Raw genomic sequence first — 72,089 nt, forward strand, 5'->3', positions numbered from 1 at the left:
CTGTTAGTTCTAATTGACCTTAGTGCTGCATTCGACACTATAGATCACAACATTCTCCTAGATCACTTACAAAATTGCATAGGTATTCATGAACAGGCTTTAAGTTGGTTTAGATCCTACCTGTCTGACCGATACCATTTTGTAGAATTAAATGGTGAATCCTTTATTTTATTGTTTATTGGCAGTTAATTATGGGGTCCCTCAAGGATCAGTCCTTGGACCCCTGCTCTTCTTGATATACATGCCACTGTCAATTTCCAGTGTTATGCTGACGATACACAGTTATATATCTCATTAAAACCAGATGAAATAGCTGAATTGTCCAATTTAACTCAGTGCCTTAGAGAGATAAAAGATTGGATGAGCTGTAATTTTCTGTTTATATTGCCAAGCTGAGAAAGATCCTATCTGTATCAGATGCTGAGAAGCTAGTTCATGCATTCATGACCTCTAGACTCTATTATTGTAATGCATTAATAGGTGGCTGTCCTGCATCTTTAATAAATAGGCTACAGTTAGTCCAAAATGCAGCTGCCAGAGTTCTCACTAGGACAAGAAAGTATGACCATATAACCCCAATTTTATCATCTCTACACTGGCTACTTGTTAAGTTTAGAATTGATTACAAACTGCTGCTACTTACATACAAGGCTCTTAATGGTTTAGCTCCCATGTATCTAACTAATCTTCTAACATGTTACAATCCTTCACGCTCTCTGAGATCACAAAACTCAGGACTTCTGATAGTTCCCAGAATATCTAAGTCTACTAAAGGCAGTAGAGCGTTTTCTTATTTACCTCCCAAACATTGGAATAGTCTTCCTGATAGTGTTTGAGGCTCAGACTCACTTTCCCAGTTTAAATGTAGATTAAAAACTCATCTCTTTAGTCAGGTGTACACATAATACATCCCATAATATTGTGCACTATTATATCAGACTTGCAAATATTATGAACAGCAGATATGTTAATCCCTCTCTACTGCTTCTCTCTTTCTACCCATCCCGAGGCATCCAGAAATTGTGCCAGCTCTGATCGTCTTCCGTGCTATGAAGATTTTGGACCACTGAGACAAGGCCGACCCAGCGAATCCTGAGGCATCTAGAGATCTATCAGCTACACTTAGACTCTGTTATACTAAAAAGATGTGAACTCCATGTGATCTTTTGCATATATACAACATCTGTTTGACTGTATTTTTATAATCACACCCTGCAGTGTCACCCATATGAGGATGAGGTTCCCCTTTGAGTCTGGTTCCTCTCAAGGTTTCTTCCTTCATCATCTAAGGGAGTTTTTCCTTGCCACTGCTACCTGAGTCATCTCAGACTTGCTCATTGGGGATAAATACATACACATTGTGAACTAAATCTATCTAATATTAATCTTGAATTTTGTATTCTATTAATCTTTATATTATTCTTTATAATAACCTTTTGTTCTATTTTTATGTTCTGTAAAGCTGCTTTGAGACAATATCAATTGTAAAAAGCACTATTCAAATAAACTTGAATTGAATTGAATTGAATCTGCTGTTGGAGCTTATTACCTTCCCGTTTTATAGTGCTTGGATTTCATCGGGAAAACAGTCCTGCTGGGCCTGTTTCAGGAGGAGAAATTCAGTGTCGATACGCTGTGTGGTGGACATTGAGGGTGTGGCCACACCATGCACAGACTGATAAGCAGATTGTACTAAGTCTGCCCATGTTGTGAACTGGTCTGATGAAGTTAAGATGAAGTAACAGCGACATGCGCACAGAAATATGATTTTCTTAACTCAACAGATGACAACAGATTTCTCGTGGTTGCTGTAGAAAGTGAGGGCCCTGATTCCATTGGCATACTTGAGAGAACTCATAAAGAGGTTTTTCTCTTGTAATGTCATCTGCAGGGTTTAGTTTTGAGTCTACATATTTCCAACTATCTGAACTTGTCAATTCTTGTACCTCAGCAATCCGTGTGCCAACAAACAGTTTGTAATGACAGGATTCCGATTTCATCCAAGTAAGGACTGTTGTAGAGTCTGTCCATAGAACAGGGATTTGTATGGGTATTGAAAGTTCAGTTAGGAGGAGTTTAGCTAGCTGGGCACCAGTTAGAGCAGCGCACAGTTCTAATCGTGGTATTAATAACTGCCTCTTAGAGGCCATACGGGACCTAGCCATTACAAAGGAGACTTGAACTTCTTTCTCAAGTTGCAGACGCAGGTACGCAACCGAACCATACGTGTGCTCAGATACATCACAAAACACATGCAACTCGACCGTGCCACGATCTGTATTTGGACAGAGAGGGAAGTAGCACCTTGGCATGCTTATTTTGGGCAGAACCTGGAGCTCACTAGTCCAACCTTGCCATTTTTTAAGCATTTCTTCTTCAATGATATCATCCCAGCCTCGTTTCTTGTTCCACAGAGCTTGTACTAAGATTTTAGCCTGAGTGGTATAAGGCAAAATATAACCAAGAGGGTCATTGCTGAAATGAATTTTCTTTATGGTAATTAATTTTTGTGCTTATTTCATTTTCTTTCTACATTTCACTTTCTCTGTCGAAAGGAATGCCCCCCCCCCCCCCTTAATCTTAAGGGAATAGAAAACGAGGAATTCTCTGTCATGTAAAAATGTATTTCTGTGTTATATGTTATACGTCATCTTCACCTCTTCTGATTTAATGTTCTTGATTTGAGTCTATCCTGTTCTTTTAGTGCTCTTGACAGGATGAAGAAGACAAGATAGGTTGACCTGCTTATGAGATTACTCGCAGGACACTTTCTCTTTTCTCATGTACAGGCTTTCTGACCTTCAATGCTTGGATAAGAGTTGTGAGGAAGCAGCATTCTGGCATACCCCTATCTATGTTGATAAAACTTAGCCCCCGCCTTATCTCATACACCATAGCTTACTGTATTTTCATTGCATATATTTCTGTTCTGTAGCTCAGTTCTTTGAGCAGCTGTTTGGAATAAACCATATTTGATTTCACTCGTGTGGTTTGTTCTCTCAGTGCTCCGGAGTGCTCCTATTGTTTTGCAGAGGTAAAGAGACGTGGACAAGTGCGAGGAGGAATCTTTCTTACAGTTTGGTGACCCCGATGTGATACTCTCAATCAGGTAAGACATGTCTGATTGACTACCTGGTTGGCAGTATTAATAGGAAGAAGTTATTCCATTTTGACTGGATATTTATCCTTGGCTTCGTTTGAGAAGGCCAAGAAGGTTATCCTTGGTTTCGTTTGAGAAAGCCAAGAAGGTTATCCTTATTTTTGGCAGGAAAAACTAAGAAGAGTGCACTATATATATATATATATATATATATATATATATATATATATATATATATATATATATATATATATATATATATATATATATATATATATTTCCTCTCTTGACTTCTCCACGCCTCTTTTCTTTGCCTGTTGTAATATTTTGTTTGTTCATAATGGGGAACTCGTATCCCAAGCCTATGCCTGGTGAAACACCGTATGATTGGATGATACGATGTGGTTTAGGATATTATGCACAACCATTTGTTGAGAATTTGGCTGGCTGGACTGAGGCCAATCCTCAGATTCCACCATACCCACGTGATGGTACCTTTGATCCAGGTTATTTAGCCTCCGCATACCGCATGATTTTTGAAGGTATATGAGATCAACAGTGGGAGTGCTCTAAAGAAAAAGAAAAAAGTTCCCATTGGCCTCTAATCGGCCTACCTCGCCAGATAACCATTACATTTTGTTGATATGCTAATTAAGAGTTCTCGTAACTGTCATCTTACAGGAGCAGGTTATCGATTTATTCTTCAGAATAAATTAGGAGATCAGTTCCTGTGTTAAAACCTCAGAATGATGAAGTAGTAAATATAAAAAAAAAGGAGGAAGAAAAAGAACTCAAACTCAAGTTGTTTCCACGTATTTTTGTAAGGATAATAAAGATGCTTTAGACCAATTGCGTCGGCAGCTCACTAAATATCTGCTTAATATTAAACATGCTAATCATGATTTCAGGTTACTAACTGTAAGCAGGAAAAGGGAGAGTCCACCTCCGTGTTTAGGACTTGATTTAGCCAGGTGTGGCGACATTTAGGAGGAATGGAGCTCGATCTTTAACCTCCTTGGCCGTGATCTTATGAGTCTCCTGGGACTCTCTATAGCTTTTAGAGGTTCCCACATGACTGTACAAACTCTCGATACCTCTGTTCCAGATATTCTCGCTCTCTCTGACTATGTACTTCCACATAACGCTGCTGCAGTTAAAGCTGTCTGTTCTCTCACTGCTCTCTCTCCAGCTGTAGAGTCTGTTCCTTCATCTTTGTGGGCAGAACACAAGGATGACGTGGGCTGTGTTTCCTGTCCTCCTTATGAGGCCAGAATTAAACACCTTACACCTGTGTATATTAAACAGTATCCTCTGTCTCATGAGAAAGTCGCTGGAATTGACGTTATTCTTCATTCTCTTTTACAGCAGGGGGTGGTAACGCCATGTGTTAGTACCTATAATACTCCTGTCGTTCCTGTTCCAAAACCAGATGGCTCTTGGAGGTTCACACAAGACCTGGGAAAAATGAACTGATTGTTCCTGTTGCTCCAATTGTCCCTGATGTATCCTCATTTACAGCCTCTATTCCATGTACACATAGAGTCTTTTCTGTGATTGAACTTTGTTCTGCTTTTTTTTAGTGTTCCTGTAGGGAAAGACTCACAGCCACTCTTTGCCTTCACACACAGGGGACAGCAGTATACGTTGACCAGGTTGCCACAGGGTTACATCGATTCCCCCGCAGTCTTCGCGACCACGGTCAAGAACGCCCTGTCAAGCCTCTGCCTTCCCCCAGACTCCGTGGTCTTACAATATGCAGATGAATTCTTGGTGGCTGCGGCCGATTATAACACCTTCCAAGCAGCGACCCTGGCTCTACTCACACACCTGGCTGAGAAAGGTTTTAAGGTGTCCAAGTCAAAACTCCAGTTCTGCCAGAGCAATGGACACAGCGGCCTGCCACTAAACAGGCTTTACAGACCTTCCTCGACCTCATCAACTACTGCCGCCAGTGGATCCCAGACTGCTCTCTGTATGACAAATGTCTGCGTGCTGCGGTGAAGCATTCTGATCCTTCATCCGCACCTCTCTCATGGACTCCAGAAATGCAGGCTGCTTTTGAGGCCTTGAAACGGGCCCTGTGTACGGCTCCTACTCTGGGACTCCCCAACTACAGCCTCCCTTTCCACCTGTATGTTGCGACTCAGCCAGGAACAGCCTCTGGGGTGCTGGCCCAGGAACATGGGGGGGGGGGGGGGGGGGGGGCATGCGACCTTGTGTGTTTCTTTCTAAATCCTTCGACTCTGTGGCTCAGGGTTTGCCTGCCTGTCTACGTGCTGTTGCCACCTGTGCTCTGATGGTAACTGATGCTGAAAAGATCGTTTTATCTCATCCTTTGATCTTACACACCTCACATCAGGTAACGCAAATTTTACGCAATTTAAACACACAGCACATGTCATCCCAGCGTCGTTCAGGATATGAGACCGTGTTATTGGCCACTGAGAGGATTGTCAAGAGAGGATGGTCCATCATCCTCTCTTGACACCGTAGCGCATGCCCTGCAGCGCCTTCTTAAAGCACAGGATGATTGTATGGGTGAGACTGATCATGATTGCCTTACTAAAATAGTCAATGCCACTAGCATTCGCCCTGACCTCTCCTCCGTTCCCCTAAAGACAGGTGATGTCCTCTTTGTAGATGGCTCTTGCTCCAAACCTAGTGATTGTGTTTATCTAACACTGTCCTTGAATCTTTTTCTCTCCCTTTCTCCTCTGCGCAGGCAGCTGAACTCTTCGCTCTCACTCATGCCTGTGTTCTCGCTGAGGACGCTGAGGTCACTATTTACACTGACTCTCGTTATGCCTTCTGAGTAGCTCATGATTTTGGCCACATCTGGCAATCTCGTGGGTTCACTGCAGCTGACGGCAAGCCTATCAACCTCAAATTCCAATTGGCAATACTCACCCTTTTAAGGTGGGAGATCGTGTATTGGTCAGAAATTTGGAAAAATTAGGCACGCCTTTGGGTGAGACCCCGTATACTGGACCTGCAGAAATAGTCGCTCTGACTTGCACTGCTGTGTTAACTGATCTTTTTCCACAGTGGAACCACGCCTCCCGTCTAAAACCAGTCACGGGTTGGAAGGAAGAATCATAAGTAAAAAGTCTGTCTAAACAGTGTTTGTGTTTCAGAAATCTGAGGCAACAGCTGACGACCGTTTCAGGGGTCTCCTCTTCCCAGCATCCAAATAAAAGGATCGGCTGACCTACAAAGAGGGGGCTGTCGGTGAGCTCCAGGTGATGACACACATATCTCTGCAAAAGGCTGACATCATTGAGCGAAATGGCATGGTGACCCCGCAGACTCTCCTGTGCCGCCTGTTCGGACATCTGCCACGGTGCAAACGGTGCACGAGGAATACGTTGGGGACAGAAAGACAACCTCTACTGGAATCAGGAAACACAGCCAGTGACCAGTATGGCTGTTCTACTTCTACTACTGCTCGTCGTGCTTGGGACAGGGATTCCCGTCCAAGCTCATCCGCACGATAATACCTTCTGGCAGTTCGCGAATTGGACGACAAGAAATAGTGTTTGCATTTGTAATTATACTTCATTATTATTCAGTATAAAAGAGGGGATTGCTGAAATGAATTTTCTTTATGGCAATTAATTTTTGTGCTTATTTCATTTTCTTTCTACATTTCACTTTCTCTGTCGAAAGGAATGCCTCCCCCCCCTCCCCCCACTCTGGTCATGCTGACCTGTGATAAGTGTGTTCTTGTTTTCTTGTTTTTGTACCCTGTGTTTCTGCAAACATTAGCAGAATGGTAAGGCTTGCTGATAACGTAACCTTAATCTTAAGGGTATAGAAAACGAGGAAATCTCTGTCATGTAAAAATGTATTTCTGTGTTATATGTTATATGTCATCTTCACCTCTTCTGATTTAAAGTTCTTGATTTGAGTCTATCCTGTTCTTTTAGTGCTCTTGACAGGATGAAGTAGACAAGATAGGTTGACCTGCTTGTGAGATTACTCGCAGGACACTTAGTTTCTCTTTGCTCATGTACAGGCTTTCTGACCTTCAATGCTTGGATAAGAGTTGTGAGGAAGCAGCATTCTGGCATACCCCATATCAATGTTGATAAAACTTAGCCCCCGCCTTATCTCATACACCATAGCTTACTGTATTTTCATTGCGTATATATTCTGTTCTGTAGCTCAGTTCTTTGAGCAGCTGTTTGGAATAAACCAGATTTGATTTCACTCGTGTGGTTTGTTCTCTCAGTGCTCCGGAGCGCTCCTATTGTTTTGCAGAGGTAAAGAGACGCGGACAAGTGTGAGGAGGAATCTTTCTTATAGTCATATTGGGAGGCTAGTACTCTGTATATATTGCACATGGTGGGCTTGTTGTAAAAAATCTTAGTAGAAATAATTAAAATATTATTCCTTACAATACTATAACCAAAGTAAAGTATTAGGCCTTGCGAAATATTACAATTGCTGTCATAAGACATATGTAGGCGATGTTGTAGGCCAAAGATGTTTATTGTAATCATAAACTTAGTAAAAGTAACCAGATTCGGGGCTGTCAGGCCTAGTCAGTCGGAGCACATTTGTAATAACAAATACAAACTTGTTATGTAGAATGGAAAAGACCTTGGTTCCCAGACCTTAGCTCATAGCGATAACTTGTTATGTAGAATGAAAAAGACATTGGTTCACAGACCTAGGCCCTGAGAACTAAGGGGAGGAAAATCCATAAATGGGCATGTGGTGCTCATAAACTTGTTGTGCAGACTGAAGATGGCCCAGGTGATTAGTCTGAGGTCATGAAAAATAAGGGGAGGAAAATCCATAAATGAGCATATGGGTGAAAGGTAATGGGAAATAAGGGGAAATTGGGTCAGTGTGTTTAGAAAACATAGCAGGTAATGCCGGTAAATAAGGTGATATGGCACCTGGGCTCCTAGGAGTGCCAGGATATATATTGAGAAGATTTCTGAGGCTCCAGTCTCTCTTCGGGGGCGAAGGTTTGTGTGTGTGCGTGGGGGCGCATGCCCGTGTCCGCGGGTCAAGGTGGGTGGTTTTTATATTTGCAAGGACGTCGTGAGAGTTCTTGTTTTTCTTGATTGATTTTGCATGACATGCTCTTTTTGGGGGTTTTCATTTGTTACTTTTAATTTGGCAACTTTGTTACTTTTAATTTGGCAAACTTGTTACTTTTAATTTGGCAATTTCTCTTATAATTTGTTGGCTGATTGACCACAATAAAGAAGTCATTCTCATCCAGGTCTGAGGAGTTTTCTCAGTATTTTTGTAGTAATTATAGATTTAACAGTTAAGTTAAAGTGCAGTTAAAGTGCAGTTAAGTTGTTTTGATTTGTGACTGTGTGTGTGTGTGTGGTGGGGTAAAATCTCATGAGTGAATCTCAATTCTGTTGTGAGAGACACACACACGGAGAAAGAGGGAGGGGTGTGTGTGTGTGACAGAAAAAAATCTCATGAGTGAATTCTGTTGTATACATTTTGTTACTTATTTATATTTGGGGGGCCCCCGGTGGTATACGGTAAAGTATACGGTAGTGGTGTACGGTAAAGTACATGTTAGTGCACGGTAAAGTGCATGGTATACGGTAAAGTATATGGCATACAGTTTTTATATACGTGCATGTTATCATCATAAGTATACGGCGATAAGTACACAGTCATAAATATACGGCACATAAGTACACATAATTATAAGTGTATGCCATATTAGTATACAAATAAATGATACGTGTACGGTGTGTAATGTGTATGAATTGTTTATGTGCACATGTGTATTTGTGTATTGTCAAACTGAATGACGATTCAGTTTGATGTGTGATAAAGTACAAACAAGCAATTGTGAAGTGTTGTATGGCACTTATAAGATCTTATAAAATGAGTTGCAACGGAAAAAAGCGCTAAGTCACGCAAGCATAACATAACATCCATTTATAAGTACTAAGTTACACAAGCATTTAATTGTAACAGAGAACTGTATGAGTGAAAATAAGATTCACCTGTTTCATCTGATTCACTTCGCGTCATAGTTTTCAGTATTTTTTCATAAATCCCCAAGGGTCCAAGAAGTATCTAAGCCTTTTAATCCAAATTGCTGTGCTCGCCTTACAATAGTTATTTTTTTGACCGAAGACTGTACACGGAGTTTACTCCCGTCCATTTTTTTTTCCGACTCTCACTTCCTAGTTGATGAACTACAAATTCGGTGTCATATTTGTAGTCCAGCCTCACATGAGCCAATAGGTGCCCGTAGAGCAGAGATAGACAGCTTAGAAGCCAATACCCAGAACATCCGCCGTTTGTTTGGCAGTTGGGCTAGCCAGTAACAAGTAGCGAGACCCTGACGTCTCTTTAGCCAATAAGGAGACGATTCCAACAAGGAGCGATAAGGGCCATCTGGCAAGGGGCCAGCTGTGCCAGCTAGAGCACTGTGAAAACATGACTGTTATGACTTAATTCCCAAAGCTGAACACACACACATTCACACAGAACAGCTTTCCTGAGTTTTTTCTCTTTTTGTGAGCAGATACTAATGCCTAGTGGGAAAAAACATTCATATAAAATTAAATAATTTTAAGTTTATTAAAGAATTTAAACAATTCTTGGGCCATTCTTTTTGACTTCATAAAAAATTGTTTTTGTTGGGGAAAGTTGTTTTCTGTAGTGCTAAACCAGCTGTAGGTTATTTTATTTATTTTATTTTATCTTTAATCTTTGTTAGATTTTTATTTTTTGTTGTTTTTGTTTGTTTATATGGATCCCATTAGCTGAAAGTCTATGCAATCAGCTAGTCTTCCTGGGTCCACACATATGCATATTCATACATACAAATCTGTTTTCATAACAGGACTAGACATAAAATACAATATGATTTATAATTACATTAATCAAGACATATAAAAACCTAATGTAGTGTTTTTGTTTCAGTAAAAGAAACCCTCCATTTTAGCCTCTGTAACTCTGTGCCAGTAAGGCCTAGAATCACCCTGACATTTGTAACACACACAGAGAGATTGTTTTGGTTCCAATAAGATTGTTGTTTTTTCTTTTTCTCTTTTCTGAGTGTTAGAGGTTATAGTAGCTGAAAACTTGGAGCATTGTCTAACCGTGTAGAGTTACATAATGTTATAAGTGAGTCGTTAGATGAGACAATTACCAACAAGTTAACAACAATTTAATTGATTTATTCTTTTCACTTTTATTTTTATTTGTTTGTATTTTTTCCTTTTTGACAATGTAACAACTTTTAATTTTTACAACTTAACAATTTGATTTGATTATTTATCTAGGTGAAATTTATCTAATTTAACTGGTAGTTTATTTGATTGATTGATAGTTTATTTGATTTTATTTGATTTATTAGTGAGTTAATTAATTGAATAGGTCAATACTTGGTTGAGTATATAATTATTTGAATGTGCAGTTGATTGATTTTAATCAATTTTAATTAATAATTAATTAATCATTTTAATCGAAGTTATACTTATTGGACTTATACTCTGATTTTAATATCTGCTTTGTCTTTCTTGAGAGCCATACTAGAATCCCCCAGCAACCCCGGTTACCAGAAAAAGAATAAACGTTCAACTGCAATAATTACAGTACCACGTGATAGTGCCACAAGGGCGAGACAGGAGTGCATGATGGACAGAGGGAAGAACTTAATTACTCCAGCTACAATTATAATAACAAAGCACAAGAAGGCTGAAAAAGAAATTAAGAAATACATGAAAAAATGGCAAGACCAGACAAGGGGAGAATTGCAGCGGCCCGAAGGTGGAACATTCGATGAAGGGAAATGTAAAAGAATGAAGGAAAGGATAGAATGTTGGGGGGAAGTGAAAAAAAGAGAGTATCGATAAAACTATGAAGAAATGGGAGATAGTGGAGTGGTTTGAAGAGGTAGGAAATAGAAGAAGGGAAGAGAAGCTAAAAGCATAACAAAGTAAAGAACAGGGGAACGAGAAGGCTACAGCCCCACCATCAGGTAAATGGGGGGAACAGCTCCAGCCCCTAACTTACAACAAACAATATAAGCCCAACCACCATGGCATATACCCCGTAATAAATACGGGAGAGGCGAGTGAAACACAAGAAATAGAACTGGAGATTATAGGAGGGCAAGTCAGAGGAGTAATCCGGCAGACATCAGTAGAAAAAGAACGTCCCAAGGGAGAGCAAGAAGACTGCCCTCCCATGGTAAAGGGCGGCAGCAGAGGAGAAGAAGGAAAATACCCAGAATGCCCAGAAGGGGCTACAGGAGGAAGAGAGGAAGCACTGGAAGATGATGAATACCGATGCCTGTACTGGGACAGGGAGGTGGAGAAAGCTAATGCCCGATGGGAGGAAGGGGACCCCCACTTATCGAGGCAACAAGCAGAGGAGCGTAATATGGAGTGGTTGACTGAATACACACGCCCGCCAGGTTTAAAAAGACACAGCACACCGACTCATTGGGCACGAGAACATATGGAGCCACGAATGGAAGATGTCTGCCAGCCGGGAAGGAGAGGATCAATAAAGACCGGGCAGATGGAACATCATAAGAACCTCAGCGAAGCATAGGGGTCCCTAAGCAAACCAAATGACCGTGCGACAAAAAAGACCCTCATAGCTGACCAGGAGGAGCAAGAAAAGAAACAACAGACCAAGGCAGATGGGAATTCATCACCCAACGGAAACAGGGTGTTGGGGAGGGACAGGGGAGGTGCGGCAACGGCGTCAACAGCTGGAGGAAGGTACAGAGATGCCCGGCGAGAGAATAAAAGGACGGAGTGACCAAAAGACTCTCACCCCAATGGAAATAGTGAGTGATGATGAAATAAGCCCAAGGGCGGCCCCAGTGGATGTGGAGCCCCAGCATGATATGAGAGGAGTAAGACTGAGAGGGGGAGGGGGAAGTGCAGCTGACCCCCCTGGAAACAGAAGGCGTGTGGCAGAACGAAGAGCAGGAAAGAGCAATAAGGGAAGCTCTGGAATGAAGCCAGAGAACAGATGTGACGATGGAGGAGTTACGAGGTCAGGCATCACGACTGGAGATGAAAGTGGAGGAATTGGAGTTGGAATATAGATACTTGGAGGAAGAACAGAAACGAGCAGAGAAACAATTTAAAAATCTCCAAAGAATAAGGAAGGCACGGAAGAAGTCAGACAAGCAAAAATGGGGCGACATCCAAAGAAACAGACACATGCAGACTCGATCCCAGACGAGAAGAGGCAAAGGTGGGGAGATGCAGCAGGTGGCCCCCGAAAGTGAGAGCTCCAGTGAAGAAGAGGAGGAGACAGAAGCACCGAGAGCAACACAGCTCCCCCTGATAGTTAAAGGAAAGCAAATGCATTATGTGCCATGCACATTCATGAATGTGACTGGATTGGTAAAAAGACTGCCAAGCATGTGCGAAGGAGCACAGAGATGGATCACAAAGTTCGAGGAACAAACAACCGGACAAAGCTTGGCTCTGGGAGATCTGAAGACAATCCTATGTCAAACCATAGGAAAAGCAAAAATGATGGAAATACTCCACCTTTCTGGATTAGGAAGAGAGGCAGATGATCCAAGGGGAGATGGAATAACCTTCGGCCCATACAGGAATGACCTGTGGGATCAGTTAAGGACGGCCTACCCAACCAAGGCAGACCCAGGAAAAGTGGAAAAAATAAAGCTGGAAGAAGAAGAAGGGGTTGCCGAGGCTGCAGAAGATTTAGTAGTGCAATTGCACAAGGCGCAGCTGGGAGAACTAGCAAGAAATAAACAAGAAAGCCATGAAAAGAAGAAAAAGGAAGATAAAGTCTATGCCTCAAAACAGGCGGCAGTCATGGTGGCTCCAACAGCTGCTGAGGCTGTGCCACCTCAAAATGGAGGAGTACCACAAGTGATGATGACACAGCCACTGCCTCCAACCATGATGCAATACCCAATGCAATACCCAATGAGTTATCCCATGAATCCTCAGTATGCACCTCAACAGCGCGGATGGGGACCAGCCAGAGTTCGAGGAAGAGGAGGACAAGGAGGACACCCTCCACAAAGACCGGCCTGGAGAAGAGGAGGACAAGGGAGAAGAACCTGCTGGAATTGCAATCACCCAAGTCACCTGAGACAAGACTGTCCCTACCTCTAGTATGGAGCACTAGGAGGGGTCATGGGAAGCCAAGGACAGGCACAGATGCCTGCTCCAATGCTTCAACAAGGAGCAGGGCAGTCAGGAATGCAGCATGCACTCGCAGCAACACCACAAGGAGCTGGAAATTGGGCAGGCCAATGGATGGGCCCAGGATTTCAAGGACAAGCCCCAGCACCACATGGAGGGGGCCCATTGGGCCCAGCTCCAGGAGGAATGTGAAGAGGCCCAGAGAAGCCAAAGGGGGAGCTGGTGCAGTGTACCACCTCATTGCACCCTGCACAAGAACCAACAATTATGGTGGGAATTGGAAATGAAGTACAGGCCCCATTCCTTGACACAGGAAGCAAGCTGCACACAGGAAGCAAGCTGCACACAGGAAGCTCTCGCATCTTCCAATTTATATGCCTGGCTGAGTATTTTTTATTCAATTCTGAGTTATCTTGAGTCTACACTTTAATTCTTGACATCGTATTTACTTGTCCCGCAGCGTCAGCTTTTAGCCAGCGAGCATAACTAGCCTGTTAGCTCGGCTACCGCTAGTACAAGCTCTCGCATCTTCCACATTTTCATTTCACAGACTGGAGTGAGAGGCAGGGAGTTGACCTGCTCAGTCCAATGGCTCGCTCCCACCCTGCTCTCCTCCATGTCCTTTTTCATATTTTAGAAGCAAGTAATATACAATAAATAAATAAATAAACAGGTTAAATAGTCCGCTTCTAGCCGGCTAGCACAACTAGCCTGTTAGCTCGGCTACCGCTACTACAATCTGTTGTACTTGCTCTGTAACATCATGTCGGTTACGTCTCTGCCTTTGAGTGCAGGTGAGGACGCATTGGAGCTGCACTCGGTAGAACTCCAGCTGGTTGCTGTGGAGAAGCAGATCCGCGAACTACAGGTGAAGCAGGCCGAGCTGCGGGAGCGGAAAGCCGCGCTGGAAGCTCCCCGGTCGGTCGCTCACCTGTCTCAGGTAAACTCCCAGGATGTAATTACCACTCCCTCCACCTCTACCCCACGTGTTTCTCTGTCCAGGCCCAACACACCGATGAAGTGGCCTGCCCAGGAGCTGTTCACTCCGGCGCCAGGACACCGCAGGCCCTGGGTGCAGCAGCGGAGGACGCGTGCCGGTCCCCGGCTGAGGACCTCTCCCCCTCCACCGCCGCCGGTCTTCGAGATCCCCACCCGGAACCGCTTTGCCCCCCTTCGCAAGACGGACTGCGACAACGTGATCATCGGAGACTCCATCGTCCGCCACGTCCGTGCTACGGTGGCTAAAGGTAAGGCTCGCACTCACTGCTTACCTGGTGCTCGTGTTCTTGATGTCTCTGCACAGGTACCTAGAGTCGTGAGCAGAAACACCAGAGCTGTGGTTCTTCATGTCGGCTCGAATGACACCAGCCTGAGGCAGTCGGAGATCCTGAAGAGGGACTTCAACACCCTGGTGGAGACGGTTCACAGCACAACACCCACGACGAGGATCATCGTGTCTGGACCGCTTTCAACGTACAAGCGAGGAATTGAAAAGTTCAGTAGACTTTTTGCTTTAAATGAATGGTTACAGTCATAGTGTCAGGCTCAGAAACTACTCTTTATCGATAATTGGAATGTTTTCTGGGAGCGTCCTAGGCCATTCCGTGCTGACGGCCTGCACCCCAGCAGAGTTGGAGCGGAGATCCTCTCGGACCACATCTCCAGGGCGCTGAACACCTTCTGACTGGTAAACTACTCTTTAAATTTAAATCTCAATAGCCATCCTTCACCTCAGCACATTGACACAGAAAATGCACACATAGCTCACCCTATAGAAACTGTGTCTGTTCCCCCACTCTGCCTCACCGAAACTTGGATTAAACCAAATGAATACATTAGTCTAAATGAGTCTACACCATCAGGATATATCTATAAGCACGAGCCTCGTCTGACTGGTCGTGGAGGTGGTGTCGCCACTATCCTTAGTGATTACCTCACTGTTACCCAGAGAACACAGTATAGTTTTAGTTCTTTTGAAGTGCTCGTCCTTAATGTTACACTATCGCACATGCACACGAAGAAATCCCTGATGTCTCTTGCTCTAGCGACCGTGTACAGACCCCCAGGGCCCTACACAGTTTTTCTTAGAGAATTCACAGATTTTCTCTCAGACCTATTGGTTAACTTTGACAAAGCATTAATTGTAGGAGACTTTAACATTCATGTTGACGACACAAACAACGCTTTAGGTCTCACATTTATGGACTTACTAAACTCACTTGGGCTCAAACAAAACATCACTAGTGCAACTCATTGACGTAACCACACATTAGATTTAATAATATCACACAGAATAGAAGTCACTGATATAGATATCATACCTCAAAGTGATGACATCACAGACCATTACCTCATAATGTACACACTACCTATAGAACAGACTAACTGTGTCTCACCACGTTATCGACTCGGTAGAACCATTATTCCGACCACCAAAGACAGATTCACAAATAACCTGCCTGATCTGTTTGGACTTCTTAAAGTACCCTCAAACACAAACGACCTAGATGTAATGACTAACAGCATAGACGCTATATTCACTAGCACATTAGACACTGTTGCCCCAGTCAGATTACAGAAGGTTAGAGATAAAACTCTTGCACCATTGTATAATAGTCATACTCATACCCTCAAGAGGGAGACCCGTAACCTCGAACGGAAATGGAGAAAAACTAAATTAGAGGTGTTTAGAATTGCGTATAAGGACAGTATGTCCAGCTACAGACAGGCTCTAAAAGCTGCTAGGGCTGAGCACCTGAGCAAACTCATAGAAAATAACCAGAACAACCCCAGGTTTTTATTTAGCACAGTGGCTAGTTTAACAAAAAATCAGAAATCTGAACACACTATTCCATCACATTTCAGTAGTGAGGACTTTATGAGATTCTTCACTGATAAAATCGAAAGTATCAGGAATAAAATAGGTGACGCTCAACATATGAGAGCAACCAGTGACACAATCTCACCAAAGGCTTTACACAGCTTTACAAGTACAGGACAGGAAGAGTTACATAAACTTATTACTACAGCTAAATCAACAACATGTTCACTAGACCCCATCCCAACTAAACTACTGAAAGAAGTGTTACATAAAGCTGGTGAGCCTCTTCTTAATATCATTAACTCCTCGTTATCTTTAGGTTACGTCCCGAAGTCTTTTAAGTTGGCAGTTATTAGGCCACTCATCAAAAAACCTAACTTAGATCCTAATGAACTATCAAATTACAGACCTATCTCACACCTTCCGTTTATGTCTAAAATACTTGAAAAGGTTGTGTCTGTTCAACTGAGCTCCTTCTTACTGGAGAGCAACATCCTTGACGAGTTCCAGTCAGGTTTCAGGCCCCATCATAGCACAGAAACTGCACTTGTTAAAGTTACAAACGACTTGTTCTTAGCTTCGGACCAAGACTGTATGTCACTATTAGTTCTACTTGACCTTAGTGCTGCATTCGACACTATAGACCACAACATTCTTCTAGATCGCTTACAATATTACACAGGTATTCATGGTCAGGCTTTAAGCTGGTTTAGATCCTACCTGTCTGACCGATACCATTTTGTAGAATTAAATGGTGAATCCTCCAGTTTACTACCAGTTAATTATGGGGTCCCTCAAGGATCAGTTCTAGGACCTCTGCTTTTCTCTATATACATGCTTCCATTAGGGAACATTATTAGAAGACATGGGATTAGTTTCCATTGTTATGCTGATGACACACAGTTATATATCTCATCAAAACCAGATGAAATAGCCACAGTGTCCAAATTAACTCAGTGCCTTAGAGAGATAAAAGACTGGATGAGCTGCAACTTTCTATTGTTAAACTCCGATAAGACAGAAATACTACTCATAGGTCCAAAAACCAATGCACAGAAACTCTCACAACTTAACTCCCATTTAGAGGGATGTACTGTTACTAGTAGCTCGACAGTGAAAGACCTCGGTGTTATATTAGATAGCAACTTGTCTTTTAAAAATCATATCGCCCATACTACCAAAACAGCCTTCTTCCACCTTAGAAACATTGCCAAGCTGAGAAACATCCTGTCTGTATCTGATGCTGAGAAGCTAGTTCATGCATTCATGACCTCTAGACTGGACTATTGTAATGCATTACTAGGTGGTTGTCCTGCATCTTTAATAAATAAGTTACAGTTAGTCCAAAATGCAGCTGCCAGAGTTCTCACTAGGACAAGAAAGTATGACCATATAACCCCAATTTTATCATCTCTACACTGGCTACCTGTTAAGTTTAGAATTGACTACAAACTGCTGCTACTTACGTACAAGGCTCTTAATGGTTTAGCTCCCATGTATCTAACTAGTCTTCTAACACGTTACAATCCTCAGGACTTCTGGTAGTTCCCAGAATATCTAAGTCTACTAAAGGTGGTAGAGCGTTTTCTTATTTACCTCCCAAACTTTGTAATAGTCTTCCTGATAGTGTTCGGGGCGCAGACACACTTTCCCAGTTTAAATGTAGATTAAAAACTCATCTCTTTAGTCAGGCGTACACATAATACATCCAATAATATCATGCACCAGTACATCAGACCAGCACATTTTTATGAACAGCAGATATGTTAATCCCTTTCCACTGCTTCTCTCTTTGTACCTATCCCGAGGCATCCAGACACTGTACCAGCTCCCAACGTCCTATGTGGGACGAAGCCTTTGGACATCCACTGAGCGGAGGCCGACTCTAAGAATCCTGTGGTATTCTGTGGTACTCAGGAGATCAGAAGTCCTTGAACCTTACACCAATACAACATTTAACTGACTGTATATTACAATCACACCCCCGGTGTCACCCATATGAGGATGGGTTCCCCCTTGAGTCCGGTTCCTCTCAAGGTTTCTTCCTTTACCAATTTAAGGGAGTTTTTCCTTGCCACTGCTGCCTGAGTCACCTCAGACTTGCTCATAGGGGAATAAATACATACACACTGTGAACTATATACAACTAATAATAATCTAGAATTTTTATTCTGTTAATTCTTATTTCTTTTATTATTCGTTAATTCCTTTATCATTAATTATGTTTACCTTCTGCTCTGTGTTTATGTTCTGTAAAGCTGCTTTGAGACAATGTCTATTGTAAAAAGCGCTATACAAATAAACTTGAATTGAATTGAAACTTGAATTCCTGATTGACACAGGAGCAACATTTACAAGCATTGGAAAAGAAGGCACAAAGCTTCCCCTCACACGTAGAGCAATAACAACAGTGGGCTTCTCAGGAAAAACTCAGACTCTACGATTTACTGAGCCACAATGGATTACTATAGAAGGAATAGTAGTGCAAGCACCTCTACTTTATTCCCCAGACACTTCAGCTAATCTTCTTGGGAGAGATGTGCTCTGCAAACTAGGAGCCAAAATACACTGTGGGCCAACAGGAGTGTGGATAACACTCCCAGAAATGTTAGCTCGACAATAGCTAGTAGTAAGTCAAGAAGAGGAAATGACAGAACTGGACAAAGTGTATTGGATGGAAGTCAAGGACAAAGATACATCAAAAATATGGCAAGAATACTCGGAATGGAATTCCACGATTAACTTACATACATCCAGATTGCTGTGAAGCTAGAGGACCATGGAAAACAACATGATATCAACATGAATTGATAATTGAAATGATAATTGGCCAGCAAGGAGTAGTTACATATGCTGTACTCCCTGAGCAGATTCAAGAATGGTATCAAGTTGGAGATGCAGTCTCCCACATCTCCCTGATGATCGGGCGATTTTTTGAATCCAAAGATTTATGGCCTAAGATGAAAGAGGCAGAAAAGGTAGTGAAGTGGAACATGACTAAAGACCCTAGAGTACATATGTCAGAAGATAGAGATTTTAAGGATAGATTAGGGGACAATCATGTTATCATGTAATCATACACAACCATGTTAGTAAGTCAGCAAACAAACATAAATTCTGGTAAGAGTAGAAGTAGAGATACAGATGCCACAGATGGCAGATAAGGAAGAGTCAACAGAGAAAGAAGTAGACGAAGTCAAGTCCCAGAGTAACTGTGGACTAAACATGTAACAGATGTAGGACTAGTTAAGTCAGCAGGATTAGCAAAAATACAGGTTAGACCCAATGTACCATTACTTTATCAGAGACAGTATCCATTGTCTAAACAAGCAGAGGAAGGGATAGAAACAACTATTAAAGGGCTAGTGGAAGCAAGAGTTTTAATCCCCACAAAAAGTCAGTGCAACACTCCGATTTTTCCGATCAGAAAGCCAAATTCAGATAAATGGAGATTGGTACATGATTTAAGACCAGTCAATCAAATAGTGGTGGCTGTGACCCCAGTGGCCCCGGATCCACAAACTTTGTTATCAAATATTCCAGAGGGAACAAAATGGTATACAGTAATTGATCTGTGTTAAGCATTTTTTAGTATCCCATTGCACCCTGACTCTCAGCACTTGTTTGCATTCACATATTAAGAGCAACAAGGATATTGTGAAAATCCATCGATATTCAACCAAGTACTGACCAGAGATCTGGTGAATTTACAAATGGAGAGCCTGACTTACTGATTTGTAGCCAATCGAAAGAGCAATGTGTACAGGATTCAATAACAGTACTGAAGGCCCTAGCAAACAACGGGCACAAGGTTAGTAAAGAGAAGCTACAATTCTGCCAGAGAAAGGTGGAATATTTAGGATGAGTTCTAGAAGGAACAACACGAAGAATATTACCGGCTCATGTACAAGCAATACGGGATACACCACGACCTCAAACCGTGCGCCAGATGTTGTCATTCCTGGGCATGGCAGGATTTAGCAGACCATGGATATGCAAATTTGCCTTAAAAGTACAACCACTTAGAAACATGATAAAAGCTGCAGATCAGGCTAAGCCCAATACACAGCTAACATGGACACCAGAAGCATCAGCAGCCTTCGAGATGTTGAAGTGCACACTAGCCTCAGCCCCAGCACTGGCTAGTCCAGATTACAGCAAACCATTTCACCTATACATGTCAGAAATACAGGGCTTTGCATCGGCAGTACTAATGCAGCAACAGCAAGGGGTAGGAAAACAACCTATTGCCTACTTCAGCACAGCATTGGATAACGTTGAGAAGGGCTTACCGGCATGTTATCGTGCTCTATCAGCAGCAGCATTTGCATATCAAAAGGCTTCTACCATCACAATGGGTCACCCCGTGACCCTGTATACATCACATGCAATGCATGCATTATTGACAAGTCAAGCGTTCGTAATAACCAATGCAAGGTGCACAGGGTATGATGTGATACTGTCAGCACTAGAATTGACAATTGAAAGATGCAACACAGTCAACCCAGCCGAAAGGATGGTGCTGCCGAGTGAAGGGACTCCACACAATTGTACAGAGGAATCTGAAAAGTTCCTGAAAAAAAAAAGTTCTTTTTGGACCAATCTGGGCACAGCGAGGTTTCCTGAGGGCTGATGGTTCAACTATCTCCCATGGACCAGCCATAGCAGAACTGCTGGTAGCGATATAGATGCCTAAAAAATTAGCTATTGTGAAGTGCAGAGCTCACAGTACAGATGGAACAACAATAACAAAAGGAAACACTGCAGCTGATGAAGCAGCTAAAAAGGCAGCAGTAGGGGATGGATGCATAATGGCACTCATGCAGGGAGAAGAGCCAGATGCCAGACATTGTTGAGGATAACCCAAGAGTTTACACAAGCTCAGTGAGGGATTAGATATTTAGATATTAGAGATTAGATATTGTTTGAGAACTAAAGTTGTAACAGAACGTTTGTGAATCATGGTGCAACTAGCCGCACCCCAAATAAACCTCTAGGATTATTCGCCCATGCTAGCAAGCACAGGAAAACATGGAATGACACATTGTACTTTATGATGTATTCTTTTGACTACACTTGTCCCTTTCCGGCAGTAGTATCTGACCCGATACAGTGGGCGAAAAACCAGTCATCGTCTCATTACACCCTGACCCTAGAGATTCGAATTAAGCGACCAGGGGAAGCGACCCAAGATCCAACAACCAGCATTGTTGTCAATGGCCAACCTGCCAGAGGTGACGCCGGCGGACATTGTAAGTTAATCCATGCCTTATGGTATTACAGTCTCCACGCGGACTCAGTTTATTCATCCTCATTGCAGAAAATGTTATTCCTTGAAACATATGAAGTCTATGTCTACGTCCCTGCCTGGAGTCCTGGCTTCCAGTTTCATCAGGCAGGCATTGATTTCTGGGCTAAATGTGGTGGTTCAGGCAATAGTAAATGCGAAACCCGCCGCTCCAGGGTGCGGGGGAGTACGAGGCACTTCAGAATTACGTTAAAGTGAACAGTATTAACCAATACAATACCACAGCTGACGGCATCGAGGGAAACCTCTAAGACAGTGGCTGACAGAAAACGCTCACCAGGTTGCTGCAAACAGTACCTGTGTAATATGCCATGACCGGTCTAATCAAACTCCCTATGTAATGCCTACTAGAGGTGTGGACGAGTGTGATAAATCTCCATATAATGATACATATTTATGTCCTGCACTTTGCCTGCTGGGTTCAGCAGCCAGAACACATGGGCTGAAATGGATGGGCAACATAAGTAGATCCTGTGCGTATCAGCCGGTAGCCGTGCCAATCCCTACAGATATGACTGTTCAGATGCGGCCTAACCAGAAGTTTCCACTATGTATTAAGTCAAGAGGATCAGTGTATGTTGGTTTAATTGGATCCAGACTCATTCCCACTGCTGGACGAGAACAATAGTGATTCGGACTGGAACTAGTTGCGCATATACAGGACTGTAACATATTGGTGTGTGTCCCTATTTGTCTGTACCTATCCCCTATGTGTGTATATCTTTCATAAGTGTTGTGTACACGAGGCACCACATTACTGGTGATGGTCTTAATGCCTTAATTGTGACTGAATCCAGACTGACTACACACAAACTTTTCTGTACATATGCTTACAAAATGGGTGTTGGTATTTTGTGTCTACTGGTTGTGTCTACTATTGCCTGTCTCTGTGTTGTCTGTAAGGCTTTGTTGCAGGCTATGTCAAACCCGCGGAGTGACCAGAGACAAGTCCAGCGACCCCTCACTTGTGCCCGGTTAGAGGCGAGCCCACGGGGTGTCGCTTGTCGCCTCAATGACGCTCCCGGTTACTGCTACATGTGCATCCAACTGGACAATGAGGTGGACCTGTCTGACTTTATCTGGGGGGACTTCGATCTGGGTGTAGCACCACATCGCACTTGGCTAACATACCCTTTCCCGCCGACGGCTGACACCTGGTTCACGTTGCTTGAGGACACACGCCGCCACGTGTCACTTATCCTTGCACACGCAGATCTAGTCCTCCCTGAAGGACTGTGGGTTCATTCCTGCCACCAGAATGATTATTCTCTGGACAGGGGATTGCTTGTGCAGGTACACACATACAAGGTATGTCGTTCCATTTGTGTGGCCTCGACGTATGGACGTGGACGTGCACATGCGTATATTATTACCCGCCATATACGGCAGGCCGCCGTACGCCAGTACTGTACGTTATTCTTTTGTGTATATAAACTCTGGACATCTCACACCAAAGATGTGCAACAAGGTCTACAGGATATGCAAGGGCCACCCACTTTCATGGACTCATGGGTAGGGGGTGATTCGATGCGGTTGGTCCCATGACTCGAGCTGTCCACGCTTATAGCCACAAAAACATTTGGAGATCCCTACACGCAGGCCGTCGCATTAGAGCCCCCTTGCCACAGTGGATTCAAACCATGCAGCGCAATCACTATTGGTGGTGGTCGTAGGGACAGCTAGTTCTCTTATGCCCTGCAACTGTTTTTTTGTTTGTTTATTATGTTGTATGTTTATGCTGTATGTTTCGGTGACCCTGGTGACACTGCTTTCACTGTCGCGCTATATATGCGGGCAGAGTGAGAATTTTCCCTAAAATCTGGCATCTAGAGGGTTTTTCGCTCACTCCTGGCTCACCTTTTGAGAAAAAACATGTGTGAATTGTGGTCATTGAGTAATGTTTTTTGTTTTCGTTGTGGGGGAATGTTGTAAGTTGTTGTAAGTTTGGGTAGAGGTCGTTGTGATTAGATAGATAAATGGGTTAGTGGAAATGACAAGGTAGGCCAGAACACTGCAACATAAGTTTGGTGAGACTTTACAGTCTCACAGGGGGGAATGTTGTAAAAAATCTTAGTAGAAATAATTAAAATATTATTCCTTACAATACTATAACCAAAGTAAAGTATTAGGCCTTGCGAAATATTACAATTGCTGTCATAAGACATATGTAGGCGATGTTGTAGGCCAAAGATGTTTATTGTAATCATAAACTTAGTAAAAGTAACCAGATTCGGGGCTGTCAGGCCTAGTCAGTCTGAACACTTTTGTAATAACAAACTTGTTATGTAGAATGGAAAAGACCTTGGTTCCCAGACCTTAGCTCATAGCGATAACTTGTTATGTAGAATGAAAAAGACATTGGTTCATAGACCTAGGCCCTGAGAACTAAGGGGAGGAAAATCCATAAATGGGCATGTGGTGCTCATAAACTTGTTCTGCAGACTGAAGAAGGCCCAGGTGTTTAGTCTGAGGTCATGAAAAACAAGGGGAGGAAAATCCATAAATGGGCATATGGGTGAAAGGTAATGGGAAATAAGGGGAAATTGGGTCAGTGTGTTTAGAAAACATAGGAGATAATGCCGGTAAATAAGGTGATATGGCACCTGGGCTCCTAGGAGTGCCAGGGTATATATTGAGAAGATTTCTGAGGCTCCAGTCTCTCTTCGGGGGCGAAGGTGTGTGTGCGCATGGGTGCGCGGGCGCGTGCCCGTGTCCGCGGGTCAAGGTGGGTGGTTTTTATATTTGCAAGGACATCGCGAGAGTTCTTGTTTTTCTTGATTGATTTTGCATGACATGCTCTTTTTGGGGGTTTTCATTTGTTACTTTTAATTTGGCAACTTTGTTACTTTTAATTTGGCAAACTTGTTACTTTTAATTTGGCAATTTCTCTTATAATTTGTTGGCTGATTGACCACAATAAAGAAGTCATTCTCATCCAGGTCTGAGGAGTTTTCTCAGTATTTTTGTAGTAATTATAGATTTAACAGTTAAGTCTAACTAAAACAGTCTTTAGTAACCAAAAAGTCTAAGTGTGGAGATCACCCTGCGATGTGTCGACTTGGAGACCGGCTCTGAGTTCCGACAGGCTCCTCGGGTGATAATCTTTACTTTTGAACACAACTCTGGATTTCCCGTTGTGATGTACAAGATGATGTGGAATGAACCATGACTCATTTGTAGCTTTAGTCTTTTCAGGAGTGAGTTTCACTGCATATCCTGCATTCTCCAGTTTTTGGATTTCACTATTATAAACCTCGGCCAATTCTATATTTTGTTGCGATCTGAATTCGGTGGCTCGTAGGAGGGCCATAACTGATTCTGTGCCAGTATTTAAGACCTTTGCATCCTTCAGGCAGAGAAGAGGTGTTGCATAACGGTATACCCCATCTACATCTACTCTTTTGGTCTTTGTTTCCAGCACTTTAAGAGCGTCCTTATCCTGCTTCGAATGTGTACAGTCTTTCACCATTTGGTGAACTTTTCCACATGTTGGTAGAGATCTTGTGTGGGAGAGAAGAACAGGGAGGTGTTCAAGCAGGTGAAGACAGATATCTGATCCAGAAAGGTAGCTGGTCCTTGAATAGCCCAACCCAAATTTGTATTAACAGCTACAGGACTGCCTAATGAGCCCATACAGACTGGGGCTATTGGTATGATGAGTTCGGGGTAATCAGAACCAATCAACAGCAGTGGCTGAACATCCTTGTAAGCAGTAAGGGGAATATCCTTGAGATGTTTGAATTTTGCTTTCCACAGGGCAGGATTGTTTGGCTAAATTCAGCTCCTGAACAGTAAATGCTGTGTGTATCTTATGCCGAATGCTAGGATCGACAGTCGTTGACAGGGGCGGAGCCAGGGAGTGGCCAATGGTGGCCGTGGCCACCATGCACGTAATCACGGCCACCCCACTGGCCACCCCGCTCGCAACTGCATTTTTAATAGAAGAAAATGATCTCGCAGAACAGAACCTCGATCATGTGTCTACAATCATTGGACCGCGAAACTCTCGTGACACTTACCGGCACTGACAGGCATCGCGAGAGTTTCGAAAAACAGCGTGGTTTTCCACCTATTGTAAAAAGCGGGAGATGAGGAGCAAGTTACAGCACAGCCTCTGTTCCTGGTTCAAATTCGAGTGTGTGAGCACAACACATCCTATCAGGTGGGTTATAAAATCAAAAAGATGGTTACAGTATTTGATTTGTTTAAAGATTCTAAAAGTGTCAATTCAGCGCAGTTTTATCAATGTCTTCTGTAAACAGAAATTAGAAAGCAGTTAGCTTTACATTAGCTATCTTAGCTTGTAAATAATTGTCACATCGTTATCTAGGAGTTTTGGAAAATGTTTTTTATCATATCACTAAATAACTTACTCTAAGTTATGTCTAAGTTATGTTTTTATCATAAAAAATGTTCAATACAATTAAAAAATTACAGTGTAAATGGTAATGTTTTGCTTCAGTGTTTTCATGTCAGACAGTCAGTGAAATGTGAGAGAAATGAAAAGAAAGGCAGATATAGAATCCTTCTTCAGGAAAAGTAGCAAGAAGCAGCCAAATGACTCTAAAGCACAGGAAAATATTAGTCAGGATGAAAGAAGAGAAAGAGAGAAAGAACAGACTGACCCAGAGACTGAAGGTGAAGAATCTTCACAAAGCCTAAGCCCAAGAGAAGTGTTTGGTATATCCCCACTCACACAACTAATTACTCTACTGTACACCTGTTTGAATACAATAAGTGATATTGAAATCAATAATATCTAACTGTTTACAGAGTTCCAGAACATCTCAAATCTGTGACAGATTTGTATTTTTCTAGCCCTTACGCAGTCATTTCAGGATACAGTTTCCAATGAAGAGGAGCAAATTAACCATGCTGACCCAGTTGGACCTCCAGGTAATCTATATATCACACATACATTCATTATAAGTGTTAAAGTCTTAATTTGAAGTGTGATTAGAGAGGCAAATGTTATGTTTTGAATAATGGAAAGTCACTAAAATAAAATCTATTTCTTTGTTTTCTTTTTTCATCTGTTAAGTAAAATAATTTATAGAGCTAACTTTTCTCCTGTCACCATTTTTGTATTGTTCTAGACATTTCCACATCAAGAGCAGATGGTCCAGTCCAGCCACACCTTAAAGTATTTCCCAGGACACTCCAGGGTGACAGACGAAGAAACTGTCAAGCCTCATGGTACAATTTACACTCATGGATCGAATATTCACAGAGCCAGGACTCAGTGTACTGTTTCGCTTGTAGAAACTTTGGCCTTGTAAACACAGATTCAGTGTTTGCATCTGCTGTGGAATATAAGAATTGGAAAAAGGCAACTTTCAGAAATGGCGGATTTGCTGCTCATGCAAAGTCAGAGGCACACATAAATGCAATGATGGCTTGGAAAGAATTTGAAAGAAGAAAAAAGACTGATTCGTCTTTAATGTCCATTTGAAATAAAGAACACAAAAAGCAAATTCAGGAAAATCGTAAATACATACAAACTGTATCTAAAGTCTTGCTGTTAACTGCAACCCAGAATATATCCCAGAGGGGTCACAGGGAGACAACTGATGCAGACAACAAGGGAAACTTTTTAGAAATATTAAATGTCATTGGCAACTATGACTCAATTGTTAAGAAGAAATTGTCAGGGCCTCAAAATGACCCAGAAAAAAATACACAAGTCATCATATTCAAAATGAAATTTTGGACACATTGGCAGAAATGGTGCATGTCTCCATCATAAATGAGGTCAGGGAAAGTCAAGTGTTAAGGAGGTGGCCAAGCAGGCATTTTATGTACACTTTAATGCCCATTGCCTTAATTTAGTGTTAGTTGACACAGTGAAAGCAGTCCCCCAAGCCGAATGTTTTTTTTTTTACAGTTTTGCAGAGACTATATTCATTCATGTCTGGTTCCTACGTTCATAACAAGTGGCTTAACATACATAAAGAAATGTATGATGGTCCACCCAGAGAGCTGCAAAAATTAAGTGACACAAGGTGGGCTTGCCAGTATATGGCCTGCAATTCTGTACTTAAATGCTTACCTGCTGTGATTCGTGTGCTAGAGGAAATATCTGAAGAAAAGTCTGGAGAGAAAAGTGTTGATGCACATGGGCTACTTGCGCAAATTGACCTGGAATTCATCAGTCTTTTAGTGACCTTCACTGAGTTCTTTGGTGACACAAGATGTCTCTCTGATATTCCTCAATCACCATCTCTTGAATTGGGTTCAGCCCTGGATTTAATTGAAGCTCTTATGCATCGCTTTCACAATTACAGGGATGAAACCTACTTTGAAGGACTCTGGAAAGATGTCTTAAACACTGCTGAGCAATAAAACATCGAAACAGAGCCAGCTCCTAAGCGAAAGACTAAACAGAGCTCAAAGCTCCAAGGATAAGTTACATTGTCTCAATTAGCAGGGCGTTCTGAAAGTACCAAAGACAGTTTTCGAACAAGTATATTTTACCCTGTACTTGACAGCATGCTCTGTGAACTAAACAGACGATTCTCAAAACCAAACATGGGATGGGAATACAAGCTCTAAACCCTACAAGTTCAACATTTTTTCAGGAGGAAGCACTTTATCCATTTGCGTCTATCTATTCTTGCAACATCGATGACCTAAGACATGAAATTCACCAAATGAAAAGAATTCTGGAGAGGAAAGTGCAAGCTGGCATACAAAAGCCTGCTTGTATTGTAGATTTGACTGTGCTTATCGAACCATATAAAGAGGTGTTCCACAAGCTCTTTAGATTGTGCAAAATTGCTGTTGCCATACCTGTCAGTACAGTTGCATGTGAACGCAGCTTCTCTACTCTCAAGCTGGTAAAAAGTTACCTGCGATCAACCATGAATGATGATAGACTGAGCAATCTGGGTGTCTTAAGTGTCGAGTCCAGACGAGCCAAGTCTCTAAACCTTGAGGAATTTGTGAATTTCTTTGCTTTAAACCACAAAAACCGCAGAATCCAACTAATGTAAATTGTTTGTACTAGTAGTACTAGTGTCAATGATTTTGGAAACAGATTGTAAGTTTGTTACAGTTTTATTGTTTGCACTTTTAATAAAATGCACTTTAGTAGTCTACATTATGCCTACATGATTGATTTTCTGTTTTTTATATAGTTTTTTCAGCAATGGGAGATATGAATTCTGGTTTCAAAGTGAATTTCATAAGTTTTATTTGTTCAAATAGTTTTAAAAAACATGTGGTTGAATTATGACTATACATTTAATGTGAATTTAAAATTTTTTTATTTAAATTAATTTAATTAAAATTAAAGTATTGCACGTCATACATCATTGTAATTTTGTCACCTATACTTTTAAAAAAAGTATTTAAAGGTTAGATGAGTGTTGTTTGTTTGCATAATGATATTTTCTGTGCCACCCCAGAGTAAGTGCTGGCCCCTGCCTGGCCACCCCTATGAAAAATCCCTGGCTCTGCCACTGGGTGTAGACAGTTCAAATGCATCTGATGCACTTTGAATCTTGACTACTTCCTGTCTAACAGTCCTAAGAGCTAATGATTCGACCACGGTTTCCAGCTCAAGGTAATTTACTGCTGTGGAGAGAATTATAGTCCTCTCAGACCCATCGTCAAGGATCACATATGTATCCAGTGTTCTTCCATTATTATGGAGTCTGACGGGAACCACTTTCAACATACCTGTAACTCTAAGTGAGCCACATGATCAAGGTAAACTCTTTTGGGTACCGTATTCATAGTAAAGCGGCCTTCACACTGCACACGACAAACGGACATGACTGTCGGATTTGGCCCCCGAGTGACAGTCGCATGTAATGTGCAATATGATCGTGCAGACGTCAATATGGGAGAGAAGCGTGATTCTCGCGGTCTCCGAACACCCGTTACTTTATGATCCAACTCTTGAATCATACAGAGATGCTTACAGGAAAAATTAAACATGGAAGCGTGTTGCCGAAATGGGCTAAATGTTTGCTAACTTAATTAGCATTTATCATGGTAAATGAAGTTAGGAGTACAAACAATCAATGCAATCCAGAAAGACCGTGACTAAGTTTTGAGGAAACACATATCATAACACAATATAAATATTAATAATTTATTACTTTTTTTATCAATAACAATGTATTTAAAACAAAAAGATTGTTTTGGATAAAGTTTAAAAATTACTAAAGTTTATGTTAATACTGTTTCATAATTCTTATCACCTCGCGCACACGAACCTGATTGGACAACATTGGAATACATCACATCCGGTCGGCATATCGGATGCGGTGTAGTCGCAAAAGTTAAAATTTTTTAACGGATCCAACGCTCAAAACGGATCCGAAAATTACGGATCCGCAGATGGTCGGCACCTCACGCAGCGACCTTGCGACTCTCCATAGGAAATGAATGACTTCCGGTTTACCGGCGGTCGTTTGTCGTGTGCAGTGTGAAGGCGGCTTAAGAGTGATCTTGTTGATAGTGACTGCTGTTTCATGGAGAACTGTTAAATGCTGTTCACTACAGTGGGTACAGGGCTTTTTCAGGGTACAGTTAGCAGGCTCATGTCCTCTGCCACACTTCCAACATCTGTTGTTATCCTTTATCCAGGTAGTTATGATGTAGTCAGTTTACCAAATTCAGCACAGGAGTTAAGATAATGCATTTGGCATTTACAGAAGGGACAGTATGGTTTAAAGCTTTCCCATTTCTTAACCTTTGTCAGATCCTTCTTTGGTTGGGAACATATATTAGCCAAAGCTGAGGTTTCAGCTGTCTGCTTTATTCCATAGTAAATTGTAGACTGTACCTTCTGTGGTTTTAGGGTTCTCTGTTCTCTATTCTCATAACAAGTTCTTCTTGAGCTGTAAAGTTCAACTGCTTTCTTGGATATCTGCAGCGCTTGTGATTTCCTCTCAAGCCACTCTGCAAATTCAAGGAGGGTATACGTTTTATCAGTCCCATTCTGGATAATGCCCTTTGACAGACGATATTCAATGAAGCTATCTCTGTATGAAGATGGGAGCTTGGTGAGTAATCTGTCAACAAGAGACCCACACATAAGCTCAGTCTGGGAAGGCCCTTCTAATGTACTAAGAAGGCCAACCAGAGTTCTGACCGATAAAGCGAAGTCTTCAAAGGCTTGGGAATCCGCAGGTTTTATTGTAGGAGTGTGCAGAATACTGCCAATTTCTCCTTGAACCAGTTGATGAGGCTGCCCGTATCTCTGTTGCAATGCTTGCATGGCTCGTGTACAGTATATGGCATGGGATCATACATGTACCTCTTTGCTATTTGGAAGGCAACTGGCAGTTTCAGATGATCAAGTAAAACCTGGTATTTGTAGTCTTTTGTCAGATGCATATGAGGACCTAATACGGTATCAAGTCCCCTTTTCAAACAAAGCAAATTCACTCTCTCTTCCAGATGTGAAGTTGATTAGCTTAGGTTTAGGTATTCCATGTGAGGAAGCAATAGCCATCTCCACCATGTTAGGAACTTGAGCTGCTGGCAGTGCAGTATATGAGTATGGTGCAGAATACATCTGAGGCTGAGATACTGCACCTGGTGGTCTGACAGGTTGATAACCCATTAAATATGTGTCTGAGAACCTTACAGACTGTTGGGGGGAGGATCTGAGAACCGGGGTACTTGAGGTTGTGCATATGCTGGTAATGAATGAGTTAACTCAGCTTCTGAGAAATTAGGATGCACAGAATGATATCGCACAGGGGTTACAGTGGATGCATAAACTGGCTGTTGGCCAACTAGAGGTTGATACACTGTGGAGGTAAACGATAAAATTGGTGAAGCACATTGTTGTCTAGCAGACGGCATTTGTGGCTGAGATGATGTCTGCTGACTACCAGTAGGCTGTAGCGGAACATATTGCGGATTCAGCATATATGCTGGTGCAGACTCTGGTCGTGGCTCATATTCCAATACAGGATGCCTATGGACTGGGACAGATGTGGGACGAGACATTGACTGTTGAATCTGAGGTATTAACTTTGATAACTGACCTGAATGCTGACTAGGTAGCTGCGAGTAGATGACAGGGCTTGATGAGTGTGTAGGAATTAATGGTGTGGAGTACCTTGTTCTTTCAACATTATCAGGGTTGTTGAACCAAGTTCAATGTCTGCATGAATAAGAGGTAAGCTGGCACTACATTGCAGGATGGGCTGTTTCTGGATGCCTGAGTGAGGAACTGATTGTTGATGTCTGACACCTGTGGCACGGGGATGAAATAAACCCTGATGCATGCGTGGTGAACCTTTATGCTACACAAGAGACATTTCCAATGTGCTTTGCAATTCCTTAATTTGCCCTTGTACATTCCATACTTCTTCCTCCACTCTACGAAACCTCTCCGTTTCAGTTAAATGCTCAGTTTGACGCCTCTCAGGTGTTGCCGAGTAATATTCCACACTTACATTGTCATGAAACCTTACATCATCATGAAAGGTGTTTGAAACTGTATGCCGTGACTGGAAAGTAAGTAGAAAGTCCTCCAGATGTCCAGGAATCCGTCAGATCCTGCTAGGACGGTGACTCTGCACTTCCCTGTAATCCTGTGATGTTGCCATGAGGACAAGATATCAACATCCGGCTCGAAGGACCACTTTGTTCTAGATATATGCGTTTGAGATGCTGATGTGTCAACACGTCCTCAACCTCGATCAGAAGGTTATGGGCTGATGCAATAATATATTGTCCATGATATATATAGCTCAAATGCTCAGATTTATTCTAGCAAATCCACTTGAATCATGTTCAGTTTCCATTTGGGTTTGTGTTTGTCTGTGTGTGTGTGTGTGTGTGTGTGTGTGTGTGTGTGTGTGTGTGTGTGTGTGTGTGTGTGTGTGTGTGTGTGTGGTTTCTGAAATAAAACAAATAACAGGAATTTACAAGTGGTATAATAAAGTATACATTTAGACTAAGGCAACAAACAGTGAAATTGAACATATGCAGTAAAGGGTAAATTATTCACCATTAGCCACTATATGGCGCTATTACCCCGGCAATAACTTTAACATCTAACACAGGTAATTTGCTACTAGTATAGGCGAGCTAACCTTTAAACATGCTCATGCTATCATGACACGTGACCAAACATTATTACACACATAAATGTGATGCTCACAATTATTAATGCACATAAACAGTAGCATAATATATCTTAACCATTAATAAATGTAACTTACAGTCTCAAGGACGCACATATCCGAACAAACAATAATCGGCCTAACCCGAAGCGACTGAACTATTTAGAACTTGTCCGAAATTGTTTGTGCAGGTCTATATCTCCGGCCACATATAACGTCACCAACAAAACAGCAGGGTTTTTTTTATACATATTGATTTATTTTGTATTCTGTGTTTTTTTTTTTTTTTACTGTTGTATGTTTGTTGTTTTTCACTACTGTTGATATTTTGTATTTTGTACTGATTTGTATGTTCTTGTTTTCAGCAAAATAAATAAATTAATAAAAATACTGTGAAGGGTTGGGGTAGGTGTAGACTTACCCCAAAAAAACGGTCGATTTTTTTGTTTTTTTTCCGGAACAACTTTTACCCTGCATGCACCAGTCATGATTTAAAAAACCTGGAAATGCGAAATTGGCCTATCAGAGCAAAGTATATTATATATATATATATATATATAGTTAATTATAATCTGCAATGCTTCATGGGACTGTAGTTTTATTTACCCAGATAATAGCCGTGACACACATAGTCTCATCTTACCTTTATGACAAATTTTCAAATATTTTCTCAAATATTTCAGATCGAATATTTTGTAATTCAAGTTATAGATGGTTGTTATGATCCAAGGCTTATAACACTTTAAGCAACAAACCTCCAATGAGGAAAAGTGAATGAAAATACTCCAGGAACTGTCTGTTGAAAAAGTGGGAGGATGCAGTCTTGCTCGGAAACAGCCACTCGCACTGAACCCGGGAAAGCCAGCAGAGTTGGTAAGTAAGAACATTCATATGTATCAATAAACAACTATTATATTCTTCTTAAATTTAGCCATGGTCACATGTGGACGTAATGATCAATTGATGCATTCACATGCTATAGAAATAATCGCATTGCTTTTCAGTGTCCTTTGATGCAAACAGGGGGGTGAAATAAAAAAATACATCCGTACGTGTATGAACAATTCTTTGTCTCTTTAGATGTTTCACATTGTTGTCTTTGACAAGACAAATGAGGTTGAAGTTGTGCCTTCAGTCTGGATTAAAAATGGAGAGTGCACGTGGCCTCCAAATAAAAGTGATATAACAAAAGCTGTAAAATCGCACCACTTCCTTTAAATGAATTAATAGTAATTTAATTTAAAATCACTGTTTTACTTTTTACATTTCTTCTTTTTGTGATTCTACTTTTCCAGTTAGCTACAAGGAAGCAAGACGTAAACTACCTCTAGCTGTTGATCACACAGACATTGATCAGACCGATGGAGGGAACTCACACATTACATTTCAAAGAAAAAGAAAGTAGGGTTTTGGTTTGTTTGTTTATATTAGTGTTTTGCACCACATTTAAAAATAAAAGTATATTTTGAAATTAACAAATGTGTTGTTAGACCCGAGAACATTCTTTTCCCTGGAGAAGATTATGATAGTGAGATGGAAGGACACCAGAAAGAACCAGAAGTCAAAAAAAAGGTAAGAAGCATCTGCTTTTTATAATGATAATTTATTTTACAACAGCAGATAAATTACTGATATTTTGTTCTTTTAAGCAGAAGGTATTCCATTCCTGATGCTCCAAAAAAATCGCTAGACAACACAAATTAGACCCAGGAAAGCCAAGCTGCCTGAAGCTCTGCCACAGTAGTCCTGACCTCCCTAATGAGATGAAACGCATTAAAGGAACAAAGTCAAGAAAAAGGTAGGAAGAATCAGCCTTTTTAAATTACAGTACATTTTATCACAGCTGTTAAAGGACTAAGATATTTTGTACTTTGCAGGAGGCATGCCTTACCTAATGCTCCAGTCATCACTAGGGAACAGATTTCTTCTGTAGTAGACAACCTCCACCTAAGTGGCCAAAGCAGTCCTGACCTTCATTCACATGGTCAAAGCAGTCTTGACGTTAGCCCACATGGCCAAAGCAGTCTTGACATTACCCACATGGCCAAAGCAGTGATCACCTTCGTCCACACAGCCAAATGAGTCACAACTTTCAGCCAAGTTGCTACTACAGTCCTGACTTGTATGCAGATGGTCACAGCACTCCTGAGATCCACTCAAGTCCCCAGACCAGCAAGATCTGCTGCTATGTTATCCTCCGGCTGGCATGTTCGCCCTGAGAGCTGAACATCAGGTAAATCAAGCACTGAGAACCTTTCAAGGCATGCCGACGTTGAGGTCAGAAAAACAGCCCTGTTGCCCTGAATGCACTGTTAGTATGTCACGGGATTAGCTTCAGGATCATCTGATTTTGGTTCATTCACATTGCCAGTGATTTTAAAATTGATGAGCTTGTTGCGAGAAGCACTCTGGTACAGGGCCATCCATATGTTCTTTATCCAATTTTTGAATTGCCTCTTGAACATCACAACTTTGCTATTTTCTCTCTCTGACATCGCCCGAGTCAAATTAGTATAAAGAATAAAAACAACATTACATGTGCATTTATTTGGGACACAGTTTATTTGGGACACAGCCGCTAGTTTTAAAGAGGAAAGGTTTTGTGCACATCATGTGACAGGATGTGACGAGTAATGTACGAATGAGTGTTGTGTAATGTTCCACTAAGCTCAAGCTTGGATCACATATGGAAAAACACTGCATATTCTTTGTCATTATAAACTGTCTATAAAGTTCAATGTTCTCATGAAATGAATAATAACATAAACACACAATCAGTCTGTTATGTTTTCAGTAACCAAATGTGACCATGGTAATCACAGCTATGGCAAAGTGTGACCAGAGAACATAATGTAATCACAGCCCGATCTGCACAAAACCCTTCCTCTATAAAAGAGTCAAGTCAAGAGTCAAGAAGCTTTTTATTGTCATTTCAACCATATATAGCTGTTGCAGTACACAGTGAAATGAGACAACGTTTCTCCAGGATCAAGGTGCTACATAAAACAAAGACAGGGCTAAGGACATGTAAGTAGTCTTAGCCACATAAAGTCCAACTGTGCAACCTGGTGCAAACAGTGCAGGACAAGACAAGCAAGACAGTGCAGGACAAAAGACAGTGCAGGACAAAAAACAGAGCAGACATTAAGTTACAAGAGAATACAAAAAGTACAAAAAATGCAATACACAAAAGACAATAAACAGTAACAGAAACAGCGCCGACCGACCGGTGTAAATACTGAATGTTCAAACAAATATTTTGTGCAGTAAAAGAATGAACAGCAGCAGGTTCTTAGCAGCAGGTCCTTTGGATTATATATGGAGTTGTGCAAAAAACAGCAGATGACTGAGATATTGTCCAATATGTGCAAAAACAGCAGAAAAGTGTGCAAAACAGTGTGTGAGTTTTGTGAGGGTCTGTGCAGTCCATACAGATGATGTGTGTGTATGTTGTGCTCAGTATAGTACAGTTCGGTTATTGAGAAGTCTGATGGCTTGTGGGAAGAAACTGTTACGCAGTCTGGTCGTGAGGGCCTGAATGCTTCGGTACCTTTTTCCAGACGGCAGGAAGGTGAAGAGTGTGTGTGAGGGGTGTGTGGGGACATCGACAATGCTGTTGCCTTTGCAGACGCAGCGTGTGGTGTAAGTGTCCATGATAGAGGGAAGAGAGACCCCAATGATCTTCTCTGCTGTCCTCACTATCCGCTGCAGGGTTTTGCGATCCGAGATCGTACAGTTCCCAAACCAGACAGTGATGCAGCTGCTCAGGATGCTCTCAATGGTCCCTCTGTAGAACATGGTCAGGGTTGGGGGAGGGAGATGTGCCTTTCTCAGCCTTCGGAGGAAGTAGAGACGCTGCTGGGCTTTCTTGGTGACGGCGCTGGTGTTGAGTGACCAGGTGAGGTTCTCCGCTAGATGAACACCCAGAAATTTGGTGCTCTTGACGATCTCTACAGATGATCCGTCGATGTTCAGCGGAGAGTGGTCGCTCTGTGCTCTCCTGAAGTCCACAACCATCTCTTTAGTTTTGTCCACATTCAGAGAAAGGTTGTTGGCTCTACACCAGGCAGTTAGTTGTTGCACCTCCTCCCTGTATGCTGACTCGTCGTTCTTGTTGATGAGACCCACCACGGTCGTGTCATCGGCGAACTTAATAATATGATTCGATCTGTGCATTGCTGCACAGTCGTGAGTCAGCAGAGTGAACAGCAATGGACTGAGCACGCAGCCTTGAGGAGCTCCAGTGTTCAGTGTGGTGGTGCTGGAGATGCTGTTCCCAATCCAGACTGACTGAGGTCTCCCAGTCAGGAAGTCCAGGATCCAGTTGCAGAGGGAGGTGTTTAGTCCCAGCAGGCTCAGCTTTCCAATCAGGTGCTGAGGGATGATTGTATTGAATGCTGAACTAAAGTCTATGAACAGCATTCGTACATAAGTGTCCTTATTGTCCAGATGGGTGAGGGCTAAGTGGAGGGCTGTGGTGATGGCATCGTCTGTGGAGCGGTTTGGACGATACGCGAACTGTAGGGGGTCAAGTGAGGGTGGTAGCTGGGTCTTGATGTGCCTCATGACGAGCTTCTCGAAGCACTTCATAACTATGGGTGTGAGTGCAACGGGACGATAGTCATTGAGGCAAGACACTGTAGACTTCTTTGGGACAGGAACGATGGTGGTAGTTTTGAGGCACATAGGAACAACGGCGCTGCTCAGGGAAATGTTGAAGATGTCCGTAAAGACATCCGCTAGCTGTTCCGCACATTCTCTGAGCACCCTGCCAGGAATGTTGTCTGGTCCAGCAGCCTTCCGTGGGTTAACTCTGCATAGAGATCTCCTCACGTCGGCCGTGGATAGACAGAGTACCTGGTCGTCGGGACGAGGGATGGTCTTCCTTGGCCTAACGTTGTTCTGTACCTCGAACCGAGCGTAGAACTCGTTCAACGCGTCTGGGAGGGAGGCTTCGCTATCACAAGCAGGTGAAGCTGTCTTGTAGTTTGTGATCGCCTGTATGCCCTGCCACATGCGCCGGGTGTCTCCGCTGTCCTGGAAGTGGCTGTGGATTGTCTGGGCATGTGCACGCTTTGCCTCTCTGATGGCTCGGGACAGTTTGGCCCTTGCTGTTCTTAGGGCCACCCTGTCCCCTGTTCTGAAGGCTAGGTCTCTAGACCTCAGCAGAGCACGCACATTAGCAGTCATCCACGGCTTCTGGTTGGGGCGTGTAGTGATGGTCTTGGAGACGGTCACGTCATCAATGCACTTGCCGATGTAACTGGTCACTGCTGACGTGTACTCCTCCAAGTTGACGGAGTCGCCGTTGGTTGCAGCCTCCCTGAAGATATTCCAGTCAGTGCACTCAAAGCAGTCCTGAAGAGCAGAAGTGGCTCCTGCTGGCCAGGTTTTCACCTGCTTCAGAACCGGTTTTGAGCGTCTGACGAGTGGTCTGTATGCAGGAATTAGCATAACAGTGATGTGGTCTGAGTAGCCGAGGTGGGGGCGGGGCTCCGCACGGTACGCGCCGGGAATGTTTGTATAAACAAGATCCAGCGTGTTTTCACCTCTCGTAGCAAAGTCCACATGCTGATGGAATTTAGGGAGCACTGACTTAAGATTTGCATGGTTGAAATCTCCGGCGATGATAAAAAGTCCGTCGGGGTGAACATTCTGTAGGTCGCTAATAGCTCCGTATAGCTCACCTAGCGCCTCTTTAGCATTAGCGCTAGGAGGAATGTAAACTCCGACAATGTAAACAGTAGTAAATTCCCGTGGTAAATAAAATGGTCTGCATCTAACAGTCACAAACTCTACTGACGATGAGCAGTAAGTAGAAACAAGCACAGAGTTTTTGCACCATTCCGTGTTGATATAAACACACACACCACCACCACGAGTCTTACCGCAAAGAGCTGCATTTCTGTCAGCTCTAAATGAAGTTAGCCCGTCCAGCTGAATGGCGGCGTCCGGAACTCTGTCGCTGAGCCACGTCTCCGTGAAAACAAACACACAGCAGTTTCTAACCTCTCTCCGTGTAGAGCGTTCGAGTCAGATGTAGTCCAGTTTATTGTCCAGGGAGCAAACGTTGGATAGTAGAATGGACGGGAGAGCCGGCCGGCTAGGGTTTGTTTTTAGCCTAGCACGGACACCCGCTCGCTTACCGCGCTTCCGCTTCCTCGCGAACCGCTTTCGGCGTCCCCTCCCCTGGTCTCTGGTATCAGGCGACACCGGGGACTGGAGGCCTGGTCTCCGCAGCAAGCCGAGGTCACGAAGCCTAACCAGTACATCATCATGCAGGTTGGTTGTTACACGATTTCTGTACTTTATTAGGTCCTGGTGTTTGTATACATGTTTGTATACATGAACACCGCTGTCTCTGGCATCCATGTAGAAGCAATGGTCGGGCTCAAAACCGTAAATAAAAACTTAAAAACGTAATTAGCACCGTATTGAATCCGGAGAGGCCGTGCTACTGCCGCGCCGCCATCTTGGAAACCAGCATAAAAGCACAAAAGCTATATAGTGATCCCAGTGCTTGCTGTGTCCCATGTGAATGCACGTGTAATGTTGTTTTTACAATTATTAATTAATATGTCAACACCAATGGCATTTTGGTAAATAATTGCAATGCATTTTTCTTACAGTTTTCTGAATTTGTTTACTATAATGTTTTCTATAGTTAGGTTGGGTGTGTGGCAAGTATACAGTAAAATTTGGACAACAAAAAAGTAATGTCTGTCTTTCTCTTTTTTCCTCTTAGTCCTTCGTCGTAATATATTAACAAAACAGGAAAGCTGATGGATCAAGGAAAGTTAACATGAGAGGAGTGAATGGAAAGACTGGCTTCCTACGCCTACAGATATGAGATGTTCTGATTGGTAAGTTGCCATTTATGCCCAATATATATTGTCATTCATACTTTTAATAAACACGGGGAGGAAGAAGCAATAATTAAAACGGGAAGACAGGTAGACAGGAAAAGACAACACAGCAGTTTATCCAGAGGTCCTAGGTGCAGTTTTTCTTGTAATATTGTATTTTATCCAATATCCACGTTACCTGTTGATGCAAAAGTTAATTACACGCCATGTGTGCTTATGTTTTTCAGTGGCTGTGAGGCGTAACTGTCTTACATCTGAGGCAACAGAAAAAGAAATCGATTCCATAGTTAAAATATGGCTATATCTGGCCCCAGACAGAGATGGTGGCCGAAAAGACAGAATGAAGAACAAGGTGAGCGAAGAGAGTACGACTGGTTAACAGACTTCAGGAATGGATGTTCAAAAGCTCTGTCCAGAGTGCAACTTGTTTGTTGAGAGAATCATTAATGTTTCAGAGTTATTTGAAGCGTACTACTTGTTACTGACCATAAAAGTGGAGGCTCAAGTGTTATGTGAAGTAAAACTTGTTGATGACTAGAAACATGGATGTTCAAGTGTTATACGTTGAGTAAATCTTGTTATTGACCAGGACGTTCAAGTGTTATGCAAAGTGTGAAACTTGTTTCTGACCAGAAACATGGACGTTCAAGTGTTATACATACTGTAGTGTGAAACTTGTTAATGACCATAAACATGGCTATTCAAGTGTTATGTGTACAGTCTTGTTTCTGACCAGAAACAGGGATGATCAAGCGTTACATTTTCATGAACAAAGACATAGCGGAGAACTTGTTTTATTTTTGCTTTTATTTTAATTGCAGAACTGATGGGGTGGTATTTAATAGAGTTCAATTGTATATGTCAGGTTTATATGTTTTCATGTTAAATATAATTAAATATTTGTTCAGAATACTGTCTTTGATGTGACTATTCATTTTCGGAGGGGTGTGTATCATGTGGCCTGGTTATGGTTTTTTTAAGGCTGATCTCTGGTCCAGTGTATAGGACCACAATAGGGCCAGCTATGGTCATACAGGTGGGTGAGATATGGATCTGTCATGGCCCTTTTATGGCCCATATTTTGGCTGCCAGGTTTAGTTAACCTATGGATTATGCTCAGGTGTGGCTAAGTTTTGGACTTTCTGCTGTTGATATGATTTACTTGTGGTTGTATTTTGGTTCCAATGTCATATTTTGACCTGGCCCAATTCTGGACCAGTTAAAGGTATTTAACTTGGCTGAGACTTGGGCCAGTTATGGCCCCTGTGTGGCCCTTGTCTGGAATCCAGACCTGGTCCACACTAGGACCATAATTCATTGCAGTATGTGGGCCAAGCAAAAGCTGGTTGTGTGGGCTGGAGGTGGGCCAGAGAAAAATTGCTATGTGGCTCTAACCCCAATTTTATCATCTCTACACTGGCTACCTGTTAAGTTTAGAATTGATTACAAACTGCTGCTACTTACGTACAAGGCTCTCAATGGTTTAGCTCCCATGTATCTAACTAGTCTAACACGTTATTCTAACACGTTACAATCCTTCATGCTCTCGGAGATCAAAGAACTCAGGATGTCTGGTAGTTCCCAGAATATCAAAGTCTAATAAAGGTGGCAGAGCGTTTTCATATTTAGCTCCCAAATGTTGGAATAAACTTTGGCAGTGCTTGCTAATATGAAATTGTACCAGCTCCAGAGTATTAGGAAGTGAAGGATGGGAAGGAAATGGAGACGAAGCACAGTGCCGAAGCTGAAAGTAGCGAAATAAATGAGCAGCAGGGAGACTCATTTCAGAGGACAGAGTGGAAAAACTTGAGAAAAGGCTATCTTTATACAGGTCTTTAAAACCTTTAATGCCACAGTTTTCCCACTGGATATAGACAGCATCAGTCAGGCCAGGGGGAAATAAGTGATTTTTCATTATGGGCATTGTGGTATTCCTGAATTACGACCAGATTTTAATACTGGACTGAACCACAGGATACTTTGTGAAAAAAGATGGGTTACAGTAATTGGGAGGGAAGATGTCAGTAAAGCATTTAAAGAAGAGGAGATACAGGACTGGTCCTCAAGACTACACCATAGCAGTTCTTGTGATTGAAGCCAGTAAGTCAATTTGTGAATGTGAGCCGACCAATAATACAACAAAAAATTAGGTAAAGCCAGACCGCAACTAAACATAAATCTCTGCAAAAGTGATTTCCTCACCCTGGGATTTTTACCTCCCCACAAAAAAAGAGATAATAAGTTGGTCCAGTGTTTTAAAAAAAAATATTGTGCAAAAATACAGGGATACACTAAAACAGAAAAAGTAGCTGAGGCAGAATGTTCTTTTTAATTGCATTAATACGACCAATTAGAGACAAAGGGAGGGAACCCCACCTTTGAAAATCTGACTTGATCTGGCTAAGCAATGGGGAGAAATTAGCCGAATATAAGGAAGGCATAGTCAGGGTCACGTTTGAAATAAATATTTGAAACCTGAAGGACTGAACTTGAAAGGAATGTCAGACTGTTTCAGTGTAATAGCCAGATAATTTATAGGATAGCATTCACTTTTAAGTAAGTTCACTTTATATCCTGAAAAAGAGCCAAATCTCATCAAAGATAAAATTGGTGGAACACTTGCTAAAGGATCAGAAACATATAGAAGGAGATCATCTGCATACAGTGACAATTTCAGACCAATATTATAGCGGGATACCCTATATCTATATATACTCATACCTCATACATAGTAAAATAGTCGGAAGAGATCTCATTTGTGTGGACACTAGCCTGAGGGGAATTGTACAACAATTGAATCCATGAAATAAATCGGTCCCCAAAGCCAAACTTATTTAGGACAGCAAAAACATTGACCCACTCCACCCGATCGAAAGCTTTCTCGGCATCAAGCGAGATGACTACTTCTGGACTAGTTAAAGAGTGCTTAGACATAATGACATTCAAAAGTGTGCGGACGTTAAAAAATAACTGCCGTCCTTTAATGAAGCCATTTGTCATGCACGTGAAAGAGGTTAGATCCAAATGCTGGTTTATTAGGCGATATCCAAAACAGGCAAGGTTCAAGCATCAGGCAAACAACAACATCAAAGGAAATCCAAAAAACAGTAGTCAATAATCCAGGTGTAGGTCAGGGCAGGTAGCAAACATTCATAAACGCGAAAAACAAGCAAGGTCAAAACAAGGCAATAGACGGAACCGATAATACGCTCAGAATGCATAATACTTATACACTATAAGTAATAACTAATACACTAATAATACTTTGTGCCATCAGAGGAGTTCTGAGTGAGCTTAAATAGACCAGTTGATTACAAACAGGAAACAGGTGTGCTGAGTTTGTGGTGCAATGAATTGTGGGAGAGTCCTGATAAAGTGGAGCAAACCCTCTGCAGGCTAACAGAGGAAGCCCTCATGGTTCTCATAACAGAGTTCCCCACTAGGAGTGGCTTCCAGACACTCCTGCATAGATTTGAAGGGTGGTGGAGTGGAGGCGGAACAGGGGGCAGGATGGCGGGCCAGGTCCATGTGGCGGTAAAGGATAGAGTGGAGCCGGTGGAGCCTAAGGCCGGGGCGGAGCCGGTGGCCTGGGCGGAGCCGGCAGAGCAGGTGGCCCGGGCAATGCTGTAGGTGAGGCCAGGGACCACAGCAGAGTTAGCAGCCAGGGTGGTGCTGGAGGCAGGGCCAGAGACCCGAGCAGAGCTAGAAGCCAGGGTGGTGCCGCAGACAGAGCCAGAGACCAGAGCAGGACTGGAGACCAGGGTGGTGCCGAAGACAGAGCCAGAGACCAGAGCAGGACTGGAGACCAGGGTGGTGCTGCAGGCAGAGCCAGAGACCAGAGCAGGACTGGAGACCAGGGTGGTGCCACAGAGCAACTCAGTAAACTGGTCAGCATCATAATCCAAGGCGGTGCTGGAGGTATTCTGGGCGTGTAAACAGGGACAGAAGGTAGAGGGGCTGGCAAAGCCAGTGAAATAAACCACAAGACAGATAATTGGTTGGTTTAGGCCAGGGGTGCACACACTTTTTCAACCTGAGAGCTACTTATGACATGACCGAGTCAAAATGATCTACCGCCCACTAAAAATGCAAAACACATTATTTATAAATATATTGAGAATTATTTTTATATAGTATATGCTGGTGTACCTTGCATTACTGCATCAACCTATATTGCACAATACAACTCTGTACATTTTTTTTGTCATTACCTTACTCTGATGACTTGCACTGAATGGAATCAGCCAGGGATGCATAGTCCGGAGAGTAGCTGCTGATAGCCAGCCTCAAGCAGACTTCCAGATGCTCATCAATCATGGTGGAACGGTACTTGGACTTGATCTTCATGTGGGAAAAGGCTGACTCACATAAATAAGTGGAGCCAAATAATGCAGTCAAGAAGGTAGCACATTTCCTGATGTTGGGGTACTTGTCCTCTGTGAGTAAGTTCCAGAATTGTCCATGAGCTCTGGCCTTCAGCTGAATGTCGGCTTGAAGTGTCAGAATCTCATCCTCCACTCCAGAAGAGTTCAGGTGAAACAGTGTTGCAACTTTTGATGCCAGTGAAACAACCTCAGCATCTTCCTGGAAAGGGTAGCACATGAATGTAGCTACTGGCTCGAGTACAGCAAAGTCTTGAAAGCGTCTGTCGAACTCTGACAGACAACTGTCAATTTGCTTTGTGTAGCGTGCACTGTCAAGCTGCGCACATGACTGCTCTTGTGTCTCCAGCTCTGCCACGAGGTTCTGGAAGTTTGCCAAATCATGGCGGTGGAGCTTTGAGGAGAGATGTTGCATTTTGCGTTTGAAAGCATTAACTGAGCTGATCATATTGATCACAGATTTGTCCTTTCCTTGCAGGTCAAGATTAAGGTCATTCAGCATGTTGGTCAGATCGGTTAAAAATGCCAAGTCCAGCAGCCACTGATGGTCATTTAGTTGGCTATAATCTGCATGTTTAACTTCACGGAAAAACTCCTTGATCTCCGGCAACAGCTCTCGAAATCTTTGCAGGAATTTCCCCCGACTTAGCCGTCTCATGTCGGTGTGCAACAACAACTCTGAGTGGTCGCACTCAGACTTCTCCAGATGTGCACGGAACAGCCGTCTTTGAAGAGATCTGGCCCGAATAGAACAGGCGATCTTTGTTGCCACATCCATTATCTCTTTCATGTTGAGCATTTTTGCACATAATGCTTGTTGGTGTATAATGCAGTGGTAATTGAGGAAGTCCGGAAAATTATCGTCCTCCCTGCACTTGGCGATAAATCCATTCGAGCGGCCAACCATGGCGGGTGCGCCATCCGTGGTGATGGACACCAATTTGCAGACTGGGAGATGGGTTTTCTCAATATAGTTTTTGAAAGAATGAAATATGTCCTCTCCTCGCGTGTGTTCTTTCATGGGCAGTACTGTTAACAGCTCCTCTTTTGCAGTCATGTCAGTAAACACCATCCGAATAAAAATGCACAATTGTGCTGTGTCACTCACATCTGTAGACTCGTCCATCTGCAGTGAGAAACACTCACAATCTGCGATGTCCTTCCAAAGTTGCTGGGTCAAATCCTCAGCCATGGCTTCACTGCGCCGTGTTACTGTACTTCTTGATAGCTGGAGAGCTTTGATCGAAGCTAGTATTTCTGGTTTGTTTTTAAAGTCTCTGAACAACGAGTCGGCTGCTTCAACAAATGCTTCTTTTACCATCTCTCCATCCTGGAAGGATTTCTTGTTTTTAACAATGAAGTGACTCACCCGGAACGATGCTTCAGTGGCCGCCCTTGCCTTTGAAGTTAGCTGTGTGAAAAATGACTGCTGTCCGGACAGCTGGGATTTTAGTTCCTTCACCTTTCCCCTTCTCAGCTCGCTTTTCAGAGGGAACTCAGTGTCATAGTTTTTATGAACAGTCCGAAAGTGGCGCTCCACATTTCCCTTCTTCGGTAAAGCAATTGTAGACTGACAGATGAGGCAAATGCACTTCGAAAATGACATTGTGAAAAAGAAGTCCTCCTCCCACTCCGTATGGTAGTGGTAGGTCTTCGGCTTTTTACTTGGTCCAGCTTTTCCACTCATTTTTATCCCCTTTCTTACTCGCTAGCTTGCTAGAGTTTTGCAGCACTTAGCGCAGTTGTATGCGCATGCGCAGTGACGCGTGTGTCAGAGAAAGGTCAGGTCAGATGTCATTGTGAGGACTGATGATAGGCTGGTGCCAACTTTTTTTTTCAATACCATGCAATCTACCCATAATGCCTTTGCGATCGACCAGTCGATCGCGATCGATGTAATGGGCACCCCTGGTTTAGGCCATACAGAGAGTTCAGGGAACCCGGAAACGACCATCTTGGGCCAGGCAGAGAGATCATAGTTGGCCCTCTTAGATAGGACAGATAGTTCGTAGTTATCCATCTTAGACGGGACAGATAGTTCATGGTTGGCCGTCTTAGATGGAGCAAATAATTCAGGGTCGACTGTTTTAGACAAAGCAGGAAGGTTGGGTAACACAGAAATGACCATTTTGAGACTTTGGAAGTTGTGCATGGTTAGTCTGGCAAAGTCAGAGGGTCTGGTTGAGTCAGATGATTTAGTAGATTCAGATAATTCGATAGATTCAGATGATTCAGATGATTTAGTTGATTCAGATGATTCAGTTGAGGCAGATGATGCAGTTGGATCAGGTGATTCGGTTGGGTCAGTGGGTCTGGTTGAGTCAGATGATTCCGAAAATTCCCCTGGTTCAGATGACTCAAATCACTCCGGTGACTCAATTGGTTCAGAAGAGTCAGATAATTCAGATGGCCCAGAAGAGTCAGATGGTTCAGATGGCTCGGGAGAGTCAGATGATTCAGATTCATGTATTTGGGAGCTGCCTGGTGAAGCAGAAGAGCAGCAAGCATACCGCGGTGCCATAGCAAGTACAGGAAGCATGGAACTGAAAGAACATACCTCTGTAGCCCTGGGGATCATTAAACTTGACATAATTGGATTTTGACCCTTAGACACCCGTACAGACGTCATCTGGGGGTCCAGTAGACTAGACACTAGTAGTTGTGGCTTTGCAGGAACAGGAGAGGTAGGTGAGGCAGCCATTTTGGGGAGTGGCTCAGATGTGGCTTTGTGAAGTGGTTGGGAGGCATGAATGGCAGCCATCTTGACAACCGGTGCCGGGATGGTAACGGCCCTCTGAAGGACAGTTGTTGTCATGATAATGGCTCCTTTAACAGCTGTTGCAGATACGGTAGTAGCCATCTTGAAAACAGGTGCAGGTAAAACGGTAACCATTTTAGGGGTAGGTGCTGACACAGCAGTCTTGTTTGCGAAGCGTTTTCTTCTGATTGCTCTCCTAGACAAGGGTTCAGGCATAGTAGCGGCCAAATTTATGATCTGAGACCGGCATAGTGGTGGCCATTTTGGGAGTAGAGGATTTTTCCATTTTCCATTTTTCCATCCAAACAGTCATTTAAGTACAACTTTAATTCCAAGTCGCTGAGGTACAAACCCACCGCACATGTCCAGAATAATTGGGCGTCCTTGTTGGCGGAGAGACATCAAGTCGGCCAACCTTGGCAATTTTCCAGAGATGCCAATCAACCTACCATGCATGTCTTTGGACCGGGGCAGGAAACCGGAGTACCCGGAGGAAACCCCCGAAGCACAGGGAGAACATGCAAACTCCACACACACAAGGCGGAGGCGGGAATCGAACCCCCAACCCTGGAGGTGTGAGGCGAATGTGCTAACCACTAAGCCACCGTGCCCCTACACACCAATCAGAACTGGAAAATATCACTGCTGAATCCTTAGATGAGTGGTCAATAAAGGTGCTGGAAGACTTACTGGGAATGCTGGATTTAGTTGTTGGGTTTATGGCTGATGTAGTTATGACACCAGGGTGGATGAAATAAACCGCTGGATCTTGTTGAGCAAAGTATTCTGTCATGCACAATAAACAGGTTAGATCCAAATGCTAGTTTATTAGGCAATATCCAAAACAGGCAAGGTTCAAGCATCAGACAAACAACAACATCAAAGGAAATCCAAAAACAGTAGTCAATAATCCAGGCGTAGGTCAGGTAGCAAACATGCTCAGAATGCAGACAAGCTAACAATACTTCGCGCTATCAGATAGTTCTGAGTGAGCTTAAATAGACCAGGGGGGTATTCCAGAAAGCAGGTTATGTGACATACCTGGGTATGTTTAAGGGTAAGTTCGTGGATAACCTCAACTTTCAGTTCCAAAAACGGAGGTAACTTTCTGGGTATGTATGTAACCATAGCAACTGACTCTCTGAAGATAACCTGCTCGGGAGCAGGTTATGTTTCAGTGTAACTTCGTTGCAGAAGGTTGGTGACCATGGCGTGCCCTTTTGATGAGGATCCTGTGGACGTAGAAGCACAAATTATACGAGGTTTTTTTCATCGGGAGAGGGTTATAAGACGGTGTATTGATGTGTTTGCATACCCTAATGAATATTTGAAAGAGCGTTATCGTTTTTCAAAAGATTTGTTAGTTTATTTAACACGTCTTTTAAAACCGCATATCGCAAATGTGACAAACTTCTGCGCTTAGCACTTAGGTTTTTTGCGTCTGGCCATTTTTTGCACAGTGTGGGTAATTCAGAGCATGTGGGAAAGGCAACTGTGTGTAGAGCCATTCGTACAGTATGTCTGGCACTTATACAGTTCTTAGCCACGTTTGTGCAGTTCCCTGGCCATAAACCTCTGCTTGTTATTAAAGACGAATTCCACAGAGTGGCAGGTTTGTCCTTTGTAGTAAAATCTATGACGCATATTTAATATTTAGTCATATTATTTATATCTATACATGTATTCATTATGCGCACACACACTTCATACTTCCATAACTTTCTGTTTCATGGTTTCCAAATGTAATTGGGTGCATTGATGGCACTCACATTCCTATTAAAGCTCCACCAATAAATGAGGGAGACTATGTTAATAGGAAATCTATTCATAGTATCAATGTGCAGGAAACAACTTAATTTTTTCCCTTCTTAAAATCATTAAAGTCATTACTTTTTCCACTAACTAGGTAATATGTGAGGCAACCCAAATCATTACCAATGTCGAGGCAAAATGGCCAGGATCTGTGCATGATGCCAGAATTTTCCGCGAGTCATCATTATGCCAGACATTTCAGCAGGGTATGTTTTGCTTTATATAATTGTTGTTTTTTTTTTCCTTTTTACATTCTATTTGTATTGTACACGTCAATCATTACAGGACAGTACAATGGTTACTTGCTGGGGGACAGAGGATACCCTTGCCTGCCCTATTTAATGACACCCTACCCTGAACCTGAGCCTGGACCTCAGACATGGTTTAACCTGGCTCACAGCCGAACACGGGCCAAGGTGAAGATGACTATAGGGATCCTCAAATCTCGGTTTCAGTGTCTGCGTGGGCTCCGGGTTAGTCCAGAGAGGGCATGCGCCATTTTAGTGGCTTGTGTTGTGCTTCACAATATTGCCACTATAAGAGGAGAGAGCCACCCTATTTGTATTGAGGAAGATGGCCCAGAGGAACACCTACAGATTTTAGAGGCCAACAGAGACGGAAGACTTTTGAGAGACAGGATCTGTCAAAATTACTTTTATTAATTTTTTTGCACTGGTCTGCCAGTCAGGTTATTTCTTTATTTCCTGAAAAACAATAAAAGTAAAATTCAATAAAATGTTTTTTTTTTATATTGCTTTACACATACATACACACACACACACACACACACCACTTTTAACATGCAACAGAAGATTAATATTCAGAATCAGAAGAATCAGCTTTATTGTCAGTCATGTTTACACATGCGAGGAATTTGTTTTAGTGAGATAATCTCCACAGTGTAACAGGATGTCATATGCAGTATAGAAGATACAGTTTAAAAATGTGCAGTTTAAATAAACATATGAAATATACATATGCAAATAAGTATACAATATATACAATTTGTATGTACACATGTGCAATTGTGAAATGTGCAGTTGAAGTAAACAGTACAGACAATATGTATGCAAATATTAGGAGTTGTGTGTTCCATGGTGTTAATTGTTCATCAGGTGGATTGCTTGAGGGAAGAAACTGTTCCTATGTCGTTCTGGAGCTCAGGGCCATTACATTACATTACGACCATTACATTACATTACATTTACGGCATTTAGCAGACACCCTTATCCAGAGTGACTTACAACTGAGCAACTGAGGGTTAAGGGCCTTGCTCAGGGGCCCAGCAGTGGCAGCTTGGTGGACCTGGGGTTCGAACCCGTGACCTTCTGATCAGTAGCCCAACACCTTAACCACTGAGCTACCACATCCCCCAACCAGATGGCAACAGTTCAAAGAGGGAGTGTGCTGGATGTTAGGGGTCCAGAGTGATTTTCTTTGCTCTTTTGCTCACTCTGGAGGAGTACAGGTCTTGGAGAGTGGGGAGAGTTGTGCCAATGATTCGCTCAGCAGTCCGGACTACCCTATGTAGTCTTCTGAGATCGAATTTGGTGGCTGAGCTGAACCAAACAGTTACTGAGGTGCAGAGGATGGATTCGATCATGGCAGTGTAAAACTGTTTCAGCAAATCCTGTGGCAGGTTGAACTTCTTCAGCTGACGAAGGAAGTACAACCTCTGCTGAGCCTTTTTCACAATGTAGTCGATGTGAATGTCCCACTTCAGGTCCTGGGAGATTGTGGTTCCCAGGAATCTGAATGACTCCACTGCTGTGACAATGCTGTCCATGATGGTTAGTGGGGGAAGAGCAGGGGGGTTTTTCCTAAAGTCCACTATCAACTCCACTGTCTTGAGCGTGTTCAGCTCCAGGTTGTTAAGGCTGCACCAGACAGCCAGCTGCTCAACCTCCAGTCTGTAAGCAGACTCGTCACTGTCTCGGATGAGGCCAATCAGTGTGGTGTCGTCTGCAAACTTCAGGAGCTTGACAGATGGGTCATTAGAGGTGCAGTCATTCGTGCAGTCATTCGTGTACAGGGAGAAGAGTAGTGGGACACAGCCCTGGGGGGCACCAGTGCTGACGGTGTGGGTGCTAGATTTGAGTTTACCCAGTCGCACTAGCTGCTGCCTGTCTGTCAGAAAGCTGATGATCCACTGACAGACAGAGGAGGGCATGGAGAGCTGGGCTAATTTGGGCTGTAGGAGTGATGGGATGATGGTGCCATTGCCCCCCTTTTGCAGGTTTTTCGCCTACATGACCTACCCAACAAAAAGTGGTACAGCTCCCACATACTTTGACACACAGGGGTGGCCTGGTCTCATTTGAAAGAAGAGATGCTCTAGTTTCAGAAACTAGTTTCAGATTGATTCTAGGCCTTACTGGCACAAAGTTACAGGGGCTAGAATGGAAGGTTTTCATTTCCGCCTGGGTTGTTTACCTGATAAACTGATTAATCTTATTTTTCTGGAACATGCTAGGGACCAAATAACAACTGAGGGTCATAGCCACATGTCTTGGCTTTCACCAAAAAAAATTTCAAGTCAAAAGACCCAAAAATGGCTTCAATAAAAATATTTTTCTACGGACATGGTCGTCGGGTGCAGCGTTTTTGTGTACTTGTTTACTATATAACTTTGAAATAAAAGGCTGCATGCTCAGCCTGAAAGGCCATAAACAAGCATAGACTCTCTCTCTATCACTCTGGTGTGAAAAAAGGCCTGTAACTTGACACCCTGAGCTGTGAGAGGGACAAAAGGTCATGGATTACGCAAGAATTTTTCGCATCCAGTTCACGCAGACACAGGCAAAGAACATACGGCATGCCGCATAGCGCTGGAATCGTCTGCTTATTGGCTAAACAGCTGTATAGGTCCCAGCCCATTTCATTGCTATTGGAAGGAGTAATTGTCAGTCAAATGCGGGTTCCCAAAAATGAGGTCATGCCATCATTGGCTTCTCAGCCGTCTATCTCTGCCATACAAGGACCGATTGGCTCAAATGAGGGCTTATTTGATTCGTAAGGACCTGGGCTATAAATATGACGTAGACTTTGAATTTTTGAATATCCCAATGAGAAGTTAGAGCGGCAAAACGAGATGATGGCGCACTTCTGTTTCCAGTTTTCAGAACACTAACGGAATATTTGCGGCACGACCAGAGCGTTTTGGATTAAAAGGCTTACAGATTTCAATTCCTTGGACCTGTGTGGATTTTTGTGGATTATTTGTTTTGGAATATATTACCCCAGTGAAGAAAGAGAAATAAAAGGCTGCATGCTCAGTCTGAAAGGCCATAAACAAGCATAGACTCTCTCTCTATCACTCTGGTGTGAAAAAAGGCCTGTAACTTCTAAAGGTAAGGGAAAAACCGGTATAGCGCCACCTAGGTCAGTTTTGTCCAAAATTTTTTTCTAATTGTATGAAGGCTATGAATCATATTATGCTTTGTGTGTGGGCTTAAAAAAATATTGAGAGTATAAACTTTACTAGGTAAATAGGTTTTTTCGTGTTTTTGGAGGATTTGATGCTTTAAAGTTGAATTGAAGCTTGTTTCTGGGTCATCCCCTAGTGGCCACTTTGACTTCCGTGCCGTGCATGGCACGGCGACCCGTAAAAAAGGTTAAAGGCAGAGCTGAAGTCCACAAACAGGATCCTCACATACGTCCCTGGTCTGTCTAGATGCTGCAGAACATAATGCAGTCCCATATTGACTGGATCATTCACAGACCTGTTTGCTCTGTAGGCAAACTGCAGGGGGTCCAGTAACGGTCCCGTGTTGTCCTTCAGATAGGCCAGAACCAGGCTTTCAAATGATTTCATGACCACAGATGTTAGAGCCACAGGTCTGTAGTCATTAAATCCCGTGATTTTGGGTTTCTTTGGGACGGGGATGATGGTGGAGCTTTTGAAGCATGAGGGTACTTCACACAGCTCCAGTGATGTGTTGAATATCCGCGTGAAGATGGGGGCTAGCTGATCAGCACAGGCTTTCAGACAGGCTGGTGAAACACTGTCTGGGCCTGGAGCCTTTCTTCTCTTGGTCTTCCTGAAGACCTGACACACATCATCTTCACCGAACTGGATTGAAGGTGTGACTGATTCGGGGGTTACGGAAGGTGAGAATTGGGCTTTTTCAAACCTACAGTAGAACTCATTCAGGTCGTCTGCCAGTTGTTGATTCACCACAGTGCTGGGGGATGGAGTCGTGTAGTTGGTGATGGCGTTCAGACCTTTCCACACTGAAGCTGAGTCATTGGAGGAAAATAGAATCCGTAATTTTTCGGAATAATTCCTCTTTGCCACTCTGATCTCCTTTTCCAGTGTGTATTTGGCCTGTTTGTACAAGACTCTATCCTCAGTTCTGTGAGCATCCACTTTGGTCTGACGGAGCTGGCTGAGTTTCGCAGTGAACCATGGCTTGTTATTGTTGTAGGTTAAGTGAGTTCTGGTAGGAATACACAAATCCTCACAAAAACTGATGTATGATGTTACAGTCTCTGTGAGCTCGTCCAGGTCAGAGGCAGCAGCTTCAAAAACAGTCCAATCCGTGAGAGCGAAACAGGCTTGTAGATCCTGCTCTGCTTCCTATTGCCCCACTAAATGTGGCCGGGTCAAAATGACCCAAGCGGATCCAAAACGCAAAGTATATATTGTTCTGAAAACATAGTTCAACAAAAATAGACAAAATTAATTGTACTTGCAAAGTTCATAATTTGGAACAATCCTGGTAAATTTCAGGCAAATATGAGGAAGAAAACCCAAGTTATGACACATTAAAATCTTCTAGCCGGGTCAAAAAGACCCAGGGAAAATAGGAAGGTTAATGCAGTGAGTCAGAGTCATTCCAGTTCCAAGTCACAATGAGCTGGAGCTTCTTAACTTGCCTCTTAGAAAAAATTCACAACCATTCAACATTTGTGGGAAAAATTTGGCTCACAGTCCTTGTGGTTTTTCGGATCATTCTCACTGCCGAACAGAGCAGCTTTGTGTGTAACACACTCCAGCCAGGCTGCGAGAATGTATGCTTCAATGCCTTTTTTGCCACTCTCACACGTCCGCTTCTGGGTATTTCAGATCATTTTAGTGTCCACCCCTTCTCTGTTTTATCTCGGCTATGCAATGAACACGATTGCTCGGATGGAAGAAGGCAAAGAGGGCACTTCAGTGAAATTTTCCAAGAGTAGAAAGTTTCCCCTGGGCAGACATCAGACCCGAGATCAGGAGGTTGCTGAGGAAGATCAAGAGGAAGCTTCGGTGATTTACAACATGACCACAATGGAAAGTCAAAGTTATAGCGTACAGTAGCTCCGTATACAAGAAGTGGTACAAAAACACGACATGATGGCCGACAGAGAATCCAGCGAGATGGACTAATGAGAGTGTATGTCCTCCATCTGCTAACTCGGTCTGCTTTAGAAATAGGCTTCCTGTTTTGTCAGTATATGCTTTATGGTTTTGCTGTCCAGGCTCATTATGTGTGCTCGAGTAAACCGTGTCCTTACAGTGTAGATTGTTTTGTTTCCTGTCTGACAGAGAAGACAATCTTTTTGCACATCATGTACGCTGTCACCATTCTCTGCTTGCTACTTAATGTCTGGGAGATGCTCCATCTCGGACTGGGCACCATTTTTGATTTTCTGCAGCCTAGACAGTGGCCTTATGGCCTGCACAATGACCTCATCATGAGAAAGGATAAGAAACCAGGAGGATACGGAAGGTATGCATCGTCCTGGACAGCCACTTCAGCATCAGCAGGCTATTCCATCGCTGAAAAACCAAAGGCTCTGTTAAAACAATTGGTAGATTTGGAGGCGTCACCCAGGGCACTTCAGCAGCAGAACAGAAACACAAAAGACAGCATCTTTCTGCTCCAGACAGAGCAGAAAGGAACCGAAAGTCAAAGCAGCAACATGATGAGGGAAAACAATGTGTACATGAAAAAAACAAGAGTGATGGAAGCAGAGAGCAGAGAGGGAGCAGCCATGGCAGCGAAATGGATGAGTGGAAGCTGTCTGTTTGGATTTAAGATACAAACCAATAAGATCTGCTCCAAAACCAAAAGTGAACTTTTATCAATACTGTAAAGATTTTCTTTTTCTGGAGATACAGGAGAAGCCATCTGTGTTAGACATAAGTTTTAGTATTTTTTTGCTATACAGACAGAGCACAGAGAATTTTTGTTTGATTTTTGTTTGTTTTTATGGCAGCAAAAGATTGAAAATGTCCCTCCAGTTGCTTTAACGTTATGATGCTGAAGATTTCGTAAACAAATGTTTTGATTTTTGGATCCACTTCAGAGTGGATGAATTAAAATGGAAAAAGAAACTTTTTTGTTAGCTGTTTCAGAATAATTACAACACTGCTAGCATTAGGGCTGCTGGCATAAGGACTGGTATTGATTCTTTCAGCCAACTTTTAAAGGAATATGCCAAGGGCAGAGAGTTTTTGGATATAAGACCTGAAAGAGATTTTTTTTTTAAACACTTCATTTGAGCTTATCTAGAGCCCAATCACAGCAATATCCGAAAAGGAACTGAACTGAGGTGAGTTAGTGTCTGTGTTATGAGAGCCATGAGGGCTCCCTCTGCTGGCCTGCAGAGGATTTGCTGCACTTTATCATCAGGACTCCATTTCCCACAATTCATTGCACCACCAACACAGCACACCTGTTTCCTGTTTGTAATCACCTGGTCTATTTAAGCTCACTCAGAATGCGCTGATGGCGTGAATTATTACTAGCCCTGTCTGCATTCTGAGTGTATTATTTCTCTTCCGTCTATTGCCTTGTTTTGACCCTGCCTGTTTATCGTGTTTACGAATGTTTGCTACTTGCCCTGACCTACGCCCGGATTATTGACTATTGTTTTTGGATTTCCTTTGATGTTGCTGTTCGCCTGATGTTTGACCTTTGCCTGTTTTGGATATTGCCTAATAAACCAGCATTTGGATCTGACCTGTTCCACATGTGTGACAGTCTGGTTCTCATTGAGGATAGTGTTGCTTTGGTGATGGAATCCATTTTGGGTAAAAGTTAAAGTGTTTGCTAGATTGTAAACAACTCCAGCTGAAATACCTACAACATACCTACATACCTACAACATTCTGTTTTGTTTTGTTTTTTTTCTCTTTCTCCTTTTTTTTTTTTTTTTTTTTTTTTTTTTGTCAAACCAGATTATATTATACAACCTGGATCATCTTGAAGAATATATCGACGTGCACTACAACACACTCTGCTGCACCATGAACAGGGACAAACCAGATCACAACAAAAAAAGTAAAGGTAACCCCACTCCAAACTACAAGAGACCTCGTCCCGATTCACCTTTCAGCCCAAGTACAACACCTTCCACATCACCCAAACCGCCATGCTGCACTGAGGTAAGCGATATTTTGTTGTCAATCGAAAATAAACTCACCATAAAAAACCATGAAAGAAAACATTTTGGACTTGCAATCACGCAGCATGAGGGACAATTTAGTTTTCACAGGCATCCTTTACAAACTCCAGACGACCCCAAAAAATCAGTAAAGGATTTCATGATAAAACAACTCAAATTACCGGCGGAAACGGTACAGAGCATCACCTTTCACCGAGTTCACTGTATAAGATCTAAAAACAATAACAACCGACCACGAGCGATCATCGCAAAATTCGAACACTATAAACACAAAGAACTGGTTCAGAGGCAAGGCAAACAACTCAAAGGCACAAATTATGGACTCAATGATCAATATCCAAAGGTCATTCTCCAACGCCGGAAACAACTCTTCTCAATCCGAAAACAAAATAAATTAAGGAAAAAAGGCAGTCATTACAGTGGAGAAATTATACATAGATGGACTATATTACCCCCTGGCTTTTCTGAACACTTCACTTTCATTCCTGAGTCAATAACTGCCATAATTACTAAAACATGTCATCTATCACTTTTGTAACCTGGAACATTTGTGGGTTTGGTTCTCAGACAAAGAAGGTCAATGTTTTCAATCATTTAAATAAACTACAAGCCGACATATATCTCCTGCAAGAAACACATCTATCGGAATCAGATTATAACAAAATTAAATCATCAAATTACAGTCATTTATTCTCGGCTCACTACAACACAAAACAAGGAGAAGTATGCATTCTAATGAATAAAAAAATCTCTTTTGTTCATAACAGCACTATTACATACCCTGAAGGATGTTTCATTATTATAAACATCTCCATTAATAATAGTCCGGTCACAATTGGCAACTTGTATGGCCCAAACACATATGACCCATCCTTTTTCCAGAACTTTTTCTCTTCAATTTCAAATTTTTCTAATTGTTCAGTTATAATTGCAGGTGATTTCAATACAGTTCTAGATCTAACAATAGATAGGTGTAATAGTTTAGGCAATAAACGCAATAGGAAATCTGCAGAAACCATGAAACAGATGATGAGTGATTTTACGTCTTGGCGATAGTTGGCGTCTACAGCATCCTAACAGTAAAGAATACTCATTTTTCTCACCAGTACACCACTCATATTCCCGCATTGACTTCTTTCTTACCAGTAATTCTATCATATCAAATATTTCTGAATCAAAGATTCATCCAATAGCCATCAGTGATCATGCCCCGGTAACATTAAAATGGAACACAACTAGTCAACATAAACCCACTACCAGATGGCGATTTAACATATCTCTTCTGAAAGATCATGATTTTGACAGTTATTTCAAAAGAGCGTGGGCATGTTTTCTAGAGATGAATGACTCACCGGAAACATCTCCATCTCTTCTGGGGGAAACAGGAAAAGCAGTACTAAGAGGAAAAATAATTTCATTTTCAGTTTACAAAAAAAGGAAAGAAAAGGATGAACAAGTAGAAAAAAATTAAACAACTAGATGACATTAACATAAATAACCCAACAGAAGAAACAGGATTCATTAAGAAAATATAAATTCAAATTGAACGAATTAATCAATAAACATGCACAATTCCTAATTCATAGGCTACGACAAGAAAACTTCCATCATAATAACAAATCTGGTAAATATTTGGCAAATCCAATCAAACAAAATAAGGAAAAAGCTACAATACAAGTAATTGTAGACACAGCAGGGAAATCCACCAACTCACCAGAAGAAATAAATCAAATCTTTCAAAATTTTTATAGTAAATTATATTACTCCAATAAAGACCCAGATCAGAAAGACATTGACTCATTCCTCAACAATATCAACCTACCTCAACTCAGTAAACATCAAATAAATACTCTTGAATCTCCCTTATCAGAATATGAACTTTTTAATGCCCTCAAACTCATGCCAAACAACAAAGCACCAGACCCCAATGGATTCCCTGCTGAGATCTACAAACACTTTTGGTCCATTTTATCACCACTTTTTATCCGTATGATTACTGAATCAAAACAAAAATCAAAACTCCCAGATACTATGAACACAGCCACAATTTCACTCCTTCTTAAACCAAATAAAGGACCAACATTACCATCAAGTTATCGCCCGATTTCCCTAATCAATGTAGACATTATGTACAATGTAGAATAGAAAAAGTCACACCATCTATAATCCATCCAGGTCAAACCGGTTTCATCAAAGGTAGACTTTCATCCAACAACACACGCAGACTTTTTAACTTGATGCATTATTCATCAACTCAAAAAACCAAAACCATCATAGTTACTCTCGACGCAGAAAAAGCTTTTGACAGGGTCAATTGAAAATTCCTGTTTTCCACATTAGAGAGGTTTGGTTTTGGGGAGTCATTTATTAATTGGATCAAAATTCTGTATACATCACCTTCAGCGACTGTCATCACCAATTGACTAACATCACATATCTTCACGCTGCAACATGAAGACAAGGATGCCCACTCTCCCCTTCATTATTTACCATTTTCACTGAACCATTAGCAGCAGCTATCCGTCAAAACAGCTACATTAAAGGAATTCAAATACTAAACATGCACCACAAAATTAGTTTTTACGCTGATGTTATATTACTATATTTACAAGACCCCTCATCATCATTACAAGAAACGATTAGACTCATTGATTCATTCTCAAATATCTCTGAATACTCCGTCAACTGGAGTAAATCAGCCATACTTTCATTACATTCCAACAGCTTGGATGTGACATCCCAGGCATCACCTATTCCTTTGTGTACTAACTATATCAAATACTTGGGCATTAATGTTTCCCCCAGGCTGTCAGAGCTGTTTGGACTCAATTTTACTCCATTACTTAAAACAATAAATGATGACCTTCACCGCTGGATGAATTTACCACTATCCATTATGGGCAGAATATCAGTAATTAAAATGACTTTACTCCCTAAATTAAACTATTTATTTACAATGACTTCAGCACTACCCACCCTCACCTAGTTTAAATCACCACTGAATCACCAATCGTCACTAAATTCTATTGGAAAAATAAGACTCCAAGAATTAAATTGACTATACTACAGAAACCAAAAACACAAGGAGGACTGGAAGCACCACATTTCTACCACTACTTTTTGGCCAATCAGCTCCAAAACATATACAAGTGGATTCATCCTAACCCATCAGAAAGCACATGGCTAGATGTTGAACAGTCAATTTGTAAAGAGATTAACATTTCAGAATTACCTTTCTATAGTCAGGCAATCAAAAAGTACCACTGTTTTAAATCACCAACAATAGCCACAGCTCTGACAGCCTGGTGGAAATTTCATCAAATCACAAACACCCCTCTTGCATCATCTAAATACACCCCGATCTGGAATAACCCAGATTATATGATTAATAAGAAGCCAATCAACTTATGCACATGGGTAGATAAGGGCATCACACAACTTCAACACATCCTCCTCTTATGTGGTTTCATCATCTCGTGTGGTCGAGATCCACCTATGGGAAGGGCATCCATTCCTGACCTCTACAGAAGCATCCAATTGCACCATGTCTGGCTTGACAGACAGGACGCGTGTCAAAGGCAGGTAAGGTAACGCCCCTTACCCGAGTGCATAATGCACCTGCACGCACTGCCTTTTCTCAGTTCACTTTTGCTTCTCGTGACTTCTGCTCCTACCTCACAGCTCTCTGGTTTTTTGGACTGCACTTTCTGTCTTCAGGAGGACATATCGCTTGATCAGCCTCCGCCAGACATGCTCGTCCTCAGCCAGGTTAGCTTTGCGAGCCGCCCACGCTCGCACCCCCCTTTTTTTCTGTAGGCTGCCCGCCTGCTTTTTTGCCTTTTTTTCCTCCCTATGGCGCTCTCCAAAGCGGCTCCGGCTACTCCGGTGGACAACCTATCGCGAGCCTGCCCGGCCTATTGAGGCTATTGATCTGCCGGAGAACTGTAGCCATTGCCTGGCGCTACCCAAAAAGCTCCTGCGTCGCAGGCTGTAGGCGGCCACTTCCCAGAAAAAAGCGACACCGCTGCGCTCCCGGCGGCCTCTCGCGGCGCGGCTTCCTCTGACTGGGCCAACGTGTCCTTCCCCGTTTCAGGATTTACTACCGGCCGACGACCGCTTCCCCGAAGGATCGGCAGGTTCCGGGGATGAGGCCGAGGCGGGCTTTCTCGAGGGCTCGGATGACGAGGAAGCCATCCCGTCTTCCGCGGCCCCTCAATCGGTGCTGTTGGAGCTTTGTGAGTGCGCTGCCGCGCGCCTCAACATCGAGTGGCCGGCTCTCCTGAATGCTTCGGATCAGGAGAGGGATGTGTATGACGGTAAGCTTCTAGGGCCTCTTGCCGGCCCGAGAAAGCAGCCTCCTGCCCGTCCTCCCTGCATGTACAAAACATATGAGGTATTGCTGGGGAGATCCGCTTGATCTAAAACACGGTCTCGCGAGGCTTGAGGTAAAGGATATGGCGGGTCTGGGCATGGGCAATCACCCCGAGATCGAGCCTTCCATCGACAGACACCTTAACCCATCCCAGGGTGGGCTGCTCTCCCCACCCAAGCCCGTCCTCCCGGGCAAGATGGATCGTTTCTCCTCATCAAACCATCAGGCGTCTTATAAAGCCTCAGCTCTTTCCATTCGAGCTCTCAATGTCTCCTCGCTGTTGTCCACTTATCAGGCTGAACTCCTGCTTGATTTGGGCCAGCAGCTGGAGAGTGGGTCGCCATCCCCCGATCTCTGGAAGGAGATCGTCACGGTCAATGACCTCGTCCTCCGCAATGCCCGTCAGGCTGTCCAGGCTAGCGGGCACTCTATGGCTTTGTCGGTGTCAGAGAATGTGCGCTGTGGCTAAACCTATCTGGTCTCCCCAATAGTGAGAAGCATCGCATCGCTGGGGCGCCAGTTGAACCGGGTCAAGCTCTTTTCAGCCCAGCCGTTGCGCTGATGCAGCAGCGCTGCATTGATAAAAAGAAGGAGGACGAGGCCTTCAAACTGTGTCTTCCTAGAAAGCTGGCGCCGCGCCAGATGGCATCTGGCGGCCGCCTAACGCTCCTGCTGTGGGATGCCAGTCCCACTACACTGGCAGGTCCAACAAACCCCGTGGGACACCACAGGCTCAGCAGGGCGGGCCCCCCTTCCCCCAATAGACCCTGGGGTAAGACGTCTTTCGCCGCGGCTCGAAAACCTCCTATCCCCGCTCCCTCTGTTCCGAAACGTAAGCGCCAACCTGATGTTCGGCCTCTGGGGGTCTTCAGTCCGCATTCATGGGTGGCCAGCCCTCCGGACACCCGTTCTACCCTCCAGGTTCACCCGTCCAAGAGACGGAGGGTCTCCTTCGGAGAGGTCAGCCCCCCCTCCCTGGCGAGGGTCATCCTTTGTTCCGCACAGGCTTCACCGTTCCCCGTGTCGCCCAGAGTGCATTCCCCGGTCCCAGTAGGGATGGTCGTGGGATCGAGTGCAGAAGCAGTGTCACCAAACACCCCCCTTCGCACACCTTTCACATGTTCAATAAAGGCTACAGCCCCAGTTTTTCACAAAAAAATGATGAAAACTTCTCTGGTTTAGCCACTGGAGGGCGCCGTCGCACCATCAATGAACGGTCCGGCTGGACCAGCCCCCGGCGTCCCGGGAGTCACGTGACAGCCTGGCTGTCTGTCTTGGCCCCCGATTGGGTGATTCACACTGTCACAAGGGGTTACAGATTTCAGTTTGTCCAATCACCCCCGCGGTTCAACGGAGTGGTCTGGTCCCACACAGACAAGGGCTCCACCCACATTCTGAAAGACGAGAGCTCATCTTTTCTCGAGAAGGGAGCGATTTGAGGCGGGACTTGTGCCGCTGAGAGTAGTGGGTCGCAGGATCATCACTTACATAGACGATCGGCTTATTATAGCCGATTTGAAAGAGAATGTGATTCAGAACACTGTCTGTGTGCTCTCACACATCGCTGCGCTCGGTTTCAGAGTCAATGTGTTAAAGAGCAATTTCACTCCCACACAGGAAGTCATATTCTTGGGTCTGGAGATGAATTCCCTTGCAATGCGCGTGCGCCTAGCGCGGGGGTGCGTCGCTTCATTCATGAACTGTCTAACGCGGTTCAGGGAAGGGGCACGGGTACAGTATCGCACATGTCTCAGATTACAGGGTCTTATGGCTTCAGCTGTCCATGTCTTGCCTCTAGGTCTTCTGAGAATGAGGGCTTTCATGAAGTGGATTTTGTCCCTTCATCTCTTCATCCTCGTTGCAGGATCTTTGCCACTTTTTCTCGGTGACGCGCGCATGCATGGCCGCGCTGCGGAGTTTTACCCACATGGGACCCCTTTTGGGGCGGTCATGATGCAGAAAGTGGTCATGACAGATGCCTCCTTGACAGGGTGGGGAGCCACTCAAGAGGGCAGATCAGTGAACGGTGTGTGGCCGATCTCACTTCTCTCAACCCATATAAATTACTTGGAGCCCCTCACTGTGTGGAAAGCTCTGATGCATTTCTCACCCCACCTGTGGGGACATCATGTGCTGGTATGCTGCGACAATACGACGGCTGTAGCATATATCAACCGTCAATGCGGCATGCGCTCCTCCAGGCTTCACGCTCTGGCTCACAAGCTGTTGGTGTGGAGAACGTGGCATTTTCTGTCGTTACGGGCGACTCATGTCCCGGGCCTTTTGAACAGGGGTGCAGATAATTCCTCTTCTGTATGCGGAGCCGTGGCCCCTCCCGTTGCGTACAGACATCCTGACCCAGGCAAACGGGGAGATTTTTCATCCTCACCCAGGCAGGGTGGCTCTCTGGGCCTGGCCCGTGAGAGGGTGAATTTGAGCACGCTGGGGCTTCCCCCCATGTTATCAGAGTGCCAGGGCCCCTTCCACACACTCTCTCTATGATTGCTAATGCGTGTGTTTGAGGCATGGTGTGAGAAGCACCAGATCGTCTCGTATCTGTGCTCAGTCACTGATATTCTGGGTTTTTTACAGGGCCTTATCGATTGTGGCAGGACCTTTTCGACGATTAAGGTCTATTCGGCGGCTATCGCTGCATGTCACACCAGTTTCGGTGACGCTACGGTGGGGCAGCATCCTTTATCCGTAGATTTATGAGGGGCGCGCGCCGCTCCCTGACGGTCACCAGGAGTGTGGTCCCAGATTGGGATCTCTCCATGGTGCTGGAGGTGTTGAGCCCCTTTTGAGCCCCTGGGGGATATCTCCCTCAGGTTGCTGTCCTTCAAGATGGCGCTGTTCCTGGCTTTGGCTTCTGCCAAACGTGTCAGTGATTTGCATGCGCTCTCAATTCATTCCTCATGCACCAAATTCTCGCTCAGTGGCGATAGGGTTTGGCTTAAGCCTAACCCGGCCTTCGTGCCTAAGTGCTTTCCAGCCTTCACTGGTGGTGTGATTGAGCTCTCCGCTTTTCACCCTCCTCCTTTTTCCTCTGTGGAGGACCAGAGGTTGAATGCTTTGTGCCCTGTGCGTGCCCTACGGGCGTACATGGACAGGACGAACTCTTTTTGGGGGAGCAATCAGCTCTTCATCTCTCTCCGCCGAACACGGGAAAACCCATCTCTAAGCAACGCCTCTCTCGCTGGATTGTAGAAGCTATCTCCTTAGCGCATGAGTCTAGGGGCGTGCAGCCTCCAGATGGCCTCAGGGTTCACTCCACTAGAGGCTTGGCTGCTTCGTGGGCTTTTGGGGGAGTTCCCTTGCAGGACATTTGTGCCGCGGCGAGCTGGTCCTTTCCGCACACCTTTGTCAGGCACTAAGAGCTTGATGTTACCCGTACCACCGCGGCTCATGTGGTATTGAGTGTGGGCTCTTCGTAGCCACGTGCTACGAGGCCCGCATTCTTGTCAGCCCTGTCCGCCCGGCCTGGCTGTGCATGTTTTCAGGCATATGGTCTTCTCCCCGCCATACGCTCGGGTTGATCGACCAAGTTTACCCCGCTTGCTGCACAAGAAGCGAATATGTACACTGAGGAAAAGCAGCGCGTGCAGGTGCATTATGCACTCGGGTAAGGGGCGTTACCTTACCTGCCTTTGACACGCGCTCCTGTCTGTCAAGCCAGACTTGGTGCAATTGGATGCTTCTGTAGAGGTCAGGAACGGATGCCCTTCCCATAGGTGGATCTCTCCACTCGATGTTTCAGAGAACCGGGGTTACGACAGTAACCTAATGTTCTCTTTCATCATCTCGTGTTCGAGATCCACCTATGGGAGATATAGACAGCTCCCCGGTTGCCCAATACACTCACAGCGAGGCCCTCTGCCTAGAAACCTAATGTGAAAAAAGGCCTGTAACCTGACACAATGAGGCGTGAGAGTGTGAAAAGTTCGAGAATTGCGCAATAAAAGCTTTGCGCACGCTCTACTGCGCACCCCTCCCCTACCAGATGTGTCATGTTGCATCTCGTTGGAATCATCTCCTTATTGGCTAAAGAGCTGTAACGGTCCCGGATCATGAAATCAATACTGGAGGGAGCAATTGTCAATCAAAAGAAGGGTGTTCCAAATAGGATGGAGAGACATCATTGGCTTCTTAGCTGCCTATCTCTGCACCACGGGCACCTATTGGCTCACGAGAGGGCCAAGTGTAGTTTTATAAGCCTCCAATGAGAAGTGAGTGCGGAAAGAATGGACTGAAGTGAACTACTGTTTACAGTTTTCGGTCAGAAACGTAATTTTTGTGAGGCGAGCAAAGCGTTTTGTATTAAAAGGCTTACATATTCCATTTCCTTGGACTCTTGGGGATTTTTTACAAACATTTGTTTTGGATAATATTACCCCAGTGAAGAAAGGGAAGCGTTTAAATGTAAGTAAACAAACTGATCTGGCGCCGCCTAGTTCAGGTGACTATCAACTTGATTACATTTGTATGACTGCTATAAATCATATTATGCTTTGTGTGTGGGCTTAATAAAATCCTGAGAGTCTAAGCTTTCAAACAATGTATAACATGACCGTGTATTTAGAGGATTTAATGCTTAAAAGTTACAATGACTTTGATGCAGCCTCATCTCCTAGCGGTGTTGTGCCGTAGCCGGCACGGTGACCACATAACTGGTTCAACTTGGCATTATTTTCCCACTTGGTCCAGAAATACGGCATTGGGAGTAATTGTTTTTTGGAATATTTACAAATCAAATCATCTATCCAATCAAAAATCGACACTCAGAGAATTAATCTAGACCTTTCGCCTCCAATTTCAGAACTAATTAATATAACCTCCCCCACCCAAAAAAAATACTCTCCAAAATATATAAAATAATATCCAAATCAGACAACACATTAAGCCTACCCAATGCTAAATGGGAATCAGACTTATCTATTGCTCCCAATGCCGCTTTCTGGACACAAATCTGCAAAAATATCACTGCGGTAAAGTGATGGTTTTATATTCACACATTCGGACTTCCAGGTTCAATAACTTTCTAATTTAATGTGCAATAAAGTCATTTTTGGCTAATTCTATTCAGCGACATGATTTTCAACCTACAACATTTTTAAGAATCGATCAAAATGCCCAAGTATTGTTTTAATGGCATACTTACTGGCGAACGTCCACTGAATATCCAACGTAGTATGGCAAACAAGATAGGGACCATCTAAAAAGTTATTTTTTTTCGCTGTGTGCAAACAGACAGCTACATTTTAGTCAACTACAGATGTACCAGCAAATATCACTCACATTATGTCTTCTAATGCTATAGATTTTTCTATAACAACAATAAAAATTGGATTATAATAATTGTGTTTGAAATAATGTTTAGGAAATGAAAAAAGAATGGCCGTACATGAATTGTTATTTGTTAACAATACAGACAAGTGGAAAATCTCTTGGAATTTCCTGAACATAATTAAATGTTTGTTTGTTTGTTTACTTACTTACTTACTATTCATTTGCTTCAAAATTAACAAGAACTGTGTTGGTGTGTTGGTTTTAACAATTATATATGATATATTTCAGTAGGTTTTGAAAGCATGGGTCGACTGCTCCATATCAAGTTGGAACATCTTGTTTGGACCCTACAGAACATACTGCAGCTGTTTTATTCACCTCTGTTTCTCTGGTTTTAAGAGTGATGAAGACTTGACAGTGTAACAGCATTCTACAGGTGGTCAATGAAAAGAATGGCTAAACTTGTGTCCCTGTTGTATGACATCTTCATTTAATATTAAACTCTCATAATATCACAATTTATGTGCATTCATTGATGTTACCATCCTGCAAAAATATCACTGTCCATGGTACTAATTCTGTCAGATTATAGACAAGTACTCAGAAAGCATGACAGCAAACAGGATGTTTATTTTTAGTGAACATGTTCAAAAACAAATGGAAACATTCTTCAAGATGATTTATAAATAATTTGCACTTTACATATATATTCAATTTGTACCATCACTGTTCTATGGGGTTCTCCAGTGGCACAGCATCCAGTTCAATAACTTTTGAAAAGAGGGCCACACCGCTCCAAAACAAGTTGCTAAATATTTGTTTGACCCTAAAGAACATACTACAAGTCTTTAATGTGCTATTATTTACTCTAGATGTTCAATTTCTATCAATTTCATGTGATTAATCAGGTGAATGGCATTTTTGGCCAATGTGTCACTGATGTTTTTAGATGCAAATCAGCATGCTTTGCTGAAATATGAATATATGCATGTAGTGCACCAACAGACAAGATGAGTTACCAGGGGCCCAGTTTATGAAATGGGTCCTATAGTGGAGAATGGTTTGCTACAATTTGATTGGATGCCAATGGACTAACACAAACAAACGACCAGATGCAGCATGCAATTTTGCTGGACATGCAATGGCTAGAACAAAGGAGACTCACAATTTTTTAATTTTCACACCCCAAAAAATATAATTGCTTATTAGTGTTTGTCCTTTACATTTGTCATTAACATTGTTTAGTACTTTTTGTAATCATGGCATTTTTTTATTGCATGTTTAGTGTTTAACTTCTTTCTTTTCTTTTCTTTTTTTGTGTTATAATTGTGTCTTTCTTGTGTTGGTAATCACAAACCAAATATCAAAACACTTTAGAAAAACCATCTGATTTCCTTCCTCCAATGCACATATTTTCTCTTATTGTATGATCCATTTGGATCATTTGTTATTGTTAAGGTGATATCCTTTAGCTGGTGCCCTGAGGTAAAAGGACAGGGAGGTCATCTGACACACACACACACACACCTGAGATGAAGAGGGACCAAACCCACCATGCCTCTACTGTCTTGTGTATACCACACAATTGGTACATGTGTGAAGATCACCACATATCTTTGTAAAAATGTGAGTAAGTTCCTGTCATATTTTCAGCATGATAATGAATATCTGTCGTTAACTTAAATGGGGTATTTATAAATCAAATCTAAAATAATTGTCCATAAAATATTTTTTATTTTTTAAAAGCTACTTGGAAAAAAATACAAATCATGATTGTGTTTCTTTAAAGTAGCAGGAAGGATATTTAAGAAAGAAAATTTTATTTAATTTAAAGCTATGAACAACTTTATATGTTTTATCTATACATAATGAAAAAAATAATATAGCTGCTAAAAATAGTAGCCTCCAAAATAACTTTAGGCCCATTAACAAATATGAACTATGCATAAATCAACCAACTCAGGCTTACTAACACATTGTTTCACTTTAAACTTGATAAGTTAAAAATACTCAAACATTTGAGTAAACTTTTTGCCACAGAACATTTGAAAAATAAACTACATTTTCAAGTTTGTGGAGCTTTAAAAAAAAAACGACAAGTGGGGTGGCACTAAGAGCCATGGGAGCCATTTTCTCGTAACATGAGATCTGAAGTTTAGTTTAAATATTATTGTGCACCTATAGCATTACGCCGTCATTAAAACATAACATGCCACAGGAAAAGTGATCAAATGCATCCACTACAAATGTGCATAAATACATAGAATTTTGGTTTAACTTCTGCGTATTTATGTGATTTCGGTGCTTATCTCCATAAATGAGAGTGGAATATTTAATGTAAATGTGTATATTGACATGAAAATACAGTTTAAAAGCATTGTTTACTTTATTAATTTATTACTTTATTAATTTTATTAATTTCCCTGTCAAGTTTGTTTTTATACAGTATATCCCATTTATTTTTATTACCTTTTGCGGAGGAAGTGGCATATGACTCTTTCAGGACAGGATTTGTGCGTATGCAACGGTTATAAATGAGGCCCTTTTGAAGAAACCGATTGGATATTATGTTTTACATCTTGTAAAGTATTTGGTTTTGATTTAGCATTTAAGTTTCAAAATGACCTAATCTAATAGCATTGATGTTTTCAAACTTGCAGAAATGTCCATGGTACTGAACCCATCATATTATTAAAGAGATTTCAATTTATTGAACCATGTAATGTGTGAAGGAAGAAAACAATGCAACAGTTTGGGAGATGTAATTTCACATATAAAGCAAATAATTGTCCACTGAAGAGTTGTAGTGTATTCTTCAGGTTGAAATAAACATATTCCACCATGTTCTGTAACAGTCCACAGAGCATTTTAAAAACTGTTGAACTGAATAATTTGTCATTTAGGAAATGAATGCAACAGGTTGAGAGTACTTGTTGACCATATGATGCAAATGGTTGCAAAAGAAAGAGTTGTAATACATTTATTAGGGTCAAATTAACATTTTCCAACATGTTCTGAAACAGTCCATTGAGCCATTTGAAAGCTATTGAACTGGATGATAGAAGAATCAAATGCAACACACTGGCAGTGTAAATTGACCACATAGAGCAAATAATAGTACATTGAAAAGCTGTAGTGTTTTATTTAATGTAAAATGAATATTATACAATGTGTACTGGGTAAGTCAGTGTCTTCGTTCAAAAGACATTGAACTGGAAGAAACCCGAAGAAAAAAATTATTGTAGAAATTGAACATCTAGAGTAAATAATAGCACATTAAATACTTGTAGTATGTTCTTTAGGGCCAAATAAGTATTTAGCAACTTGTTTTGGAGTGGTGTGGCCCTCTTTTCAAAAGTTGAACTGGACGCTGTGCCACTGGAGAACCACATAGAATACAGTGATGATGGAAATTGAACATCTAGAGTAAATAATAGCACATTAAAGACTTGTAGAGTGTTCTTTAGGGTCAAATAAATATTTTTCACCATGTTCTAGAATAGTCATCAAACTTTTTAAAATCTGTTGAACTAAATGTTGTCATAGAAGGAACCGATACAACACACTATGAAGTAGTGGAAATTGACCACATAAGGAAAATTGCTGCACAATAAAGAGCTGTAGTATGTTTATTAGGGTGAAGTTAAGATTTTCTGACATGCCCAGGACCAGTCCATCAAGCCTTTTAAAAGCTATTGAACTTAATAATGTGTCATTAAAGAAACCACAGTAATTAACACAGTAATAACAAAAAAATAAAAAACAACAAAAAAATACACTTGTGGCACAAACTGTTTATTAAATATATAAATCATAAACGTTTCATATATCAACATGCTCTGGAATGTTTTCAATAAAAGCAAGCAGCGCTTTTCAGTTCAAATGAGTCTTACCTTGCCAGGAAAGTATCATGTAATTTGTAGATGGTCCCTAAGGTGGTGATGACGTCACATCATAGGCATAAACGTGTTTTTTAAGCCTTATAAAAACATCAACTTCTACAGAAAAATTAATTTTAGGTACTGCTTATTATAGTCAGCAATGAAAATTAATTGTAACTATCCTTTTTAAATGCACATTAACAAAGCTATTGAACCCGGAAGTCCGCATGTATGAATATAAAACCTTTACCGCAGTAAAAATATCTACTTCATGACAAGAAATGCCAACTTACAACTTGTACAGTGTAAAGTACTTCATAGATCTCACCTAACTGGACAGTAATTATTTAAAATGGGTTTTACTTCAGAAACATGCTCACATTGCACACAAAACACCCCAGACACATATTTACACGCTATTTGGCAATGCACTGCGGTTAAAAAATTCTGGGAAAACGTTACTGACTCACTATCCAACCTTATGGGTTGTCACATCCCACTGTCTCCCTCCCTCTGTATATTAGGTCACATATCTACAATCAATTTAAACAGTACAAACAGTCAATTACTCCTAGTGGCTCTAACTATCGCCAAGAAAACGATCCTCATGAACTGGAAATCAAAGAACACCATACACATTACAGCTTGGAAAAAATTACTAATAGAGTACATCTCCATGGAAAACTTGTCTACCTCCACTCAAAATAATACATCAGAACTACACCCGTCTTGGTTATCTCTCTTTAGCTTCAAACAGTCATGAATCCACTGACCTTCTTTGTCTGAAGCCATCCTCAATGATACACCATCAATAATCCCATCAATAATCACACATGATTGGGAGGAGGGGGGTCAGGAAGAGGCAGCAACACAGACTAATAAATATAAATTAAATACTTATAAGATTATATTTAAATATCTCTCTCTCTCTCTCTCTCTCTCTCTTTCTCTCTTTCCCTTTTTTGCTGCTTCTGGAACCTGGTTGGCTGTGGCATACTAGTCCCTGCCATGTGCGGTTCTGAATAGTTGTGGGTGGGGTGGGTGTGATGTGGGGTGGGGGCATTGGACTTTCGCCGTCCAGCTTGTACTTTTGTCTGAGATTTCTTGTCTCTGGCTGGCCTAGCACTTGTCTCGCTGTTTTAATGCATCACATATTAGATGAGGTGCACACACATTCATTTGGATATATATATAACCAAGTTCAGTGATATTGTCACCTTCCCCATACCCCATTTTACATTTACTTTTTTTTCCCCCTGGTTTAATTTATTTTATGTATTTTTTTGTCTTGTGTGATACTATTACTATCTTGATCATTATAATTGTCATTATAATTATTATTATTTAAATTAATATATTTTCCTCTTTGATTTATGTATGTGTGTATATATGTACGTATATGTGTAGGTGTGTCCAAACTTTTGGTCTGTACTGTGTGTGTGTGTATATATATATATATATATATATATATATATATATATATATATATATATATATATATATATATATATATATATATATATATATATATATATATAATTTCTGTTATATATCTATTATTTTCTGTTGTATTTCCCTACATGCTCCTTCATTCATACATATCCACTTCCACACGCAGTTACACTTACAGTTACACACACACACATTTTGTTGGTCTTTGTATTTGTATTTCGCATCTAATTTCTCTTCTGTAAATATTGTTATTGTCTGCTTGCATAATTAAAAAAAAAAGTTAAAGCGTTTCCTGGTTGTTTTCTTACTCTTTGTTATTTTTCTCCACTCCAACATGGTTTGATATATATCTTGTAAAAGAATGTTCTATAACTTCATCACAAGAGAGAATTCGAGTTATCAGCATTACCCAAAGTGTATTGTTGCAGTTTGCGTTTCAAGATGGATGATGAATCTAAATTTCACATGTTAACAGAAGCAATAAAATACTTTATTTCCTACATGTAAAGGTTTTTGTTTCCTCTAACATGAAATTTCAGTTTACAGCAGGCTCATGAATATAAATTAGGTGATGCACAGAGCTGAGACAAGACAGTGCTGTCATGGTAATCACCACACTGTCTCTGAGTGTATGCTAATTCTGATTTCAGTCTTGGCACTAAACCCAATATTAAAATTCTGATCATAAGTTTTGAAATGATTTATACCTGTTGTGATTTAACATGCTCTGAAAAGATGTGATTGTTTTATTACAACATAATCATTGTTTTTAGTTTTCTCACAATAGCAAGTTAAACATGTGGCAAATTAATCAGCAAACTAGGTTCTAAAGTGTGTTCTGTGGCAACAGGCTTCATACAGCCACTGATGGTGAGATAGCAACTCATGCAACAATGCTAGCGAAAACAGGGCACTTCAGCACCAGGGATAGTGCCCATCAGAGTGGGTGTGGGACAGGGCTGCAGGCCAATCAGAGCCTGCAAAGTGTAGACATGACACAAATAATGGATATCTTCAATAAATTATGTAAAACATGAATAAATGCATTTTATAGCTAAACAAGCTTTCAGTTTACAAGTTTAATCATTTCACACATTTTTGGCATTGTTCTCTGTTACAAAAAAGTTATTTATCATGTGAAGCACTGTTTGTATATTATACATTGTATACACCACATTGTAGTGTTCAGTATAATTATTCCTGTAGTATCTCTTTAATGTGGTAGCTCAGTGGTTAAGAGCATTGGCCTACTGATCAAAAGTGTATGAGTTTAATTCCCAGGTCCACCATGCTGACACTGCTGGAACCTTGAGCAAGGCCCTTAACCAAGTTCTCCACTTGGGCATACCTCTGCTCAGTCTCGGTCATAAAGTTTGATGAAATCTTAATCGGCTGATAATTGTTTTGGGAAGTTTTACCGGCAG

General features: G+C 42.3%; 1 long non-coding RNA gene and 2 pseudogenes across 1 annotated transcript in view; 2 read left to right on the forward strand and 1 right to left on the reverse strand.

Moving 5' to 3' along the window:
• Positions 1-47,545: 47,545 nt before the first annotated feature.
• LOC125145183 lies at positions 47,546-48,944 on the forward strand (annotated as a pseudogene).
• Positions 48,945-53,136: 4,192 nt separating this feature from the next.
• LOC113653833 lies at positions 53,137-54,302 on the forward strand (annotated as a pseudogene).
• Positions 54,303-70,804: 16,502 nt separating this feature from the next.
• LOC125145161 overlaps positions 70,805-72,089 on the reverse strand; it is an 11,232-nt gene continuing 9,947 nt past the window's right edge. Inside the window, exon 3 of the long non-coding RNA XR_007143493.1 lies at positions 70,805-71,642. This is a non-coding gene — a long non-coding RNA (uncharacterized LOC125145161). The remainder of the gene's footprint in view (positions 71,643-72,089) is intronic.

The sequence above is a fragment of the Tachysurus fulvidraco genome, chromosome 7 (assembly GCF_022655615.1).
Source record: "Tachysurus fulvidraco isolate hzauxx_2018 chromosome 7, HZAU_PFXX_2.0, whole genome shotgun sequence".
Taxonomy (NCBI): Eukaryota; Metazoa; Chordata; class Actinopteri; order Siluriformes; family Bagridae; genus Tachysurus; species Tachysurus fulvidraco.